The following is a 72,089-nucleotide window of genomic DNA, read 5'->3' as shown; positions in this document are numbered from 1 at the left end:
TTTTAAGCTCATAACCGGCAGTGAAGGTACATCACTGCCGGTTCCCACAAATCCGGCAGTGATGAGGTCGGCAGTGATGTGCAAATCTGGCGTAGTGGATGCAATAGGTATTATCTATCGCACCGATTTTGAACAAGAGATGCAATAGGTAGAAACTATTGCATCGTACAAATTTGGTTGCGTTACTGTCGAATTTTTAGACATCGTTTGACATGATGTAGTTCAAGTTGAAGCTACTTCCAAAATAACGTAGGAAATGACTAAAACCTTATAAAATCCTAGGTAACACCGCTTAGGTAGTCTACTTTGTATTAAAAAATGTGTTGGACGCATATGACTCATGTATACATAATAATAATTATGATTTAAATTTTAGACCAGAATTAGCTTAGCGATCTCCTACACTTCCTCTCTATGTAAGAACTCGCTTGCGCTCTAACACTGCTTGCTTGACATAGGGCTCCAAAGCTCAAACCACGATAAATTCTGAGTATTGAGAGTTAACCACAAGTGGAATCACTTTCAATATGTTACATAAATTCATTTAGAGTATAGAAAATATCATTTCAAAATTCTTGAAACTTTTTTGCATAACAAGTGGCGATGTAAGACTATTTTTTATCAAGAATATTATATTAAGTTATAATAATATGTAAATTTATTGTTTATTTTTACAAACTATATACCAAATATCTTCTAGAAGGTCCCAAGGTCCCAAATGTTGTTAGACCACGCACGCTCCATCCAGTTTTCACCTGCGCAAAAATTTCGAAGTGTCACGCCCGCGCTCTCCAAAAGACCAAAACAGCTCAAACCCGGAGGAAAAAAATTGGGTGCAGACCCCTGCATCATGTCTCCGTGTAGACCCACGTTGGATGGAAGCCACGTGTCCCTAAAAGCCTATCACACGGCCAAGGGTGGTTGGCTCAGGCTTAAACTTCGGTGGCCCTCCTGGCAACTGAAAACGCTACCATCTCTGGCCGTGTGATAGGTTTTTAGGGACACGTGGCTTCCATCAAGTGGATCTGCATGGAGGCACGGTGCAGGAGGTCTGCATCCAATTTTTTTGCAACCTGGAACGCCTCTCTTTTTTAACAAAGATTGAAACCCTAGCGGCTGATTTTCATCTAGTATCCAGTATCCACGCACCCACCCCCAAATCTCGTCCACTTGCCCACTCCGCGGCCCCGGGCGCTGCTCCTTCCAGATCCGTAGCCTGCCGCCGGCGTTGGGTGGGCAGTGGGAACGTGGATCTGCGAGGTACGTCATCCACCGCTGGGAGCCTGGGACAATCTCCGGCAACAAATCGGCGAGGCCCTCATCAATCCTACCGCCGGTGCGTAGAAGCGGGACAGATCCATGAGCCGCGTCATCCAACCTGCGAGACGCTACATGATGAGATGGACGTTCCTGATGCCGAGATGACCCTTGCACTCCTGAATCCTCTTGGCTGTGGACATTAGAGAGGACGGCTGCCATGGGGTTCCCATCAGCGGCGGCGGCTGAACCCTGTGCCCCTTCTTTCCGATGTCGGCGCCCAGGTGACGCTCCCTTTCCTTGCAATCTATTTTGTCTCGTTTGAGGCTTTGAGCCATGGGCGTTGGGATCCAGAAGGATTTGCACTTCATATAGTGCTTAAGCCACTGTTGTTTTATTGATCCTCTTAGTCCCTGATGCTAGGAATTTGGATATTTTGGATCCTTTGCAATGTGTATTTGGTTTTCAGGTTAGTGTTTATGAGGTGCATCTTTCATATCAATCTTCAATTCTTCATATGCTTGTTCCAGGTTGATAACTACTGTAATTGTATTAGTACAATGGAACTGTCTCATTCTGTAGTACTTTTGGGTGATCATAGACATGCTAATGATCGAGATTCATTAAGTTGAACAGTGAGTAGAAGAAGGATCCCTAATGGTGGTAAAATGAATATGACCAGAAATTCTATATGCACCACGAATTTTGTTGAAAAATGAAATCAAACCTGTAAAAATGGTAATGCTTCGTTGTAAATGACATGTAAGGATCTGTGATAGCATTTCAGATATCCGGTGGAGATGTGCAGGTCCTAGAGGTAGTTTCCCTAGTTTATAGTTCTCAAATCTGTTTTGCTCACTTGCAGTACCTTTCTTCAAATGGATGGAACCACGCTCACTTGAAATTGTTACACTACGCTAGATTTGCACATCATTGTCGGCATCATCACTGCCGGATTTGTGAGAACCGGCAGTACCTTCACTGCTGGTTATGAGCTTGAAAATGAAAAAATGATTGGGGCTGGGCTAAAACCGGCAGTGAAGGACCACATCACTGCCGGTTTGTGGCTTGAACCGGCAGTGTTTTGGCGGGCACTCATCACTGCCGGTTTAAGCCAAGAGCCGACAGTGATTGGGCTCTATCACTGTCGGTTCTAGCCAAGAACCGACGGTGATAAGCCTACAACACAAAAAGGCTGCAGCCGTCCTCTCCTTCCTCCTCTCTTCCATCCCGAGAACAGAGGCGCGCGTTTGTACCATTCCCTCCATTGTTGCGGCTGCTCTTCACCATGAAGCTAGTGCTTGGATTTTGAAGAATGGCTTGATCTTTTTGCTTTAAGGTTAGTAACAAACATCCACTCCTTTGATTTTATTGCTTAATTAGCTTTGTTTTGATGGCTAACATTGCTTGATTCTCATTCTAGTTCTTCCTCCATTCTAGAGAGCACTTTTCCAATTGGACATTTGTGCAAGGCTCAAATTGTGGTGAATCCATCATCCAAAAGGTTGGTGTCTACGAACACATTTAAATTCCTAGCTAATTATTCCATGGTGGTCAATATCATCATTGTTAGTATGTTCTTCAATATTGTGCAATAATTGTTTTTTACTACGATTTTCAATTTACAGGCCGGGGCTACCAATTTAAATTTTTCAATAATTAGTGTACAATAATGTTTTCCAAAAATGGTACTTTCGAGCTATAATTGTTGTTCATGAAGCTTGATGTCTTATCAATTCTTGGTAATTACTGTCTTAGTATTTTTTTGTGCAGAGATGGATCGAGAGTGGATGCTTCTGTCCCGAACGGACAAGCGGTACATGCATGGCGTCAGCTAGTTTATCACCGATGCCAAAGCCCATGCTGGGAATAGGAATCCTGTCTTCTGCCCATGCAAAGATTGCAAGAAACATAGGAACTTTTGTCAAATTGAGTCTATACGATCGCACTTGATTACCAGGGGGTTCATGCCAAACTATACGATATGGACTATGCATGGCGAGGTTGATGTGAATGTTCTGCGGGAAAACGATGATGATGTGGACATGCCTGACGTAGCCATCCACGATGCTGACGAGGAACCCAGTGTCAACACGGAACCTATGGCCACAATTAATAATGTGTTTAGGAACACGCTAGCTGACGACACCGAGGATAATGATGGCATTTCTCAGCTGCTACGTAATGTAGAGACTGGATGTCTTAGTGAAAGACAGCTGAGAAAGCTAGAGAAAATGAGACAAGATGGCAAAACACCATTGTATAGGAATTGTCCAATGAGCAAACTGGAAGCCGACATCATGCTGTTAGAGTTCAAATCGACAAACGGATTGGGCGATAAAGGCTTCGATCAATTGTTAGGTATAATAAGGAAAATGCTCCCAGAAAAAAATAAGTTGCCAGAAAAGACATACTTGGCCAAGCAAATGATCTGCCCCATCGGCCTCGAGGTTGAAAAAATCCACACGTGTTCCAATGATTGCATATTGTACTGTGGAGAAAAATACAAAGACTTGGACAAGTGCCCCAAGTGTGAAGCTCCACGGTACAAGGAAGGGCTGTCAGATGAGGGTACCAAGACCAGAGGAGGTCCCGTAAAGGTCGTTTGGTATTTCCCTATAGCTCCCCGGGTGCATAGGTTGTTTGCATGTGCAAAGTCAGTCAAGCTGTTGCGCTGGCATGGCGAAGAGCGTAAGAAAGATACAATGATGAGGCACCCCGCCGATGGGCATGACTGGAGGACTGTCAATACTTTGTTCTATAAGGACATCGGTGGAGAGGTAAGGCACCTTTGGTTTGCTTTGAGCACAGATGGGATGAATCCTTTCGACCAGGTTAGAAGCAATCATAGCACCTAGCCAGTGACGCTCTATATATACAACCTTCCACCTTGGGTCTGTATGAAGCGGTCGTACATCCAGATGCCACTACTGATCCAAGGGCCAAGACAGCCTGGGAATGACATCGATGTGTTTCTAGAACCAGTGATCGATGAACTAGTGGAGATGTTTGAAAAGGGTGTGCCGGATGTTTGGGATGAGTACAAAAAGGAACATGTCATGATCAAGGGAGTACTTATCGCTACAATCACCGACCTGCTAGGTCGAGGTTCGTTGTCTGGAGAGAAGACAAAAGGCTATACTGGATGTGTCGAGTGCTTGAACGACACCGATGCTGTAAATCTACCAAATAACTCAAAGATAGTTTATATGGGACACCGTAGGTTCCTACCTAAGGATCACCCTTACCGTAGGAACAGAAAAGATTTCAACGCTACTATTGAGAAACGCTTAGCTCCAAAATATCGAGACGGTCCTGTGATACTTCGAGAACTCAACAAACTGGATGTTGTCCTTGGGAAGGGGGACAATGCAGTAGCAGCGCCTGATGGGAGCGTTTGGAAGAAAAAATCGATTTTTTGGAAACTACCTTACTGGCCATTTCTGAGTGTATGCCACTGTCTTGATCCCATGCACATCACTAAAAACATGTGCGCTAACACTCTTAACACCTTGATGGACACCGGGGGGACATCGAAGTATTCACTAGCCACACGCCTAGACATGCAACACATGGGAATCAGGAAGGAGCTGCATCCCGTGGAGCTAGAGAATGGCCAGTTTGAACTTCCGGTTGCGTCATGGACATTGAAGAAGGAAGAAAAGAGTGCGCTTATTTCTTTCTTCAATGAACTCAAAGTCCTGAGGGGCTACTGTGCGAACCCGAAGAGGCTAGTGAACATGAGAGAACTCAAGTTCAACTATGGACCTATGAAGGCCCATGACTGTCATGTCATTATGACTCAGCTGCTCCCTATTGCCCTGCGTGGTATCCTCCCCCCAAAGGTCCGCGCCCCAATCATAAAGCTTTGCTCGTTCTTCAACGCGATCTCAAAAAAGGTCATTGATGTGTCCACGCTAGAGCAGCTGCAGCGGGACATAGCTGAAACTCTCATTAGGCTTGAGATGCATTTCCCATCGACTTACTTTGATATCTCATTGCATCTGCTCATTCATCTTGTTGACCAAATTAGAGCCCTTGGCCCAATGTACCTGCATCAGATGTTTCCTTTCGAAAGATTGTTGAAAGTTTTTTGGAGGTATGTTAGGAATAGATTCAGGCCAGAAGGGGGCATGGTTGAAGGATGGTCAATGGAGGAGGCCATTGAGTTCTGCACATATTATCTGGACATCAAAAGGGTCGGAGTTCCAGAATCTCGTCATGAGGGAAGACTACGTGGCAAAGGAACGATCGGGGAGAAATGTGTTACAGTAGACGACCCTATTTCTTTCAGACAGACATAGTTCGTTGTTCTCCAGCAAGCCGAGGGTGTGATGCCATACATTGATGAGCACATGCAATCGCTGCAAACTCTGTATCCGAGCAGGTCAACGGCTTGGCTAGATAAAAAACATAAGGAGGAATTTGTTAGCTAGATGCGACGTCGCTTGCTTGGAATAAAGTTGGGTAATCAACTAGATGCCTTAGCCAAGGGACCTTCGAGTACATATCTTAAGTACTAAGGGTATGAGATCAATGGATTCACATTTTACACAAAAAAGCAAGATGTAAAGAGCACATACCAAAATTGTGGTGTTCATTTTGATGCTCACGACGAGAACGGCAATGTGCAGGCGACATACTATGGTTTCATAGAGGAGATATGGGAGCTAGCCTACGGTCCGTTGAAGGCAGCTCCTTTTTGCTGCCAGTGGGTTCGGCTCAAGGAAATCAACACTGACAGCGAAGGGTTCACTACTATTGATCTCACTAAGACCGCATACACAGACGACCCCTTTGTCCTTGCAAGAGATGTTATGCAAGTCTTCTATGCAAGGGACAACAAGACAAAAGCAAGGCTAAAAGTAGTCCTAGAAGGGAAAAGGAAGATTGTCGGTGTCGATGGAGTGACGGACGAAGAAGACTACAGGGGCTATCAGGAAATGCTTCCATTCGGGGCGAACGTACCCCTACCAATCCTTCAAGAGGGTGATGAACCTTCTTATGTACGAATTGATCACAATGAGGCCCTCATTGTTGATGCATCTAAAGATAGTTAGATTATTGTTAACTATGTAATCATTATGCAGACGTTGTATCAGTAATTATGCGAACTCCCTATCCCAACTCAGCGGTTAAGGCCATGCACTCTGTACTCTGAGAAAGATGTTTGATCCTGATGAAACTCTCATCTCCTCTCTCCTCCTCGTTAATACTCTGCCAACTCAACAAATATGCCGACGTATCATTTCTAAACTTTACTCTTTGCATTTAAACATCAGCTAAATATAAATATAAATATATATGTCTAGACTTCCGATAGAAGGACATTGGGGCGGTCATTCTCTTTTGAGCTACTACTAGTAGTGAGGGATTCCCTGCTCGCAATACTCGAAGGAGCCCTGAGTGAGGGATCCTTCGAGTATTGCGAGCACCAAGCAGTCAGGGCTCCTTTGAGTATTGCGAGCAGGGAATCCCTCACTACTAGTAGTAGCTCAGAAGAAAATGGCCGTTTCAATGTCCTTCTATCGGAAGTCTATACATACATATTTATATTTATTGAAACAAAAAATTTGGGCCGCCTGGAACTCGAACATGGGTCTCGGGGGCTAAGTTGCGGAGTGTTAACCATTGAGACAGTCGGAGGAATTCGAAAGGAAGGGAAAAAGTTATACTACTTAACCCCAAACCGATACACCCACATCACTACCGATTTGACTGTTGGCCCGGCAGTGATGGTTCCTCATCACTGTCGGTTTAGATTTACAACCGGTAGTGATGAGAAATTTCCCAAAGTCATTTAATAATTTATAAAATTAAAACAAAAAATTTGGGCCATCTGGGACTCGAACACGGGTCTCGGGGGCTAAGCTGCGGAGTCTTTACCGAGGTATGCGAAAGAAATGGAAAAGTTATCCTACTTAACCCGTTACTGCTACACCCACATCACTGCTGCTCGAATCTCAGGCGGGCCAAAAAAAATTTATATTTTTTACTAAAGGCTGCGATGGTAGGGTCCAAACCGACACTATTTTTTTTATATTTTTTTACTAAAAGATGGCGGCAGATCCCTTCACTGCCGGTTTTGGTTTTAAAACCAGCAGTGATAGCCTCTATCATAGTCGGTTGCTTAAACCGACAAAGAAGGCCAACATCACTGTCGGTTTTTTTAACTAAAACCGATAGTGATGTGTAGATGCTCCTCACATGCCAACAGTTCTCCCATGACCACAATAGTTGGAACACTGCTCCCACCTACCCAACAACTTTAGTTCAGAAATAAAAATATACCATGACTTTAGCCCCTATAAAATGGCCCTCGGCCAGGAGCTACCATCTCCATGCATGTTGGTTTCAGCCAGGCCTTATCAGCCATGATACAATATTATCCTCCCAGAACAAACCACATATATTGTTATGCATCGTAGTCCACCAAAATGGTGCACACAAAAGGTACTAGAAGAATGCTACTGAAGATAGAGCAACGCCGAAGATTGGAGATGCCACGAGGTTCACAGAGCCATCCGCTACGATGCGCATCTGGACTGCACCAAGAAAAAGGCCATGTATGGCAGAGCCTCAAAGGCATGCTGGATTCATGGATGCCACCGTGTCATCTCCAACCGGTATAGCTCGTAGACCACCTCGGTGCTGCTGTTTGATCCTAGTTGGTGCTAGAAGAATGCTACTGAGGTGGTTAAATTATAATGTGATAATACACATTGATGGTAACATTGCATGTATGTAAATAGGTCTTTGTTATCGTATATGTAATTTTAGTGTAAGGTCTTTGTTATCGTATATGTAACTTATTTCTAAGTTTTTGTAATTTTTTGATGTATTTCATTACTATCTAAATAAATATATCGTTGTTGTTAAAAGTTTCCCACTGTAGTATCTAAATAAATATCATATATGCACCTTCACTGTCGGTTCTAGTTAAAAACCGACAGTGATAGTAACTGTCACTGTCGGTTCTATTTAAAAACCGGCAGTGATGTCCATGCCCCCTATATAAAATAGACTGTCGGCCACATACATTGATCCCACCCACCCATGAACTCTCTCAGTCTCATTTCTCAAATTTCACTCTTACTTCTCAAGACATCCACTCTCTCTCTACGTGATTTGGTCAGGGCTCCTGCATTTTTCAATAGTATTGATATGTTGTCTTCTCTAATATTCTATCTATATTCATTTGATCTATATTTATATTCATGTTTCTTTGCATTCTACATTTATATATATTCTTATTCCTTGCATTCGATCTATATTTAATTATGTTGCCACATTTTACTTGGAAGAATTTTTTGTGCATATATTTTATGTTCATTTTTTTTGCATTTTATCGATCAGGTGGTATGAACAATGGACCTCCCCCACCACAAGAACCAGGTTTCCACCCTGGCGATGAGTCATTCGCTCCTAATGTGGCCATTCCACGGTTCCCTGTTTCAGCTATTGTATGAAATATTTTCTAACATCTTTTGTTTTTTGATGCTAACAAATAACTGTAATTAGTTTAATATCATTGTTGTTGCATGCATATATGTCGCAGACTATATCCCCAATAGATTGGCTGCGAACAACACTTAGCTGGTTCTTTATCTTGGACATCGTCGAGAACACGACATCTAATGCAAGTGGTCGGCTATGGACATGTGAACTCAGTTTTTTCATCCCTGTGAGGGGTTCAAATCATCGGAACCATATCCACGGGGCGGGAATACAGAGCCCGGACATGATAAGCGCCCAATTAAGTGTCATGCGCATCTGTTTAGAGGCACTTCGCCGTATTTGCTATGATGTGCCTGATTTCTCGCACTTCAAGGCATTTGCTTTGAATGCTGGTGATATCCCCGTCCTGCAAGCAAGCGAATGGTTTGCTACAACCATGCGGATGTGGTAAAATGATCACTTATACCTAATTCATGGTTATTTGTTGTTTATTATTGTAATAACATTCTCTAACTTTTTTCTTTTTCTCCACATGCAGATTGCGCTACAGGACCTTACCTATGCTGCATGTGGCTTGTGGGTCGTTCTAGACCAAGCTACGGAGCAATTCGGGTACGATTGGGACTTCTGCAATGGAAACCTCGGCCAGCTCACTATAGAAGGACGCCAGTACTGCATAAGGATTACTAACAGGGGCAGTGGTCGTTCAGTAGGTTATATCTATGGCCGACCATTCTTTCGGTATTGTGAGGCACGAGAGAGTGCACTCATACGGGCATTGGACTTCATCGATACAAGCGGATACATAATCCATGACATCAATTACCATATATGGCTACAGAGGCATGTTAGTGTGCGTGGCCCGATCGATCCCGGCAGTGATTCCGATAGTAATTAATGTTTATTTAGCTAGGTTTTCAAGGTCGTAGTTTAATTGGGTTCTAATTTTAATATGTACGGCTTTATGTGTTTAATTATTGTCATGCATGTAATTCGTGTAACATTCCGGTGTCGTATTTGTCTCAAAATTATTCTCAGGCTTGCACGTGCCACGTGTGAAGGAAACACCAAGTTTGGGATTTTCCAGAGATGGTTTGCTACTTTTTGAGGTTTAATTGAATTTCTGCACGACGACACCGTTTAATTATAGGTTGAACTGAGTCTACCCACGAAAAGATCCAGAATGGTGCCAAACTTTTACATAGGCTCTAATGTGCCCTAGGGATAAGAATTTTGTGGAGGTGGATGAAAAAATCTATTGGGTCCAAGATGAAATTCACCCTCTTTTGTCTCATTTGGCACATAGAAAAATATAATAAATAAAAAATGAACAGAAAAACCTAAGATCCTGTGTGGGGTCTTAATTTGGGTGTACATGCTTGTCAAAAAAATTCAAGCCATTTCGACATAGGCGGAGTATACATGCTTCACAGAGGCACATGTGCCCTTTCATCGAATCATGACTATGCACATAGGTTATCAAGGTTTCTGTGGTTCATAGGCATTCCAGTGTCGTATTTGTCTCAAAATTATTCTCAGGCTTGCACGTGCCACGTGTGAAGGAAACACCAAGTTTGGGATTTTTCGGAGAAGGTTTGCTACGTTCTGAGGTTTAATTGAATTTCCGCGCGACGACACCATTTAATTATAGGTTGAACTGAGTCTACCCACGAAAATATTGAGAATGGTGCCAAACTTTTACACATGCTCTTATGTGCCCTAGGGATAAGAATTTTGTGGAGGTGGATGAAAAAATCTATTGGGTCCAAGATGAAATTCACCCTCTTTTGTCTCATTTGGCACAGAGAAAAATATAATAAATAAAAAAATGAACAGAAAAACCGAAGATCCTGTGTGAGGTCTTAATTTGGGTGTACACGCTTGTGAAAAAAATTCAAGCCATTTCGACATAGGTGGAGTATACATGCTTCACAGAGATACATATGCCCTTTCATCGAACCATGACTATGCACATAGGTTATCAAGGTTTCTGTGGTACATAGGCATTCCAGTGTCGTATTTGTCTCAAAATTATTCTCAGGCTTGCACGTGCCACGTGTGAAGGAAACACCAAGTTTGGGATTTTCCGGAGAAGGTTTGCTACTTTCTGAGGTTTAATTGAATTTCCGCGCGACGACACCGTTTAATTATAGGTTGAACTGAGTCTACCCACGAAAATATCCGGAATGGTGCCAAACTTTTACACATGCTCTAATGTGACCTAGGGATAAGAATTTTGTGGAGGTGGATGAAAAAATCTATTGGGTCCAAGATAAAATTCACCCTCTTTTGTCTCATTTGGCACAGAGAAAAATATAATAAATAAAAAAATGAACAGAAAAACCTAAGATCCTGTGTGGGGTCTTAATTTGGGTGTACACGCTTGTCAAAAAAAATTCAAGCTATTTCGACATAGGAATACATATGCTTCTATTTATTCAGTATATAAAAGAATTGTTTTAATATATATAAACATCACTGTCGGTTTCAAGAAACCGGCAGTGATGAGAAGAAACCGACAGTGATACTTGTTATCACTGTCGGTTTATTTTGAAAACCGGCAGTAATATATAAAAATTTAAAAAATTTGTGCCAGCCCTCGGGTTTGAGCTCGGGTCTCGGGCTACAAAGTTGAGACACTTAACCGCTGCGCTAGTATAGGATGTGTGCCATGGTTTATTTATTTTATCATTTTGACCTTTAGACTGCTTAATAAATTATAAATTAAACCACCCGACGGAGATGTGAAGATTAGGTGAATTGCTCCTTGGTCTTGGAAAGATGTCATGCTTTTATTTATGGCTATGGTCATCGCTTTTCTTATTTGGAAGTTGATGTAGGCTTAGTTTCGTAGAAGAGTAGGTGGACTTTGTTGTATGTGGTCAATCAAACAATAAATTTGTTCTAGGTGAACATATGCTATTATTTGACTTTGTTGTATGTGGACTTATTATTAGACTTTGCATTAAACATATTATATATATATGAACATATGCTATTAGTAGTTGTCCGCGGCCAAAACTAACCATGATCGTGTCACAGCCATGACTCATCGTTGCATGTTACCCCGTTGCCGAAGAACTGATCAGCAACAAGAAGCGGCTGATATCGCTATGACGGGAGAGCCACATGATCCGACAAACGGTGACGGTGTCAATCAGGTCAGTGAGAACAAGCAGCCATGGACCCCGTCCGGCCTGCTCGATCTGGGTCAAAATGACCAAGATGGCCAGGTAACTTTGGTATCATGTCACTATGTAGCCACACACGCTAATCAATTGAGAGGGTCATAGCTTACTTAGTGTCTCTAGCAGGAGCCTTCGCCGGCTGAGGAGCCAGAGGGTTCGGGTAGCAGGAAGGCCAGATCCAAGCGAGGCGTGTCAAAGATTCCTATTGGTAGGAATGCACACTGGCACATTACTGAGTTCGATGAATTTGGGGATCCACTCTCACCACCTATAGCTTTGGCCAAATACAAGACTATCCTCGGGTTACTTGTTAGGGACTTCATCCCGATTAAGTACAGGAAGTGGATTGGGAAAGATGATGACCGGTGGAGGGTTCCCGAAAGCGAGAAGGATCACATATGGGATGTCAAGATCCCAGAGTATTTCACTTTCCCAGCCGAGTATGACAGGGAGTTAGTCAAGAAAAAAGCAAAAGAAATCACTGGGACATGCTTCAAGAATTTCAAGGGGACATTGTACAAGAATTTTGTCCTCCAAAATAAAGAGCCAGATTTCGATGGTGGACAGTTTAGCAAGCAGAAGGACTTCTAGCAGGCTTTCAAGGAATACAAGTTATCCAAGGAGTACTTAGAACTGAGCAGGAAGAATAAAGAGAATTCGTAGAAAGCGACGAATCCTCATCATCTCGGTTCTCGTGGCTATGCCAAAAAGATGCCAGAATTTGAAGCAGAACTTCAAAAGATGGATCGCCTTGCTGAGGAAGGCGTTCAGATTGAGACCACCGATTGGGAGCCCAGATCGGTAATATACTGTATGGGGAGGAATGTACGACACGCCGAGGACGGAAGCTTTAGCTCCTCAAATCAACCCATGAACGAACTCATCCAGAGGATCTCCCAGGTAACTGAGGAGGTGAGGCAAGGGACTCGCACTTCTAATAGGGAGAAAGACGTGCTCACCCAAGCACTCGGAACCAAGGAGCACCCTGGTCGCACTAGAGGAACCGGTGTCGTTCCTTGGAAACTAGCATTCCCCCAAGAATCTAACACTTACCGGAGCCGCTCGAGGGGTAGAGAGGAACATGAGGTAGAGTATTTGAGGAGACTAAAAGAGATGGAAGACAGAATGGAAGCACGGATTGAGGCGACCATTGAAGCGCGAGTCGAGCACATTTTGCTGTCCAAGGGGTCAGCAGTACCACAAAACCCTACTCCTACTGCCTTTAGCCCACAGTTTAGGGGTCGTAGCAGCTGCGGATCGACCCCGCTCGATGAAGAAGAGGTGAATGTGTATCATCCGGTGGACGACATCATTGAACCTGTCAATGTCAGGTTGTACATCCATCAGGAATGGACAAAGGACAAGGTGGCGCTCGGCCAGGCCTGGCCTACGGGACAATTAATGGCCGCCCAATTCCACTGGGGTACGCTCGTGTCACCATTGACAGAATACTTGATAAGAAGTTTAACAAGATACTCATTGAGTACCCCATAGCGGAAGATAAGCCAAAACTTGGTCAAAACAAGGGCTCTCAAGTGGCCTGGCGCAAGCGCTTCATTAAGCTTGACCACCAATTGTCCTCTGATGATGAGGACGACTGCGAGTCTTCACCGACCCGCGATGAGCACTCACCATCTCCCAACAGAGATCACTCCCCTCCTCATCCGGAGCCATCACCCCCGAGAAGACAGAGGTCTCCTTCTATTCCTCCTTGTCCCACTCCATCTTCATCAGCCCCAAGAAAAGAGACTCCTCCTCCTCCTCCCCCTCCTCCTCCATCTTCATCAGCGCCGAGGAAACAGAATTCTCGTTGTCATCCTCCTCCTCCTCCACCTTAGCCCAAAACAAGATCAAGGACATCCTCGCAGTCGCAGAAAAGGTCCTTGGATTCAGTCGCTAATGCTCCCAAAGTGGACAAACAAAAAAGAAAAAGGCCGTTCAGTGGCAGCGTTACCACCTTGATGAAAGAAAAATTTACAGCACACATCTCGAAGGAAGATTGTGTTAGTTTCTTCAATCTCTGTGCCTCACTGCCTTCGTATTTATTGAAGTCTGAATTTGAAAGGCAAACACAGAATAAATATGCTACAACAAGAGACGAAGAAATACACAATAAAGATTTAAGGAACATACATAAGTACGTCAAAGACAACCCAGAATTAACCATGGAAGAGGCCGCGAACATCTATTATTATGTACAAGGGACGGGAACACCGGCAATGAAGTATGAAAGGGGCAATCTTTTGGTTCGCGATGACGAGTATACAAATGTGACACCATATATGCGCCAGTTGCATGAATATTACATGGCTCAAGCAACAGAGACAGACGTCTTTGGTTTTGAGGTTATTATCCGTTGGCCACATGTTTTCCATTATCCCGAAGAAGAGAAGTTCGATGTCGAGTGAGAGTGTTTGTTCTAGCTATACCAGAAATGCGATCTTGATGTTCAACTGTTGACGCTGTGGACTATGTAAGTACCCTACACGCGCGATATTACAATTAACTACTCTCTCGAGACAAATTGTTAACTTTTGAGCACTTCCCATGATTTTATGTAGGTGTATATCAAAATTTTGCATTGTAAAAAGTAAATGGGATCACATAGGCTTCTTGGACCCCTTGCGAGTCAATGAGAGGACATGTCTAGGCCTCTATGGATGTGACGTGGAAGACTTGAAACAGAGATTGATTGCTGTTTTCCACAAATTCACGATGAAGAAGAAAACCCTCATACTTCTAGCCTACAACTGCGAGTATGTGTTCTCGGCTTTTAATTTTATGCTTCTTTTTCGTTAAGATTATTCGATAATTAGGATTCTGTGATTGTAGCAACCATTTCGTCTTCATTTGTGTCAATCTTGCCAAAAATCTGATCGAGGTGTGGGACTCGAAGAAAAAACCATTTCATCATCTGGATGCAGTGGTGGCAGTGCTGAATTAGTAAGTGATCCTAATAACATATTATTTTCTAATCACACATACCGCTTTCTAATGTTTCTCCCTTTAATGTTGCTCAGTGTCCGAAGAAGCCATATCGGTGGGACGCCGGTCCCATTCAAGGTTGTCGAAATGGAGGGGAAGTACGTGTCACAGCCGGCGGGAAACAATGAATGAGGGTTTTATGTAATGTGGGCAATGCTTCGCTACATCGGCGGGAAATCGAAAGAAGCCGATAAGTTGGTGTGTATAATCCCCATTTCATTTATGTCTGTTAATAATTCAACAAAATGATTTACTGTTCCTCGTTGGATATCATCTATTTTGAACGACAGCGCAAGAAATTTAACCACCAAAGGCTGTTAGACATGGAGATCGTCGCACTGCAATCGAAGCTCGCAAAGTTCATCTTAGCCGAGGTATTGGAAAAAGATGGAGTATTTTCCATTGCAAAATCCGTGAGGTACAAGGACCAGTATGGCCCAGAGCGGCTTGCCAGATTATTGTAAAAGTCCGAGAAGCATTGCACAGTCTGTGAAGTCCGAGAACATTTCTTTTTTGTTTTGAGGGATCGAGATCTAGATATAACATTTGAACTGTAACTGTAACATTTGTAATGTTTAATATTTATGGACCTATCGTCTACGTAGCGTATATAAAGCGAAACCCGATTCCACGAAAAAAATATAAATTAAAATTAATTATAAAACAATAAAATGCGAATGGGCCATCACTGCCGGTTAGCAACGAACCAACAGTGTTGTCTTGCTCAACACTGCCGGTTTGAGCCATGAACCGACAGTGTTCTCTTGCTCAACACTGCCGGCTTCATCCAAGCACCGACAGTGTTGTCTTGCTCAGCACTGCCGGTTTGAGCCATGAACCAACAGTGTTGGGCTGCTCAACAGTGCCGGCTTGAGCCATGAACCGACAGTGTTCTCTTGCTGAACACTGCTGGTTTGAGCCATGAACCGACAGTGTTGTATTGCTCAACACTGCCGGCTTGAGCCATCAACCGACAGTGTTGGCTTGATCTACACTGCCGGCTTGGGCCAAGAACCGACACTCTTGAAGCAACCGTCACTGTCGGTGGGGACTACAAACCGGCAGTGTTGTTCAACTAGACACTGTCGGGTGGAGTCAGGAACCGACACTATTGTCTGTAGATCAGTGTTGGTTTTTAAGAACCGACAGTGATGTCAACCCCACATCACTGCCGGTATGCCACTGTCGGTTCAAAATCCGACAGTGAAGGGGGTTTTTGAACCGGCAGTGATGTCCAGATCTGGGGTAGTGTTAGGCAAACAAGTTTTAGGTGATGCTCAAGTACCAAGAGAAGTTGACTGCAAAACCAGGTTATTGAATTCAGTTCTATTATTCTACTGTGCTAAAATAATTTTCTTCATGTGTTTCTCTATACGGCTAAACCTAATTAGTATGCTTAGCTATATCACAGTTCCTCTGCTACCTGACACTATATACAACTAATTCCATATCGTGGCTATTAACCTTGTGACCTGGATCATTATAGTGTCAAAGTGACTTTAGTTCACAGTTAGTACATGCTGAATCCAGTGAGTCTTTAGTGTTAGTTTCTTTGTCAATAGCTTGGTACATTACTATCTAGGTTAATTTTGTATTGCTCGTTCTTCCGAGGAAGGCTTTTCTGTTTGTTTCTGGTCACATATGTTTGGAACTGAATACAGAGCCGACCATTGGTTCTCTCTATTTCACTACTACAAAAAGCATTTGTAGGGGCGGTTGGTGATGGTTTGTAGAGGCGGCTCGGCCAGCCGCCCCTACCATACCGTCTCTACAAATCATGCATTTGTAGGGGCGGTTCCCAGACCGCCCCTACAAATCGATTTGTAGGGACGGCTGGTGTTATCAGCCGCCCGTACAAATCGATTTGTAGGGGCGGCTGGTAACAACAGGCGCCCCTACGAATCGATTTGTAGGGGCGGTTCTAACCGCCCCTACAGTACATTTTTTCGCCAATTTTTTTTTTCAAATTTACAATTCAAATTCGATCAGAACATATATTTTTCATGCACAACTCCATCATGACTTATCTGTGTCTGAACAAATCTGAGGCAAGTTTTCAGATGCTTTGCGAAGACTAAAAATGAATGTAGTCAAGTACTCAACTAGATCTAATAGCTAAACATCAGGAAAAAATAATACTATGAGCTCTTATTCTTCTCCAGACACACCTGCTACCCGACCACAGACAGCTCTATTGACATTATAGATTTGAAACGCCTTGGAAACTTCCTTCTCATTCTCAATCGCATCAGCTATCTGCAAATTAGATAATATAAATAATGGTGCTCCAAGCAGATAAAACTTGGGTTCCTTGCAACTGCACTTCATTTTAGACAGGTTAAGGCTGTGCATGGACCATAAATACAGTTCTAGTTTCATGAACATGGAATGATGAGTTGCTTTGATTGATGATACTGGAAAATCAGGTTTAGTGGACAGCCATTAGTCAAGTTAGTCCATGTAACTAAGAGAACTTATCAAAAACACTACCTCAGGATCTGCAAGGATTGTCTCATCAAGAACAGGGCCATTAGTGTGCACGTCCTGACTCCTGATCTGGGAGCTGCTCCATTCGGGCAATCCAGCATTCTAATGTAAAAACCATTGATTTAAATAGAAAGCACATGGAAGATATGCTAATGCTTCAAATAATAATGGCTGCTAATACATACTGATAAGAGGTATCCAAGATCGATGTGCTGCATTTTCACCAATGAGACATGCTTTGGTTTAAGCAAATCTATTCGCCCAATGATGTCATCCAGCTTCTCATAACCCAACTGAGCTAATGCAGCTCAAACCTAAATGAATTAACCAATTTTCAAAAGTTACAATTATCCCTAAAAAAATAGGCAGGTCTTGCAACAATCAAGGAACAAGGCTAAGACAAACAGCATCAGTAATGAGAATCATGACATACCTCCTCGGCAACAAAGAGGAAGTAGTTAACAAGATCACCAGGAACACCAGGAAACCTTGCATGAAGCTCTTCTCTCTACAAGAGCAAAGAATGTAAGAGGTAGTCCAATAAGAGGAAGATAAAATAACTTGTGTTGTTACTACCTGACTAGCCACTCCAACTGGGCAATTATTTGTGTGGCAAATGCGTGCCATGACACACCCAGTAGCTATCATAGCTACAGAACCAAAGCCATATTCATCAGCCCCCATAGCAGCAGCCATAAGAATATCTTGACCACTCCTGAATCCACCATCCACCCTAAGTACTACCCTCTCTCTCAATCCATTTTGTATAAGTGTCTGGAGGAAGTTAACTAGCATTACAAAACAGAAAATAATTTCATGGAAAAACTGTTACAACAAAAAAAATGTAGGAAACCTGATTTGCTTCTGTAAGACCAAGTTCCCAAGGACCCCCAGCATGTTTGATGGAGCTGATTGGGCTAGCTCCAGTACCACCATCATGACCTGATATCTGTGTAATAGAATAGTTATTTAGAAGACAAAAATAAGTACACATAAAACTCTAATTCACCCAAAACAACAGGCCTTTGAGAGAACCATTTGCAAGCAATTGAATAAGAGCTCATAGTATGATGTCCTGAAATGCTGCAGCATTCCGTGATTTCAGACCATGTGTAACTTTTATATGTGCATTCCACATTAAAAGAGCCACACTCGTATATTTGGATGAGTTGGGTTACATATGCAGCATTTTTTTAAAGACATATGCAACATAATAAAAATTGTTTAGGCACTGATTGTTCATCACTCAACACTACCAGCAGTCACTACTGTCACCTCGTCTGAGGGTTACACACTTATACAGCACAATCAAATGTGAGGCTTGGTGAAACTGCTCTCCAACAGGTGTAGCCCCAGCTATACCATGCATAACGTTCCATATAACATCTTTCTGAAGCCTGAACTGAATAAATTCTCACGAAAACAAAAGAATAACTAACCAATCCTGGTGCATACAAATGATGAGCAAGTCACCTTTTTAGCTGTTCTGTCATTGCAAAAACATACTAACAAATCAAGCAAGCATATGCTGTTTCGTGGCACAAAAAAAAACAAAAAGGTTGCAGTCTTGGCTCAACTTAATGAATTCTGCTACGACTATATGACTGAAATCATCACATTATTAGAAAAAAAAATCAAATCTAACAAACTCAAAATGAATGCCATTGCTGCTGCTACTTGGCAGCAGATCTGATCCAATCAAACACAGATATTGATTAGCTACTTGGAACAAGGGGAAGGAGACAGACAAGCTGTAAATTCACTGCTTCCTTCCATTCCGATCTGGACTATCAAGATACATGCCTATCTGATGGCCCTGCAGCCAGCGTTCGTCCCCAACCTAACTAGCCAATAATTTACACCATTTCAATTTTCAGTTGAACCAACGCTTTATAGCATGTGAGAAACCTAACTAGGCAATAATTTGCATATCATCTAGAGTTAGCAAATCTGATTTGAGGTTGGGAGAGCAGATCCGAAAGGGACGTTGGGAGAGAGAGAGAGAGAGAGAGAGAGAGAGAGAGAGAGAGAGAGAGAGAGAGAGAGAGAGAGAGAGAGGGGGGGGGGGCACCTCGTCATACGGGCGGGTTGGTGTGGCTTGGCCCCATGCGATGGTGGCGGCATGGGTGCCGGTGCCGGAGAGGACACTAGGGCGTGCGAGCCTCTGGGGGGCAGCGGCGACACAGGTGTCCTGATGGCCTTGGGGACGGTGGCTCGGACGTCGAGGAGGTTATTGGTGGCGGCGGCGCGGGCTTCGGGAAGGGCTCCGGAGCGGCGGCGCGGGTGTCGTGGAGGTCTTCGGGGGCGGCAGCGCGGGCGTCCAGGAGGTCCCTAGGGCCGGCGGCTTTGGCTTCGAGGATGGCCCGAGGAAGGCAGTGCGGCCGTCGGGGAGGGCGCTGGGGGTGGCGGCGTGGGTGCGAACTCGGAGGAGCCCTCGGGGCCGCAGCATGTGTGCGAGCTCGGAGGAGCCCTCGGGGCGGCGACGGATGTGAGTGGACGAAGACCTAGGGGCGGCGGTGGCTCAAATGTGAGCGGCCCGCGCCTAGTCGGGCCGCAGGCGGCCAGCGGGACTGCTCGCAGCGCCGCGCTAGCAACGCGCCTCCGCGCCACCTCCGCATGGGGGCCCGTAGGCCAGGACGTTGGGGCCGCCGTGCCGCCACGCCGGACCACCACGCCGTCGTGCCGGGCCGGGCCACCGCCGCTAAGAGAAGAGGGAGGGAGGAGAGCGGAGACCAGAGAGAGATGGAGCCGCCGCCAAGAGAGGAGGGAGAGGGAGAGGGAGAGGTGGATGCGGATGCGCGAGAGGAAGTTAGGTTTGGAAATTTTTTTCTCGGGCCGGAGAGAGTGGCCGGGAAGAAAGTGGCTGCTATATATACAGCGGGTATTTGTAGGGGCGGTTCGTGATTCAGCCGCCCCTACAAATGGACACAGCAGGGGCGGCTGGTAATACCAGCCGCCTCTACAAATCGACTCATTTGTAGGGTTGTTGGGGCGGCTCCAATGCCAGCCGCCCCTAAAAAAAGTCCCGTTGCTACAAATTGTTTTTCACGTAGTATTTCTGGGCTGCTCATTTGGCTGGTCCAGTCTAGGGTCCGTTGGCATCTTGGTGCTGTGCTTGGCTGGGGGCCATCGGCCTCATTGCCGGAATTGGCACACAGGTAACCTCCTCTGTTTATTACTGATCTTGCCACATGCTGGAAGCCTGGAACTGTCTACAGACTGCAGTGATCTTCCTTTGCTCTGCTGTACAATTTGATTTGATCCTTACATGGTAAAATGAAAATTGCTAGCGGTCCTTTTCATTACTCTCTGTTTATGGCAGATCTCTCGCATGCTCGATTTTCCTGCAGCAATCTTCCTCTGCTCTTGTGTGCAATTTCCATTTAATCCTTCTGCGGAAGCAATATGGTTATAGGAAAGTTCATGCCTGCATTTAATTTAGCTGCTTCTTACTTGCTACAAGTTTTTTTTTTCTTTTTCAAACATATGCCTAGCAATAATAAGCAAGAGTTGTGGCTCTGTTGGTTGTAATTAATAAGAAACTTGAACAGCACTAGGAAAATGGATCACTTCTGACTGCCTTATGTTGTTTGTTCTCTTGATCTGCATGAGCTATTGCTTCTGCCATTAATATTTTTTTATTACTGATGCTTATGCCATTTGGACCATTTCCATTGAGCAGGAAGATAACCTTGAGAAGAGCGCAAGATGAACTGAATCAAAAAGTCTACAATGACAAAGATCCTATGCTGATTTGTGCTAAAGAGTCATCTGTATATTTGTTTAGTTCTATAAGTTGTCTAGTATGCGGTTCCAATCTTACACTTATACATTCTTGAACTACGAAGCTTTTTACTTTATTATTGTACACGCAATTGAATGTGGATGATTAAAGTTATTAATGCCATTGCATTTTTGTGCCATTGGATTTTGTAATCTTGTGAATTCCCGTGCCGCAAATCTTTACTATTCAGCAAATAAAAACGGATGCAATACAAAATGGCAGCGAATAGATTCTATGACAATAAACCTAATTTGATGAAATAGTTTGTATTGCATCGAACCTAATGCCAATGCAATATGGTCTATTGCACCGAACGTTAGCCGTTGCAATAGAAATTCTTATTGCATCAAATGTATTAGATGTATTACATCAACATGATTTTGATGTAATAACCTTTCTGCATCTCTCCATCTTGATGCAAGAGACAACGGACGGCCGATGCAATAACGAACTCTCGCATCGGTCACAGTAAACCGATCCGAAAGGCTATTGCATCTAGAGCTCTTGCATCGGCTCGCATCAAACGCGAAATTGATGCGATACCAAGCTATAGCATCAATTTTAGCCCCATTACATCAAAAATTTGCCGGTGCAACAGGGTAAAAAATCAGTAGTGTATATATATATAATTCAATTAACACCATGCATGCTTTCAATTCACCGGATCTTTTTTCTCGTAAAAGTGGGTTCTGAGGCAAGAATAGGGGAACAACTACTGTGGATACTATGTTTGCGAGTTCATCATGGCGTACGCAAAAAGAACTCCTGAAGAGATCCTCAAAGTACGTTATATAAATATATTCATATATTCACAATTTCTTTTGTTGCTCATATATATAAGTAATCACGTGACCAACACACACACACACACACACACACATATATATATATATATATATATATTAATACTTTTTTGTTAACTTTTATTGAAGACTCTATGGTTGAAGGAAAAAGTCATACGACGTGACCAACTGAAAGCAATTCAAGAGACCATATCAGGATTTCTTAATGACCATGTCATAAACCCCGCCGGCGAGTTCTACAGTGACGTCAACGAAACATGGAAACCAAACCAGATGGAGTGAATTTGTTATCCCAAGGATATGATAGAATATACAATGCAAGCTTTATTTGTAATATATATATATAAACATATTATATGTACATAAAATAACGTACAATATATGTATATGCATGTAATATATACGTTAGTTTCATACTTTAGTTTATACAAAATGTTCGAACATTATAAACGTGTAGAATACGTATATTATTAGCAGCGTAGAATGCGTATTCAAAAACCTATTCGAAAACCAAAACGAATCATCAATTGAAAATAGAAACAAAAAAAAAAGAAAAAAAAGAAAACATTTAGTCCCGGTTGGTAATACCGGGACTAAAGGGCCGGCCCACGTGGCCAGGCCGGGAGGCCTCTTTAGTCAACCATGACTAAAGGTGGACCTTTAGTCCCGGGCGAGAAACCGGGACTAAAGGAGGGGCCCTTTAGTCCCGGATTCATGCACCCGGTTGGGAAACCGGGACTGAAGGGGTTTCCCAACCGGGAGTAAAGCCCGTTTCTGTACTAGTGGTCAGAAATCAGATAAGTTCATACGGATACCTTCCTGACGGCCTAGCTGGCGATTGAGGCTTTGGCTTGCCCTCCCCTCCTCCTATTGGTTTAGTGAATTTTCGACTCGTCTTACACCATTGCATTTAATTGGCAGGCGGAGTGGACCCAAAGCTCGAGGGGCAGGCGAACCGAGGTGGTGAATAGTACTACAACTCGGCAGATTATACTCTGGTTGTTCGGCTGATAGTTTCTGCGGCTGATAAACTGACTGATGCTAATTTATTATGAGAGAAAAACAGTTGGGGCTGATAAACCAGCCTGTCTAGTACTGTCGGATATAATGGAACCGGTAATAAAGCATCAACGATGCTGGTTCTAGACATTCCCACCAAAAAATGAATTGATAAGACCACATGAACCGGTAGTGCTGGAGCTTTACACCGCCGATGAATTAAAAACTGATAGATTACTAAACGTGCTATGGACGTCGGTGTCTGCGCACTGGGATTCGCCATCGCGCGGTCTGCACTCGCGTCGTCCGGTCTCCATCGCGCGTGTGCTCGTCTTCGCCTGCGCACCCGTCCACTACGTCCGCGCAACTCATCGCTTCGCCACGCCATCTGCCCCTGCTCGCGCCGTCTCCAGTTGCCGCGCAGTTCGCCCGCACGGCCAGTCCGCGGCTCGCTTCTATTCCGTTGCCGGTCCTATCTGCCCATCCGCCGGGCCCGTCTCTGGCCTCTGCTTCACGCAGGACTGCTGCCCTACTGCAGGCGGGTGTGTGGTGTGTCTACCAAGAATCTGCTCGTCTGCTTCAGCCAATCACTGGACTTCACTACTACATCTGCTCTCCCCTTCGTGAGTAGCAGGTTCCTCTGCTTCTGCCCGTGTTCAGTCTGTCCGTGCCTTGGTACTCTATGATGCAGTGGTGCTCTGTTCTGCTGCTTGCTGCAATAGTCCTCTGTTCCGCGGGTGCTCTATTTTGCTAAGTGCTTTGGTCCACTACTCTGGTTATCATTCCTACTACTTGCTGCTCTGTTGAGGCCTAGTATTCTCTAAGTTCCATTGCATCTGTTGCATCAGTGTCCACATCCAAGTCCAATTTTACATATCACGGTTTGTCTCAGCCGTGCTTGTCCACATATTTTGTCAGATTAGCCATTTTTCTTTTCTTAGGTTAGCTGAGTCCCCCGTTGATTTAGCTAATCAACATATCATTGATGCGACTATGCCCTCTTGGTCTCTTTCGTTGCCATTTTGCTACACTTCATGATCAATGGCCGTTAACTTGTGGTCATCACCACTCAATCCTACCGTTCGCCATTTTGCAACAGTAATCTCTCCGTGCTTCCTTTGGCTTGATTTGACACATCTCTATTCTTGTCGAGTTCAAAGTCACCAAAGCAAGGTTCATATTTGAAGAAGAGTTGATGTACCGTGTTGTGAAGACTCGAGGTATTTGCTAAAGTCCGTGTTGTGAAGGCAGTATCCTCTTGTGTGGAGGAGATCATTTTCTACATGACATTGTTCAAGAGCTGCACGCTTCGACGACATCTTCTATTTTGGATTTTGGATGTAATTAGTCACTTTTATTTTTCAAGTCTAGTGCATAGTGCCAACTCTCCAAATGCAACGCCATTGCATTCATGTTGCATTTGAGAGGGGGGTGTTAAGGTGTAATAGTCAAGGGTACTACTGTAATTCCTAGTCTAGGGTTTTCCTCTTGTGCCTCCCATGTAATTGATAAATAGTTCCTATTGGGCCTGAATACAATTATCAATTTCAATCTCCCTTTATTCATAACAGTCGGTACCTTTGTGCAGCCCATGGGCCTTGCTACCCGGCTCCCCATTGTAGTGAAAGCTCGCCAACACTGACTGCGGTCACTGACACTTGTATTGTCTAGATTATCTAGTCCAAGTGGAGCATCATGTCACATATATCTTCCACAATAAACCCCCTTTGTGGAGTTTAGTGCAAGCTCGCCAACACTGACTGCAGTCACTGACACTTGTATTGTCTAGATTATCTAGTCCAAGTGGAGCAACATGTCACATATATCTTCCACTATAAACCCCCTTTGTGGAGTTTAGTTCATATACACAGACACAACTTGGAGATATCAAATTCTCCACTTGAACTAGATTTACAATTTACAGATCTCCCTTGTTAGGCACCCCTTCTTACAGGTCATGCTCCACCCAACAAAACAAAACATAATGGCGGAGGAAATAATAATGTTGATAGGTAGACATTTTTTATATTTGTGTACCTTAATGGATCGGTCTCTCCCTAAAGTTGTTGGGTGTTACCGAACGCAACATCCAAATAGGATTGACTGAAGTTGGGAGACTTGGAATGAAAATGAAGCATAGTAAGCGAGTTGAATTCCCTGTGACGGTCCCTTGAAAAAACTACTTAGACATATGTTTAGAGGTGACCGTACTATGGGACTGCTACTAAAATTGTCGTTTCTAGTGAGTAGTGACGGTAACTTATAAAAAACTTATGACTCACGTCTCTAGAAATAACCATGCCCAGAAAATCCATTTTTGTAGGTGTAGATAGCTTTGGGTCCTATGGGTGTGCTGCACATACCGTAGTATTGTATTACCATTTTATTCTTACTGCCTGTGGAGTAACAAAACCTTAACTTTAATACATAGTGGTGCCAGATGTTGCAGAGAATCGCAAGGTTGGCTTGACGCTACTAGAAAAATGGTTTTCGTTAAATGCATTTTCAATGCCGGTTTTATTAAAACCGTTGGTGATGATTTTTTCGCCAAGGGTTCGTATTATGAACAGACGGTGAAAAAGACTGATTTTCACCAATGGTTAGTGAACATTCTGAAGATATTAATTCTTGTGCTACATTTAAATTCAGCTTGAAAAAATAAACATCACTGCCAGCATGCTATACACAAACCGGTGGTGATAAGTCATTATCACTGCTAGTTTCTACAACGAGTCGATGGTGATATATTTTTATCAACATTGGTTTGTATAGCAAGCCGGCGGTGATAATCATTTTCACCATTATATTGGATTCAAAAATGCGGTGATGGACTTGATTATCACTGCCGACTTTCGCCAATGGAAGCCAAAACCAGTGGTGATAGAGAACCGGCAATGAAAATGTTTGTGTAGTTATGTGAACAAGGTGGAGCAAGAGTGATAATGTGATAGAGATGAATGAATGAGAGAACAAAAATGGAGGGCCCAGTTAAAGACAGGGACATCATCGGCCATATTGAGATTCCAACACTCCGTAGGGCACAAGGAAGTTAGGAACTGATGGAAGTTATGGTGTTAAGTAACATTGAGGATGACCAAATGCTCCGTCTCTGCACTGGATATTACCGACAGATGATGGGAGAAAATCAACGGCGACATACCACCTAGAGACCACTTGGGGACCTGCCACGGAATCGTGACGCGTGTCCATGGGCAAACATGCAACGTATGAGACTACTGCAAAAATTTAGGAAGATTAGTTGTAAAGAAAATTATCTTATACTATTACTAATTATAGGGCCCAATGAAGGTTCCACGTTAATTCTCACCAGACGCTCTAAGAAAATAGATAAATGCTAGAAATTCTCATGTTAACCAGACGCGCTAAGAAAATAGATAAATACTAGAAATTCTCGCGTTGATCAGAAACATCCAGCCATTAATAACCATTAGATCTATTTTGTTTTCTAAAAAATTACCCACGTATGATATTATTACAAATAAAAAGATAACCCAAAATCTTATTGTTTGTTATTAATCTGTTAACAGAAGCTAGATGTATTAACACGTTAAAAAGTACACCTATCACATGGGGGCCCACCAACTACCCTCACGTGGTTAGTTATTTTTTTGGCGAATGGCACTAGGTTAATTAATTAACGGTCGTACCCATCACGTTCATTGATCTATTAACCCAAAAAATCAGATTGAAGGTTAATATCATAGACACGCCAAGAAACAACTTACATGTGTGTCAGGTTGCAGTTATTATATATAAAAACTAAAGAGGAGACAATTTTTTTCAACATTATGAAGAAATAGGAATCCATCTGTTCAAAATTCGTCCTTCCTTTTTCATTGTACATCCATGTTTATTTTCACCCGACACGTTAGAAAAAATAAGTTGTAGAAATTCTTACAATAATCAAAAATATTTGGTCATTATTTTTGTAGACTCTTATATCGTCATCACCACAAACAAGCATTGAATTTGTTCTGTTCTATAAACAAATTAGCCACCAATTGGAGGCACCGACGGAGTCTCCACGTCACTTCTCACTAGATGCGCAAGAGAAAGAGATAAATCTTAGAAAGTCTCACAATAATAAAAAGATCTAGCCCTTAGTTTGGTAGAATGTCATCATAATCAATAATAGTCATTGGATCTATTATGCTTTATAGAAAATTAGCCACTTCTGTCATTGGATCTATCTATTTTATATATGTTATGTTTCAGTAATCATGAAAAATATTTTCTTAACCACTCATATACCAATGATACTAACTAATTGTTTAAAATTATATTAATAATCATGACATATTTATCTAAGTTGTTATGTAGACATATTTATACATTTCTTGATATATCTATATTAACGGTAGAACCATTATTGTACATTATTATTTCTTGATATGAAAATGCAAACATCATGATAAGTGAAAGATGTTTGTGCAGACCAAAGGTGGCTTTATATTTTTGGACTTCAAGATTCCTTTAGAGTAAACAGTGGTTATGAACCAAAAATATTAAACAATAACTAATGCTTATGTCTCCTAAGATTCTATCCTTTGCGGGAGCACGGGTTGATGGACAAGTTGTATAAAACTAGAGGGACTATAGATTTCTTCAAACAATGCTTGTGAATGGACACATTGTGAATGTGGCACCCAGTTTTAAGAACAAAACCAGATACACACCATATGTGAGCCCAGTAAGTCAAATCACACATATGGCTACAAATAGAGGTAATATCAAAAGACAATGCTTAATTATATAGCGTATTAATACAAAGAATATAACCTTAGATAGTAGATAGCGGAAAGACACTCCGTTCTTCAGGCGAAAGCTCCAAATCCATAGGGACAACTGACTGGTTGATCATAAGCCTAACTCCATCAGACTCTAGCAATCTGGTACCCATCCGGGATTTTTCCAAAGAATTAAAAAGTAAAGCAAGTGTAAGTACATGTCATACTCAGCAATATAATATGGGGTTCATGAGGCTAAAAATGTTGACACTAGTTACTGCGATTAGCTTTTAGTAAGTCATGATTTTAGCAATTGAGTAGCAACAAGTTTATCACAAGCCCACATAAACACATGATCAGGTAAACATGAATAATGAATAGCATAAACAATTTATCATTAATGATCATCTATTCTGTAAGAGTTCCAAGGCCGCTCGTGACCATGAGCACGGCTGATATACCAGTTTTACACTTTGCAGAGGTTGTAGACTTTCACCATGAGTCATGATTTACCCTTTTGCCCAAGGTGGCCAACCTCTTGACCCACTACCAAGGAAGGGCGGCAGGGTTCACTATGAAGCCTTTCACTATGAGGTGGCCAGCCGCTAGGTTTCCAATTGGCAAGCAGATGTAGGAACCCCATTCGAATGACACAATTCATTCACGGCTATAAACATAGGAACAGAGGCTATCCTATACCTATCTCGGTAAGCCCCTCTTGAGCCATAAAGGTAACCACTAACAAGTTAGAAAAGGTCCTCATACTTGACTAAAGCCAGAGCCATATGGCACTCATGGTTGTACTGTAAGCCCCGATTGACCACTTATAGATAAGTCCTTAGGAAGAGGAATCTAGAGCATCGCATGAACTATGCTCTAGCTCCCTTGTTCCTTGTAACAAGGTACTAGGAAAACCTTATGGTAGTCAAGGTAGACACATGCAGTATGAATTAAATGAAATTAATGGTGAATAGGATAAAAAGATGATCCCATGCTACACTTGCCTTAAACTTAGATCCTTCTTCTAGTCCAAAGCTTCAAAGAAACTCCTTCTTGATGACCATGTAAAGCTCACCGACTGGACAATATCATAAAGCACCACACTAGCATCCGAACAGACATGCATAACAGACAAGTTTGACTAAATTAGAACAGTACACCCATCAATAAAAAGGTTTGAAAACTAATCTATGCATTGCTACGAGCATAAAAAGCCCGCTAATCGGAGCTACGGTGCAAAAGAAACGGCTATCCTAAAATTTATTTTTAGGAGATAAAGAAAACTACTAGCTACATTCATTTTAACTATATATAAAAACATATCTAAGATATTTCAGAGAAATATCCAAATTGAGTTAAGTTTATATTTGAATTTGAAAAACAATATATTCTAATCATATTTTATTTATAAAAGATTGAAGTGGAAAAACTAAGTTGCTTTTAATTAGAAAACCAATTGCATATAGATTGATCAATTTATCATTTTATTTGAAAGCACAAAATAGGATAAATAATGTTACTAATATGTAGATTATGTCATTATAAATCTAACACAACTTGAATGGGCCAAAATGGAGTTAAAATGTAGAAGTTATGGCCTAAAGAAGGTAGTGGCAAAATTGTAAATAGTTGGAACTTAATTTGAATTAAAATATATAAAATCTAATTTTTAAATCTGGATCAAGGATGGTTGGCAGAAAACTAAAGAAAGACAGGGGCTCTTATGCAAAAATGCCATGACGAAGTGGTATTGTGCGATCTCGGCCGCTCGATCTAAGACGTACAGCCAGGATTAGGAGGGGCAGGAGAGGGCGTTGCCGGCAGCGAGCTGGGCAGCGGCACCTTGGCCGGAATAGGCCTGACCTCACCGGAGTTCATCGATACGGTGACTCCGCGCATCATTGGTCCAAATAAAAGCTTGGGGAGGGAGAGAGGAGTACGGCGAACTCGAAGCGGGGATCAGAAAAGGCCGCAAACAAGCGGAGGCGGTGCCGAGCTCGATTTGGCTACTCGGGTCATCTGTGTTGCTCCGACGGGCGTGTTTACACAAGTGGAAGGGAGGGAGAGAGCAAGGGAGGTGCCGGTGTACTCCTTACCAACTTGCGAAGCTCAGAGATAATCTTAAAGCGACGACGAGGCTGCGGAACAGCAAAGCGAGCTCGGTGGCAGCGCGTTAGGGTTTGGGGATGGAACGATGCGGCACATGGGCTCGACTTATATAGGGGCCTCGGCGTGTGGCGTACGCCATCCGGCGAAGACGGCTCAGAGGCGGACTCCCAGCAGTAGAGTCCGGCTCGGGCACGGCTCAAGGTAGGGGATTACCTTGACCTGTGGGTCCCAGGTGGCAGCGAAACAGAGAGGGGAGAGGGGAGCGTCAGCTTGGGCTTCGGCCTAGTTGGGCCAGCCTGATGGGCCGCGCGAGGCGAGGGTGCTCTGGGCCTGCGGAATGGGAGAGAGGAGAGGAGTGAGGACTAGGCCGGCTGGGCCTTCAGGCCAGAAGGGCAGGAGTGAGGTTTTTCTTCTTTTTTATTTTCTATTCTTTTATTTGAAAGCACTTTCAAATCATTTCAAAAGCAATTTGAATTCATTTTGGATTTAGATCAAAACCACGCATCACAATAAAACACATGAACCAGCATGAATGCATCACTAAGGTTGCTAACCCTATGATCAATTTTAATTGAATAAAAAATTATTATTTCCCTATGTTTCATGAGCACAAAAATAAATAATTTAATCATTTTTAACCTTATTTTAAAAGGAGCAAATTTTAGAGTGTTACAGTGAATCCACGGTAGGGGTGCCTTCGTAAAGTACATTCCCACAGTTTTAGCTAGAGGACTCGATTTGGGGTTCATGATTTACCTGGATGGTCCTGAACTGGACACTGGCTACGGTAGAATAGCTCATGTATTAACCCCTTTTGCAAATTCAAAACTGACCACAGCTGCAAAAGTCATATATTTTTTGTGTTGATGCTATGGATCAAGTAAATGCCATTTTTTCTTATATTAGGCATCAAAGCTTTTGTGGTTTCGAGATGAAAATCTCCCCTAATGCGGCAAAGCTACTTGGCTCCAAAATGAATTAAAAAAATCCTAGAGAACTCATTTAAAGTAATGGTTTGGAAGTATTATCTTGTCAACTATAGTCCCACGATATGTGCTAGGTCAAATCCAAAGTTCTTCACAATGATATGCTAAAATATATGGTTTGAAATTTCAATTAACGTAAGCAAAGATTCAAATAACAGGGCCTTTCCTTTCCATCACTATTGTCTCAAAGTGAGGAACTCAACCATATGTTCTAAGCACTTGAGAACCAGATGCAGAGCACTAGTGTTGGCGCTATTTACAGCGATAGTTTTGTATCACTCTTGGTGATTATTTCATCTTTATGAGAAGGTTTATGCCACTTGGTGCTGATACGAACCCAACAATGCAACATCGTGTTTTCTGGTTCATATTGCTAGATTGTAGAGAAGTAGACTTAGTTGAGCACTTTTATAAGAAGCACAGAAGCAAAGTCGATCTAACCAACATTAGGCCTCGAAGGACATGAGGGCATGTGACATCTGTAGGAGCATGCATTGGACATGCACTTTGTAAACTAATATGATGAGGAAAAATATATAAGGTAATTGATATACATATGATACCCAAAAAAGTATTACAGAGTATGACATCTGAATAATATCAGAAAATGCACAGAGAGAGACTATGTGCACAAAGTGTTGGTGTCTAATGATTGGCAACACGTTACGGGGTTACCCGGAACGATGTTAGGTGGGCTTCGACGTATGCTCAACTAGATTGTGAACGCAAAGACATCGATTTATACTGGTTCAGGCCGCCGAATAGCGTAATACCCTACGTCCAGTTAGGCGTGTTGCCTTGCATTTTGATTGTTTTGTATGATGATGTTACAAGGGGATGTCCCTGCCTCTCTTTATATAGTCCAGAGAGAAGGTGCATTGATCTAGTCCTAATCGGTTACAACAGAAGAGTCCTAATTCTATTATAGAGACTAGCTTTCCTATAATCCGACTAGGTCAGTCCTTGTAGCCTTGGAGAACGGCAAACCTTGGGCCAGCCCATCTCCTAGCCGGGTAGTTGGCCCTATGGAAAACCCTTAGGATCTTGGTCTGTCACAAAGGTAAGCAAATTTGATTTGTTGTAGGTACAAAACATGAACTTCTAATTCTTATACTTTTAATAAAACTTCTAGCATACGTAGGAGCATGCATTGATGGACAAGCACCACGTAAATCAATATTTCCATTCTCTCAACACTGTGATTCTAAAAACATTTCTTTTATTGCAATGATTTCAGTGTAAACATCCTGTATTGCCGGCCGACCTTTCGGTGAGTCCACAGAACACATTAGGCCCAGTTGTGCCATCCTTTTGATACAGTTTTGAATACCATTGAGTGTTTGATTCTCAATTTCATTGTCATGACTTGCTGCATCATGAAACGGAACGAGACTGCTGTCCAAAATCTCACAAATATTGTGTGGAAATGCATGCTCCACAAAATTGTGAAGGTTAAGGCCATCTTTAAACATGTCATTTGTTGGATGCTTTCCTGTAATCATTTCTAATAGAATAAGTCCATAGCTATAAATGTCACCTGCTGTTGAAATTTCACAGCCCATTCCATATTCTGCATAAATAATGTAATACAAAAAAATCAAATTATTGTAGCATACGAAATTATCTTAAGGAATGGTATTGCATGAAAACCCTATTATTTTCAAAATATATGAGAACGCGTGATAAATTAATTACTTCCACTAAGGCTGACCAAGGGACATATATCAAAATCATATGAATAAATGCTTACCTGGTGCAATGTATCCAACTGAACCTCTTGGTCCAATAATATTTCTTGAACTATTAAGGTTCACTGAAGAATTGTCATGCAAAAACTTTGCTAATCCAAAGTCGCTAACGTGAGCAACCATATCATCATCCAAAAGAACATTGCTTGGCTTCAAATCACAATGAACTAGAGGAGGCGTGCACCAATTGTGGAGATAGTCCACGGCTGCAGCTATATCTATGGCTATCATTATCCTCGAACCTAGATCTAATAGCATTCTCTTTGTTTCTGACAGCCCATTTGAATGCAGCCATATTTCGAGGTTACCATTTCTCATATACTCAAGAATGAGGGCTTTGAACTCATTTCCCATTTGGTCCGAGCCTGAGCACAAACTAATCACCCGTATAAGATTTCTGTGTCGAGTGCTTCGTAACACCTCACATTCAGTAAAGAAGTTTTTTGGTGCCCCAAGTTGGTCAAGTTTGAACACCTTACACTACCGGAAACACCTAAGTTGACGAGTGTCCCCACCTTTGCCGTGGGCAAGATTTCGGGCACTCGGCAAACATGGTGTTTGCCGAGTGTCCCAAAGACGACACTCGGCAAAAACAAAACTCACGGCATAACAGTTTACGCCGAGTGCCTACACTCGGCAAACAATAGACACACGGCAACCTCATGTCCAGGTAACACCGTCGACCTCCGTTATCATTTTGCCGAGTGTCACACGTTAACACACGGCAAACCCACCTATATGCCGAGTGTTAAAATACGACACTCGGCAAACCCACATCTATACCGAGTGTCACCTTGCGACACTCGGCAAATGCTGTTATATGCCGAGTGTCAGCATCTGACACTCGGCAAACAATTTTTTTTTTATTTTGCCCCCCAAACTTTTTGTACTGTTGTCTTACAATAAATGTTGCTCTGTGTTGAAGTTTTGTACATTTCTGAGTTATTTTACTATATTTCGTCAATTTATTTTAGTCAAATGAATTTTTGGTAATTTTTTGGATTTGAACTGCAAGTGCTTCGAATATCCAAAAAAAGTGAATAAAAAAATTATATTCTTGTCACTGAGTCTGTTTTGAGACCGTATCCAGGGCCAGACCAGAAATTTCGAACATTGTGTTCGCGAAACATGAGCAGAAACGCGAGGCGGAAACGTCTGAAAATTCTATAAAAAGCAAACGAAGTCTGAAAATCATGAAATTCGTCGAGTTGTCATGATATCATACGTGGAGGCTATGGTAAAAAATTGAGAGTGTTTTGGCAAAGTTGACACGTACGCTGCTTACAAATCGGATCATCTCCGGAGAAGTTTCTGAGATTTGAGAAAGATCCGGTAAGATGAGGGGACAATTTGAATGTCGATTTGGAGTTTCACTTCAAAATTTTTTGTATATACAATAGAGAACAAAGATCGCTTCTTGTGAATTTTTGGCAATTTTTCGGAGCCATTTCATAATTTTAATTCTTTCGTCGCAATTATTGAATTTTAGATGCGTGATATACAAACACATGAAATAATAGTCCAATTTTTGTACAAGCTTGAAATATACATTTGTGAGTGCACCTAACAAAGTGTAATGCAAGTTCATTTCATGAAATTAGTGAAACATGAAATAGAGGAAAGTAATTAAGTAGAGGAAAGAAAAGGGCAGCACGAAATATAGAAATAAGTTTGCCGAGTGCTGCATAGGTGGCACTCGGCAACAATGTAATAAACTTTTTTTAAAATTTCTTGTTAAGGGAGAACAGGGATTTTTTAAAATAGGGAAAACAGGAGGGCACTTTTTAAAAAAAATGTTTGCCGAGTACCCAATCGTCACGGCACTCGGCAATTAGGCGTTTAGGTTTTTTAAGTAGTTTACTGAGTGCGCCATCGGCCGACACTCGGCAAACTGATGGGATTTTTTTAAAAAAACGTTGCCGAGTGTCGTATCGGGCCGACTCTCGGCAAACAGGCCGCAAAATAGCTAGGCCGCTGGCCGGCTCTGGCCATTTCTCCATTCTATCCCCGCGCACGCGCGCGCCCTCCTCCGTGCGCATGCGCCGCCGTCGTCAAACAGGCCGACGTGCTCCCCCGCCACCGAAACCCTAGTCGCCCCTGCCATGGCCCTCGCGCTGCGCCTTCGGCGGGTTCTCGCCGCGGCCTCAACCTCGGTGCCCCTGCTCCGCCCGTCCGCCTCAGTCACCCGTCCCTCCTCCCCCCCTCGCGCCCCCCGCCTCCTCCCTTGTCGCGTCGCTCCCGCAGGCGCCGTGGTGGTTCCTTCCCGGCAGCGCCGCCGCCGGGTTCCGGTCCACGGCGGCGGCGGCTGCGCGGGGCAGGGACCACTTCGGGGCTGACGACAGCCAGATCTCCCCCGACGAGATCCTCTTCGAGGGCTGCGACTACAGCCACTGGCTCATCACCATGGAGTTCCCGGACCCCAAGCCGTCGCGCGAGGAGATGATTGAGACCTTCCTCCAGACCCTCGCCAAGGTCGTAGGGAGGTATGACGCCAAGCGGGTTCTTCGTTTCAATCCTGTTTCGGTACGAAATGCAAGACGTTGTTACGGATTGGGCTTGCTGTCGCGGTGAATTGGTTGTTGTAGGCGCTGAAATGCTATTCTGAATTGTACCGATTGCTTCATCTTGTTGTGCCATGGCTTGCCTTGTGGGTTATATGGTACCAGTTGGGTGTTTTTATCTAAATTGGATGCTACTTCTTGTGTGTCAATTAAATGCTGTTGTGCTTGAGATCAAGTTTGTTAGGTCCAATGATGTAGAAATATGTCCCTCCTTCAGACGATAGGACTAGTATGAAAAGTAAGCAGTGCCATTTACTTCTGGAGTTAAACCAAGGAGGTTGTATATTGAGCATTGGTGATTTGAGGGACATTACTCTAGCAAGTTTTTCCTAGAATTGCAATGAACATACGTACCAGAAGTGGTTGTGTAACACATTATTTTGTGTTAATTTGATGTGGGATTCAGAAGTTGGCGTACCAGTCCTCTTTTACATTCTTCTATATCAGGTAGTTTAGTAGAAATTTAGACTCCCTATGTATAGGCCTAGGCGAGAACTAAAAAAACTCACATCACAACAGGAGGCTGAAAAGTCCCCATCATGATTTTTGGAGTAGGCCTTGAAACGTAGAGATGCTTATAGGTCCTGTTTTTGGGAACCTAGCTAGCTAACTTATATTCGATGAAAAATGAAAATTCACTAATTAATGCCTGGCTAGCTTATTCTATACAATACAAATAAAAATATCTATAACTCCGTGCATATATATATGTTAGACTAGATAAGTTTCGTTTATCGGTATATTATACTACTCTGCAGTCTACATCATCATACTGTTCCTTGTTCCTCGTTTTTAGACTTATGTACTTCATCACATTGTTTTCTTTACTTTTGAAGGGTTAAAGGGATTGTTATTTGTTTTTTTACATGCAAATTTGCTTACTGATCAAGTGTAATTAATGGCTTTCTTAGTAACTTCGTCAATATGCATGTAGGTTTATACACGCCTTTTAATCTCTGATGTGTGTATTGCTGCCCATAGCCTTTTGCAATAGATACTGGCTTGGTACTGGCTTGGTGACAGCATCGTCGACACGGCCACTACTCCCACTCTCTCCCAGATCCGAGCAAGCGACATGGGCCAGAGGCCGCCCATACGCCCACGGCCGACCAGTACACAGTACGCCATGCAGACTTTGCAGGTTATTACTCTTTTATTCGTTGTTCATTGTTTCTTACATACCTTTGATTTCCATTGTAACATTGGGGTGAAATTTTGTAGGCCGAGCTAGAAGAAGAGAGGAGGCAGAGAATAGCGTTGGAGGCGAAGATTGACGCTAATCGGCAGAGGTAGGAGCAGATGTTTCAACGGATGCAAAATCTCGGCGCGAAGATGGGTGAACCTCTGCCACAAGCGCTATTCCTTCCTCCTCGTCCTCCTGAAGACACTCCTGTAAGTACATCTATCCCCATGTCCACTCACTCACACACACTCACACACACACACCAGCACACACACACACTCACACACACACACCAGCACACACACTCACTTACACACACACACACACCAGCACACACTCACACACACACCAGCACACACACTCACTCACACACACACACCAGCACACAAATACACTCACACACACACCAGCACACCAGCACACACACACTCACACACACTCACACACACAGTTGTATTTGTTGTATTGCCTTTTGAATTGCAATGCTACTAGCTATATATGTCTCAACAATTCCTTTTGCAGCTATCAAGTAATCTTATCTATTCTTTGTGCAGGGTCAATCGGCGGCATCAAACGATGTACCTCATGACCCACCGCAGCAGTTGCCGTGGTCTAATTGGTGATTTGCTTCTTTTCATGTGTTGAACTTATTCCTTGTGTTGCACTTATGCTTGTAATGCACTTGTGGTGGATACTTTAAACTCGAACCTTATGTTGGTATTGTGGTATGACATTTGTGTACCATTGTGGATTATTGTGATGTATGTGATATGTGGTGTGTGGAGATGATATATATGTGATATCTGTGCTGTGTAATATATCTGTGCTGTGAAACATATCTGTGCTGTGATATATATATATGTGCTGTGAAATGTAATGCAAAAACAAAAAAAATAGATTTCTGAGGCTTTGCCGAGTGTTATGACCAAGACACTCGGCAAATATGAAATATTTGCCGAGTGTAGGTATTATCACACTCGGCGAAAAGCTGTTTTTTTAAAAAACCAAATACTGTTTCAAAAATATTTGCCGAGTGTCTGCTTGCGCGGCACTCGGCATATTATTATCATTTACCGAGAGCAGCACTCGGCGACAAGGAATTCTAAAAACAAAAAAAAAATTTAAAAAGAAATTAGTTGCCGAGTGCCTTGCCGTTTGACACTCGGCGAAGTCGCCGTTAACGGCGGGTCTGGCGTTATGACCGTTTCTTTTCGCCGAGAGCCAAACAGCACACGGCAAAAACTTTGCCGAGTGCCCGATAAATGGCACTCGGCAAAGTTGGCTTTGCCGGCACTGTTTATGGCGAGTGCTATTCGCCGAGTGTTACACTCGGCGAACCATTTGCCGAGTGTTTTCTGTCTTTTGCCGAGTGTTTCGGGCACTCGGTAAACTCAAGGAGTCCGGTAGTGTTAACTGCAACAGGGTGCGCCAAAAACTTGAATATACCTATATAGACAAATCCAAATCTCCCAGCTCCAACTAGGGATGAAAATGGTACGAAAATATTCCGAACCGACCGCTTTCGTTTTCTATATTATGATACCGTTTTCTATATTATGATATCGTTTTCGAATTTTGCCAAACATAAAAATTTCTCATTTTCAATTGGTTTCGCAACCATTTTCAACCATTTTTGTACTCTTTAATTGCTAAAATGTAGAAATATCCCGAACCGACCGCTTTCGTTTTCTATATTGTAATACCGTTTCCGACCGTTTTCATCCCTAGCTCCAACAAGGTTGTCTGAAGAGAATTCGTTTGTTGCCTTAGCTATGTCAGAATATGAAAACTTCTTCAAACCCTCGAGTGACTTTTGAACAAGCTTCTTCTTACGAAATCTCTTCTTCAAAAGAATGATTGCAGCGAAAGCAGCTAAGATGGTCACAGCACTGACAAGTGGAACTGCTATCAATATAATGTAGGAAGTCCTCTTTCTATTCGATATTGTTGGCATGCAATGTGGTAACTGAAGGATTGGGTCTCTTGTGCATAACATCTTGTTCCCTTCTAAGAAAACCCTGCTTGAGTTGCTAAATGGACCACCTGTAGGTACTACTCCATCGAGGTTGTTGAATGATAAATTAAGAAGCTGCAAACTGCTAAACGTCTCAATAAAGTTTGGGATTTCACCAGATAAGTTGTTTTGAGATAGATCCATCTTGGTGATGCCTCTTAAGCTTGAAAAGGATAGGGGGATGCTTCCATAAAAAAAATTCACCTCTAAGTGAATGGATTCCAATCGAATGCAGTCACCAAGTGTGTGAGGAATCACTCCAGATAAATGGTTGTTGGAAATATCAAGGAAGCCAAGATTAATCAGTCTACCAATGTTAGATGATATGGATCCAGTGAGTTTATTATATGACAAGTCCAGGCCTTTAGAAAGAGAAGAAATGGATAGGATTTCAGGTGGGATGCTTCCTTGGAGAACATTATGTGACAAGTTCAGCATCACTAAATTCTTGCAACCTTTAATGCCTGGAGGTATTGAACCACTCAAGTTGTTCTCCTGGAGATAAAGCTCACTTAAGCTTTCAAGATTTCCAATTGATTCCGGGATTCTACCAGAAAGTATATTGTTTGCCAAGCTGAAGACAAACAACCTACCTAGATTTCCAAGCGTCTCAGGAATTCTTCCAGAGAATCTGTTTCCTTCCAGTTGAAGAACAGTGAGATTTCCAAGGTTTCCTATCTCAGAAGGTATGCTTCCACTAAAATTATTTTCTGTTAGAAACAATTGTTGTAAGTTAGATGAAAGATTCCCAATGGAATTCGGTACTGATCCTTGAAGATTGTTATTGTCTAAATATATCATCTGCAGCATGTTCGAGCTTGTTGTTGAAGACAAGGAACTCCAATCTACTGTCTCAAGATTGTTTGCACCAAGGTCTAACTGAGTCAAGCTGGGCAATGACCAATACGAAGGAACGACTCCAGTGAATGCATTATCACGGAGTTCCAAAGCTTGGAGGTTGGAAGCATGAACCAGAGACACTGGGAGTGGGCCACCAAAATGGTTTCCTTCCATGACCAATGTTTGGATGTTTGGAAGAGTGTAGCCAATGTCACTTGGAATTGTTCCGATAAGTTCATTTTCACCAAGACCAAGATAAGTGAGTGACGTGCTATTAAAAAAAATTCGTGGAACCCGGCCTGACAAGTTGTTATAAGCCAAGTCTAGTACCTCCAATCTTGGAATTCTAGCTAAATGTTCAGGGATGCTTCCTTGCAAATTATTTTCAGCCAGAAGGAGGGTGATAAGGGAGGACAAGTTTCCAAGCGTGGCGGGTATAACTCCTGAGAAGTTGTTTCTTGTTAAGCTAATATACTCCACAGGTGAATACATCAAGGATGATGATGGGATGGGCCCAGAAAAACCATTATCTGACAGGTCTATGTGAAGAAGAGATGTGCTGTTGAAGAGAGTAGAAGGGATGTTTCCAGTGAGCTTGTCACTCATGAGGTCAAGGTAGTAGAGTGTTGAGCAATTTGCCAACATAGGTGGAATGCCACCAGTTAGGCTATTGTTCCGCACAACCACCATGGAGAGTGCTGAACTACTTCCCAAGAACTCAGGAATACTACCATACGGATTGTTACTGGGGAGAAACAGAAATTGGAGTCTAGGAAGCAAACCAATGCCAGAAGGAATGCTTCCACCAAGTTTGTTATTGCTAAGAATAATTTCTTGAAGAAACTGCAAGTTAGCAAGAGTTGGGGGAATCTCACCTTCGATTGAGTTGTTCCTTAGCCTGATAACCTGGAGGCGGGTACAGAAAGATATGGAAGCTGGAATCACCCGGTGATGGAGTTCATGCTTAGGTCGAGGATACTCAGACGTGTTAGATTGCCAATCTCTGGAGGTATGTAGCCATTGATTTGGTTGTAAGATATGTCGATCCTATGTACGAAACGAAGGTGAGCAATGGATGGAGATAAGCTTCTGGTGATGTTCAGGGCTGAAAGGTTTAGAGATACGACGCGAGGTGCATTCCGGGTGCTGCAGAACAGCCCTGGCCAATCGCAGAATGAGAGTGAGTCATCTCTCCACGAGTCCAAGGCTCCAGCTGGATCAGAAAGCTGTGACCTTAGGCCCAAAAGGGCTTGTCGGTCAGTTTCTGATGCGTTACGGATTGTGGATGTGGCTACGGAACATGCACTTGCAAACAAGATGACCATTGCTACAAGCAGAAGCAAGGGCTTGTTTGTGGCTCCTACAATAACCATTTTGCTACTGGAAGCTTCAAGGCTATGGGTGCGATGATTCTTGATTGTGCTGCGCCATATACTTGCACTTTATATAGAGCCCTGAGTGGTACGAGCAGGTGAGAAAGAGAACCAACTTTTGACGGTGAGTGGCAGGGAAAACAAAGCAAGATATTAACAGTGCTTTTGAAAGTCCTTTTACCAGAGCAATAGAGAAAATGAGTAGTGGTGCTGAAACTGATGCGCAGATTCTACGGATTTAGATGCATATATTTCCTTCCTCAATATTTATTTTGAGATTACAAAGTATAGCGCAGACACACACAATGCAAGCACACCCATCACTATGAACGCACGTACGCACGCAAACCGTACCCCTATGAGCACCTTCGAAGGCTAAGCCGGCAAATCCTCGAAATTGACAAAGTCATTATAGGAGCCTCGCTGTCAATGGAAATGTCGTCGATCACACTCAAAGCACAAAAGCTGTTAAATTCTAAAATATTAGCTTCCATGGGGAGTCGAGCCCTTTTTGTTATAAAAAATCAAGTAGTTAAAATAAAGCGTCAGCGTGACTTTGTTAAGTGGCATTTTCTTGACCCACCTTTTCTCTTTCGTGCCTGGCTATAAATATAATCTTGACTATTATACTTAATGAGCATGAGAGAGCTGGCAACCAATAAAAGTTACGCACCAACAAAAAGTGCTTGACTACTGTATTTGGTCTCATAACTTATAAAGTATTCCGTTGTGGAAAGTATAATTCCTACTAGTGGAAGGTAAAAAGTTTATGAACATGGACCGTAGAAAACATGTATTTGTAGTAACAGGTCTCCGTTTGGTCATTGAGCATACAAGGTGGGCCGTATCTCCTTGGTCACCGTTGAATCACTGTGAAGGACTGAAAACGGCGGTCAGGCGACCAGAGGGGGTGAATGAGAGCCTCATATTTCTTTGAAAATATTCGACCGCTGTCCGAAAATCAAACCCTAAAAGCAAACGCACTCAGGAACGATATGTTCACGAGCCAACTGGTGGCTGGGTACCTCCGGTGATGACCAAGAAGCACAGAAGGAACAATCGCCTCGGACTGTCTACCGGCAAAATTCCAAAGAACCGACCGAGAGGAAAAGCTTGGCTGCTGGGCGGAGCGCACGCGCTTCCTGGAGATCGACTTGCCTACCGAGGAAAACATAGAACAACGCAAACCGGAGGAAGAGAGCGGCAAGGGGCGAGCGCTGGAGCCCTGGGTGCTTGGGTGAGCGGAGGTCGGCACCACCGGTGCTAGAGCGCTTAGCGCTGGAGAGCTCGGCTCCTGGAGCCCAACTTGACTCCCAGCAGAAATCGACACAGAGATGAAAACGGACAGGGAGAGAAGAAGCTGCGCACGGCAGGGAGGGCCAGCGACCAACCCAGCTCGGTGCTGTGCTCAAGCTCGGCGAGCAGCCCACCAAGGGCAAGCACGCTGATGTGCTGACTTGCTCGGGCCTGAATACAAAAGACCGACGAGGAGCCTGAGAACAGAGAACAGAAAGCTGATGAACTAGAGCAGAGAAGGAGCGGCGACCAAAAATCAACGGAAACTGATACAAATCACCATGATTCGAAGCCAAACCTTGCACAGATGAAATTCACCTTGGCATGAACCTATTCCCCAAAAATCATAGCCTGGGATTGACCCAAACTCAGGTAAACTTTGATCGAAGCCATGAACTCGAGTTTTTCCCCAAAACGAAATCAGCTTGATTCGTGGTGCACAAGTGAAGGATTTGTCAGGGGATCACCCTAGCCTTGATCACACATGTCCTAGCATCGAAACCCGTCAAGAAATTTAACCCAATCGCAGCCAAAATCGACGACCAAAAATCAACAAAAATAGCTCCGAAAATCGCACCAAAATAAAAACTTCAGATTTGGAGAGGGAAACAAGAGGTGCACGAATTTGATCCTTGGATAAGCTCAAGAGGTCAGATTACATGCCACTTCTAGCCTAAACAAAGCTAAGATGACGAAAAGCTCAAGAACAAGAGCCACTTATCTCTCTAACCCTAGCCTCCTCTCAACACCACGCAAATAAGAGTAACTCTGGATAGCTGCCCATCCAGCCCCTTCACATATATATAGGCGTCCGTCAAAAGACAAAAACACTCTCACATGAAAATACTCATCCCAAATACCCGTTCACTACGTGAAAAACGGTTTGTAGCAACGAGACACATTTTTTGTAGGGGTGGTTGGTGATGGAGCCGCCCCTACAGTGACTTGCTCAGGAGCTCAGACACCAACCACCCCTACAAATGGAAGAGTAGGGGCTGCTGGTGATACGAGCCGCCCCTACAAATGTGTCTGATTTGTAGGGGCGGCTCACTCACCAACCGCCCCTGAAATTGCTATTTGTAGGGGCGGCTGGTGATTGAGCCGCCCCTACAAATGCCCGCCGCATATATACCTGTTGAAGAGAAAAATATCTCCCTTGTCCTCTCGACCTCAGCCCGAGACGCCGCCTCCGGCTTTTCCCTCGCGTCGCTCTCTCCCGTGGCGTCCGCCGCGCCACCCTCTGCCGTCGCCTCCGCCGCGCGCCGACGTCGACACCGCCGAGCGCCGCCTCCGCCTCTCCTCCCCGCGGAGCGACACCTCGGCCTGGGCGGCCGGCCTCCGGCGCGCCGCCACGCTGACCTAGGGTTTCGGCGTGGAACCGGCCTTGGCCCGGGCTCAGCGGCGCACCGGCGCGGGTGGCCTGCTCGAGGAGGTGGAGTGCCACGAACACGCCGAGGAGGTGAGTTCATCTATAGATCAATCTCGTCTCCTCGGCTCCCCTCTCCCTTCCGGCCTTTCCCTTCTCCTCCGCATCTTTTTTGTTAGGGTTCGGCGCCGCGGGCGTGGCCGCGCTCGCCCCATCGTGCCCGGGCCTCGCCGACCTCGACCTCTCCAATGGGGTCGACCTCGGGGACGCCGCCGCGGCCGAGGTCGCGCGGGTGAAGGGCCTACAGAGGCTCTCACTGGCAAGGTGGAAGCTGCTCTCCGACATGGGCGTCGGGTACGTCGACGTCGGGTGCGCGGAGCTGAGGGAGCTCTCGCTCAAGTGGTGCCTTGGGGTCTCGGATCTGGGGATCCAGCTCCTGGCCCTCAAGTGCCGGAAGCTCACCAGACTGGATCTCTCCTACACCATGGTGAGCGCTGAGAGTTTCTCTGTTTGTTTATTGACAAAAGGCGACGGATGATTCTGTCTTTTGTTTTCGTCTTGTACGTTTCTTGATTTGATTTCTTTAATTCACCAGAGAGAAATGGGTTTCAGTTATTTCCTTTGCTAGAAATCTACCTTCATCAGTTACTAGTACATCATTTGCTCAATCTAATTTATTCAGTTAGTGCTTAGGGCATTGGGCCACTTCAGTGTATAGGTAGTATAGTATTCTCGATCTGCAGGCGTTCTTATCTATAAACATGGCAAATCATCTTTGCAACAATGGATCAGCAGAGCGGTACTAGTAGCCGACTAGTTTCTCTTGCAGCTTTGTGCCTAGTGCCTACCGGCCCACTTATCATATTGTGCTGGACTAATAATAAAATGGAAACGTATCTTGTGTTGCAGATCACAAAGGATAGTTTTCCTGCCATCATGAAGCTACCCAATCTTCAACAGTTGACACTGGTGGGGGGTATTGGAATTGATGATGATGCTCTTGGTAGTCTTGACAAAGAATGCAGTAAATCACTACACGTGAGGTGCTCATGGTAATTTGCCATTTTTATTGACTTGCTTGTTACTAGCAATCACACATCAGCTTCGTTTCAAACACTATAATGGTATTATTTCTCTTGATCTTACGCTGTTAGGTTCTGAACTCTGCAGATGCCTTGTCTGAACTAGTCACTGGTACTAAAATATGTATTTTTGATAATTAAAAAAAACAGTGTTCATAGAGCTCTGCTTATTACTGAACTCACATGCTTGCACCATTGCAGGTGCTTGATATGTCTCAGTGTCAGAATATCACTGATGTGGGAGTTTCATCCATGCTGAAGTCGGTACCCAATCTATTGGAACTGGATCTTTCATACTGCTGTCCTGTAAGTAGCTAATCATCTACTCATATTATTGTATCACCTGGGCGTAACTTGAGCCCTCACAGCTTAATTTACATTCTTCATGTATCAGGTTACTCCTTCTATGGTGAGAAGCTTACAAAAGATTCCTAAACTGCGGACCCTGAAGCTGGAAGGCTGCAAATTCATGACTGATGGACTAAAAGCTATTGGAACCTCTTGTGTTTCTTTAAGGCAGTTAAGCTTGAGCAAGTGCTCTGGAGTGACGGATACAGAACTCAATGTTTTGAATCTGCTATTTTTCTTTTTATTGCATATAGGGAGCAACAGATGATAAGAGTGCAACATTGAGTTATCTTTTACTTTTTGTTTGTTTGGTATCATATGCATTTTCATTATGTTGTTTGTTATCTTTTACCCTAACAAGAAAAAAAAGATGCGGCGCCTTTCCCTACACAAACATGTTAGAAAAATTACTGTGCTGCAGTTGTTCTTAAGTTCATCCAAACCTGTTCTCAGATTCGCAGCTGTTCGCACACTTAACAAGGTTGGTCTGCTGCTCTGCTTATTTCTTTACACTAACTGTTTTTGTCGCAGAACTATAATAATTAATAACACAGCAATATTAGTTGCATCCTGTTCTCAATACTTATTTTGGTTTGTGATGGAGTTTGTATTTTCCATGAATGGCACCTGTTCAGTCATGTTACATATGCTTTGTGCTTGAACAACTATTTCATTGAATTCTTGGCTCTATGTTTGTTTATACATTATGATCCATAACAGCTGATCCTTGGGTAGGACAAAGACATGCCATCTGGTTACTGGACTGAATTCCATTTGTTTGATGCAAGATCAGACATTTCAGATATGACATCTTTTATCTAACATGTTTTGAATGAAAACAGTGGAAGACATGATAGAAGCAAGAAATCCTTTGTCTCATCCTATATCTCTGTAATATTCTGTTTGTCAGTAAATAAGATAGAGCCATTACATTTATAAAAAGAAATTTACATGTGATGGATGACTTTTCTGTTCTTAGTCTAACAAAAGTAAATCACATGATAGTATTGCCCTTATTGCAGTTTGATTTATTTTGGGTATGCTGGTTTGATTTATTGAGGCCTTTTATCTCAGGCTTCTTACATTTTTTTACTCATGTCATACTAGGGCCTTGGGGTACTCTCCAATGGCTCAGGTGTCTACTGATCAGAGGGGAAGATTGATGATGACAACTGAAAGACTGAATCAGTCCACTGACAAAATTAAAGAGAGCCGAAGAACTATGTTGGAGACAGAAGAACTTGGTGTCTCAATTCTTCAGGACCTTCACCAACAGCGACAGTCACTACTACATGCTCATACTACTGTATGTACCTGTCTCAGCAGCACTTCCTATTATATAGATTTACTTTCTGGTCGTTTTCTGATTTTACTGGTAGAAATGCTACAATGATTGTTGCTAACAAAACCTATATAACAGCACTACTAATTTAGTTCATTGACTGCGCTCTATCTTGGCTTTATTCATAGCAAGCTCAGCTTGGATTTTGTTTTGTGCATAACTTTTTTATGAAAATTAAATGTTAGTTATCTTTTTTCCGTGGTTCACTATTGAAATCTTAGTGATTTGTGTAGTATTGGTGTTGAGCGTGTGCTTTTTTTTCCTTTATGTTTTTTGTTCCTTATTTTTTTTGCTGGTTTTATGTGTTGTCGGTGGACCCTTTTCTCCTTAATATAATGATGTGCATCTTTCCTGCGTGTTTTAGAAAGTTGTACAAATATTCTGTTAGGTGTGCTGGGCACCACCAAGAGGAAGATCTGGGTTGACAAGAGGAGATCTGGGCTTCCTGAACCTGACGAGGATGACGGTGGAATGAAAGAGCTTGTCGGGACCTTTCTTCTTCCTTCTCTGTTCAGTCTGCCTGGGTGTGTCTTGCTCTCTCTTGTGTTACTTGCATCGAGCGAAGATTGGTTTTCACATTACTTTTCATATACCTATGTGCAATCTCATAGTTTAAATGAACATCAAGCACAATAATTTGCACCGTGTATTGTCATGAAATATTTGTTATAATCTGGTATAAATAAATGTGTATTTTCATTGAGTTTCAGTACAATCGCAGAAGAAGATAAGTCATGATGGAGTTGTGCATGAAAAATATATGTTCTGGTCAAATTTGAATTGTAAATTTTTTTTTGCGAAAAAATGATTTGTAGGGGCGGTTGGTACTGTAGCCACCCCTACAAATCGATTTGTAGGGGCGGCTGGTGTTCCCAGACCGCCCCTACAAATCGATTTGTAGGGGCGGTCTGGGAACCGCCCCTACAAATACATGATTTTGTAGAGACCCTTGCATAGAGGCGGCTGGGCAAACCGCCCCTACAAACGGTCATCACCCGCCCCTACAAAACATTTTTTACGTAGTGGTTAGGGGTAAATCTGTCCAAGTTTTTCTTTGTCGATCCAATGGACCTGGCGCCTTCTCGACTTCGCTTTGCTTCAACGCAAGCTTTGAGAAACCACCACGTGTCCGCTGATCCGTCACTCCCCAGTTTTGATGTCCAAACCGGTCAAACCCGCCACCGATGGTTTTGAGGCTCAAACCACCAAATCGTCCACATCTGGTTTTGAGGCCGTAACCAGAAAACCGTCCTCCGATGGTTTTGAGTACGAAACCACCAAACCGCTCTGATGGTTTTGAGGACAAAACTACCAAACCCCTCCAATGTCGACGCGTGTCCGACCTCTGCCAAGCTTGACGCCTTCGCCTTCCTTCTTGCCTTGACCGACGCCATCTACATCTCCCATGGATATGCATGTCCGGCTTCCACCAAGTGCCATGACACCATTGTCCTCCTGCTTGACTTGGTCGATGCTGTCTTCATCACCCATACTCTTGCAATTGTCGATGTCCCCAAGTGTCAGCCACCACGGCTAGTCACCTGGTCTCCTGGTCCCTCGGTCCAAGCCTCACGTTCGACCTTCACTGCTCTTAGTCCATCGGCATGGCACGTCTCTACTTGACCTTAACCTCATCGTCGACCACCGCCTCTGAGCTCCACACCTGCGCACCACAAGCCAAGAGACATGTTGCACAACCCCAACTCAAGCCATGGTTAGTTCACTGACTCAACCCAAGACGCAAGTCACGTTGACAATCACTCATCACAACCGAACCACGAGGGCGTATATCAACCTTGTGTTCACACATTGGCTCGTGAGTGATCCAACTATATGGATTTATATATATTCATAATATGAAGAAATATGCCGGTGTATTGTAAGGAAAAAAGATCATTGTCTCTCTAGTCGTTGAGATGTTCTTTGGCATGGTACTCACGTTATTGAAATACTGAGTTACTGACAGAAAATTACAACACCGACCAAATAAAAGTGACAGATAGAACTTCAAATACAAATCTCCAGATTTCTCACAGTAATTATTTTGACCTTCAGAACGTTTAAAATTATTTTAAAAATATAGTTTAAACGGAGTTCAAAAAAATTACAAAATAAGTTTGAAAACTAGTTACAAATATTTTTCAAAACCTTTGTCTTCTCTTTTTCAAAACCTGCCATTCTCTTCTTCTTGGGCTGAGCCCAACTCTCCGCGCCCCATCCCAACTTCCACCTGGGCCGCAGGCCCGTTAGCGCAGCAGCGGCCAGCCCAGCTCTCCCGCTCTCGCACCTGGGCCTCAGGCCCGCACTCCCCTCCTTCTCTCACTGTCTCGCCGGGCCCGTTCCCCTTCTCACAGCCATACGGGCCCTACGTGTCATCCCTCTCCTCCAGCCGGCCCCAATCTTCTCTCTCTCCCACCTTTGACCTTCCATCCTTGGCCGACGGATGAACCAGGCCATGTGGAGCCAGCCAAGTGCGCCCCTCCCCTGCAGTCAGTCAAGTTGCAATCACAACGCATTTATACCCCTTCCGTTTCCCCTTTCCTCTAATCCCATGGCATCAATGGCAATTACCGCCATTGACGGCCATTGCCGAGCTCCACACCGGCCCTTTCCCCTCGCCTCCTCCCTATTTAAGCAGGACCAAAGTACCACGCGTGATCACCGCTTCCACCTCGCCCCTCCCCGAGCCTCCTCCCTCGCTCCCGCACCGCCACCATGGCCAACCTTGGCCTGAGCTCCCCGATCTCCCTGCGCCCACCACCTCTGGCCTCAATTTCTCCTCCTATGGCATCTCATAGACACCACGAACCCTCCCCGCTGCTCCTCGTCGCCAATCCACACCAGCAACACCTGCCCCATGCTCGCCGGATCTCACTGCCCGCGTCACTACTACAGGAATGGGTTCTAGGGGCAACTGGTGAGGCTTTGTAGAGGCGGCTCGGCCAGCCGCCCCTACCATACTGTCTCTACAAATCATGCATTTGTAGGGGCGGTTCCCAGACCGCTCTTACAAATCGATTTGTTGAGGCGGCTGGTGTTATCAGCCGCCCCTACAAAATTGATTTGTAGGGGCGACTAGTAACACCAGCCGCCTCTACAAAATCGATTTGTAGGGGCAGTCGTAGTACTAGCTGCCCCTATAATACCTGTTTGTAGGGGCGGTCAGTACATTTTTCCACAAAAAAAATTCAAATTTACAATTCAAATTCGACCCGAACACACACACACACACACACACACACATATATATATATATATATTTCAAATCTGACCAGAACATATATACTACAAATCTGACCACAAGCACAAGAGCATTATATAAACTACCATTACAAGTCCAATTCATAAGAATATATACAATCCATCATTAAATAGACATAATTCACAAGTAATTCATTCCACAAGTCCAAACCATCCCACAAGGTAAGACCAATGTCAAATTCCATACACATTGTTATCAACAGCCTAGAGAAGAGAGGAGAATTTGGGCGGCTGATAATGATGCCAAGTTCCTCACAAGTTCTTGATCATCAGCTCATATTCCATATAATGTATGGACTTGGACAATTTCATCATCGGCAAAACAAAGGAGAGGTGAGGAGAGGGGAGATTTGGCAAAAAAAAAATAGCTGCTTAGCAAACATAGAGCAGCAGTTGATGGCAAAAATAGCCAAAAAATAAGGAGAGGGGAGCTTTTGACGAGCATCGTCCTCACCTGATGAAAAGACATGTAGAACAGTTTTAGATACACAGAGAAACACAACTTCATAAGCTTATTACCAAGAAGCTTGCAACATTCAAATGCAATCGAAGAATTGAGATAGCAGGCTCCGTTTGACAAGAATAAGATACCAAAGTGCAAGCCTGCTGCATTGCTCAAAGGAAACACCAGTCGGTAGATACATAAAACGCAGATGCACAGATGGAATAGAACTAGAAAGAGAATTATCTATTAAGAAATAAGTATAAAAAGTATGGATGCAGCGAACCATGAGACCTATACCATCTAAAGCGTATGAGAGTTTCATCTTTAGAGGCATTCCAACATTTAAGCTTTTAGAAACATTTAAGCCAGAACAAAAAGACCCACAGAGGCCAGACCATATACTGTGGATGAGCAATAGACGGAAACAAATGAACATCAGTGCATGTGCATGATAATAGCACAAGAAACAGAGATGCTAATTCAAAGACTTGTGCTTCATCGAAACAAAGAAACAATCCATATTCCACAGGCAGGAGGCTACTGGAGCACAATGTGCCAAATATATAAAGATCCAGTTCAACAATTCAAACTGTCATCTTTAGCATATAGTACCAGTAACAGTAATACATGACTCCTTAGTTATTCATAAAAAAGATTATGTGTCTTCCTGAAAACCAGTTACAATCTCTACAATTTTAGCAAAGCGTACAATGAGCATTTTTGGTAGAAACCTACAGAGTAGCCCCTTCAGCAAACTAAACACTATAACCTGCAGCAGTGTTGCTTTGTTTACTGGCAAACATGATGTAGATATTTAGTCATGTAACAAAAAGGGCAACCACGGGGAATTGGAGAGTGCATAATTCTGGGAAAGCCTTTGTGGGGAAAGACCATCAACTTGCTTAAGATTAGAAAAGCAAGCACGTCCTTGGATATAATTAGTTTGGGGCCTTCATGCAATGGTCAGATTTTATGATGACAAAAATACTGGTTGTGTTTCTTTTTAGAGATTGGCAGTGATGTAGCCTTGCTGACAAATCTGAAAGCAGATCTGAGCGTTTTAGTTTGCTGGCCGACCTAGCAAAAATATTCAGTCAGATTTTATTCAGTTGTATCATCTTGTTTACTTTCTCTAGGGAGCACAAAGATTAAGCAATAGTAGTCCCGAGGATTCTATGAGCAAGGTCTAAACTGTTTCTATTAGTAAAAACATAAGGAGCCCCGAAGGGAGAATAAGAAAGATTAACCAATCCTGTGTTTTTAGAAGAAGCAATTGGATAAGAGGCGAATGAGCAGACAAAGCGACCAAGGACTAACACAAGAATCCATTAATAGTTGGCCTAATGTTTTCTGATCAACTCTACTGAGCCAAATATACTAGGCCCATTTATCTCATCAGACTCCTTAAGTAAAGCAATAAATTATTAAAGCATTCAACAATCCCGGTCTCTTATCTCTGAAATCAACTCCTAGATTAAAGCTTTTCTTTATTTCTCTTTTTTTCCTTTTTTTAGTCATGTAGCATAAACCTTTTGGTCTGAATTCAATCCAGATTCATGTTTAATTCCTACTCTTGAAAGGTACCTTTATGTTTCTTTCAGCTCTTGACCATCAATAACTCCAATAATATCACATTTAAAAATCTGTAAATTGAATCCTTATTGGACAAATAGATAATCAACCTCCCAAGTCAACGTTAAAACACTTGTACAGGCTGTATTACCAAAACATGACAATGCAATCCACACCATTAATAATTGGTTAATTTAGCACTGAAACTCGTGTCAAACAATCATTCTTTACGTATTAGCCATGAACTCAGGTAAACTTGGATCGAAGCCATGAACTCGAGTTTTTCCCCAAAACGAAATCAGCTTGATTCGTGGTGCACAAGTGAAGGATTTGTCAGGGGATCACCCTAGCCTTGATCACACATGTCCTAGCATCGAAACCCGTCAAGAAATTTAACCCAATCACAGCCAAAATCGACGACCAAAAATCAACAAAAATAGCTCCGAAAATCACACCAAAATAAAAACTTCAGATTTGGAGAGGGAAACAAGAGGTGCACGAATTTGATCCTTGGATAAGCTCAAGAGGTCAGATTACATGCCACTTCTAGCCTAAACAAAGCTAAGATGACGAAAAGCTCAAGAACAAGAGCCACTTATCTCTCTAACCCTAGCCTCCTCTCAACACCACGCAAATGAGAGTAACTCTGGATAGCTGTCCATCCAGCCCCTTCACATATATATAGGCGTCCGTCAAAAGACAAAAACACTCTCACATGAAAATACTCATCCCAAATACCCGTTCACTACGTGAAAAACGGTTTGTAGCAACGAGACACATTTTTTGTAGGGGTGGTTGGTGATGGAGCCGCCCCTACAGTGACTTGCTCAGGAGCTCAGACACCAACCACCCCTACAAATGGAAGAGCAGGGGCTGCTGGTGATACGAGCCGCCCCTACAAATGTGTCTGATTTGTAGGGGCGGCTCACTCACCAACCGCCCCTGAAATTGCTCTTTGTAGGGGCGGCTGGTGATTGAGCCGCCCCTACAAATGCCCGCTGCATATATACCTGTTGAAGAGAAAAATATCTCCCTTGTCCTCTCGACCTCAGCCCGAGACGCCGCCTCTGGCTTTTCCCTCGCGTCGCTCTCTCCCGTGGCGTCCGCCGCGCCACCCTCTGCCGTCGCCTCCGCCGCGCGCCGACGTCGACACCGCCGAGCACCGCCTCCGCCTCTCCTCCCCGCGGAGCGACACCTCGGCCTGGGCGGCCGGCCTCCGGCGCGCCGCCACGCCGACCTAGGGTTTCGGCGTGGAACCGGCCTTGGCCTGGGCTCAGCGGCGCACCGGCGCGGGTGGCCTGCTCGAGGAGGTGGAGTGCCACGAACACGCCGAGGAGGTGAGTTCATCTATAGATCAATCTCGTCTCCTCGGCTCCCCTCTCCCTTCCGGCCTTTCCCTTCTCCACATCTTTTTTGTTAGGGTTCGGCGCCGCGGGCGTGGCCGCGCTCGCCCCATCGTGCCCGGGCCTCGCCGACCTCGACCTCTCCAATGGGGTCGACCTCGGGGACGCCGCCGCGGCCGAGGTCGCGCGGGTGAAGGGCCTACAGAGGCTCTCACTGGCAAGGTGGAAGCCGCTCTCCGACATGGGCGTCAGGTACGTCGACGTCGGGTGCGCGGAGCTGAGGGAGCTCTCGCTCAAGTGGTGCCTTGGGGTCTCGGATCTGGGGATCCAGCTCCTGGCCCTCAAGTGCCGGAAGCTCACCAGACTGGATCTCTCCTACACCATGGTGAGCGCTGAGAGTTTCTCTGTTTGTTTATTGACAAAAGGCGACGGATGATTCTGTCTTTTGTTTCCGTCTTGTACGTTTCTTGATTTGATTTCTTTAATTCACCAGAGAGAAATGGGTTTCAGTTATTTCCTTTGCTAGAAATCTACCTTCATCAGTTACTAGTACATCATTTGCTCAATCTAATTTATTCAGTTAGTGCTTAGGGCATTGGGCCACTTCAGTGTATAGGTAGTATAGTATTCTCGATCTGCAGGCGTTCTTATCTATAAACATGGCAAATCATCTTTGCAACAATGGATCAGCAGAGCGGTACTAGTAGCCGACTAGTTTCTCTTGCAGCTTTGTGCCTAGTGCCTACCGGCCCACTTATCATATTGTGCTGGAGTAATAATAAAATGGAAACGTATCTTGTGTTGCAGATCACAAAGGATAGTTTTCCTGCCATCATGAAGCTACCCAATCTTCAACAGTTGACACTGGTGGGGGGTATTGGAATTGATGATGATGCTCTTGGTAGTCTTGACAAAGAATGCAGTAAATCACTACAGGTGAGGTGCTCATGGTAATTTGCCATTTTTATTGACTTGCTTGTTACTAGCAATCACACATCAGCTTCGTTTCAAACACTATAATGGTATTATTTCTCTTGATCTTACGCTGTTAGGTTCTGAACTCTGCAGATGCCTTGTCTGAACTAGTCACTGGTACTAAAATATGTATTTTTGATAATTAAAAAAAACAGTGTTCATAGAGCTCTGCTTATTACTGAACTCACATGCTTGCACCATTGCAGGTGCTTGATATGTCTCAGTGTCAGAATATCACTGATGTGGGAGTTTCATCCATGCTGAAGTCGGTACCCAATCTATTGGAACTGGATCTTTCATACTGCTGTCCTGTAAGTAGCTAATCATCTACTCATATTATTGTATCACCTGGGCGTAACTTGAGCCCTCACAGCTTAATTTACATTCTTCATGTATCAGGTTACTCCTTCTATGGTGAGAAGCTTACAAAAGATTCCTAAACTGCGGACCCTGAAGCTGGAAGGCTGCAAATTCATGACTGATGGACTAAAAGCTATTGGAACCTCTTGTGTTTCTTTAAGGCAGTTAAGCTTGAGCAAGTGCTCTGGAGTGACGGATACAGAACTCAATGTTTTGAATCTGCTATTTTTCTTTTTATTACATATAGGGAGCAACAGATGATAAGAGTGCAACATTGAGTTATCTTTTACTTTTTGTTTGTTTGGTATCATATGCATTTTCATTATGTTGTTTGTTATCTTTTACCCTAACAAGAAAAAAAAGATGCGGCGCCTTTCCCTACACAAACATGTTAGAAAAATTACTGTGCTGCAGTTGTTCTTAAGTTCATCCAAACCTGTTCTCAGATTCGCAGCTGTTCGCACACTTAACAAGGTTGGTCTGCTGCTCTGCTTATTTCTTTACACTAACTGTTTTTGTCGCAGAACTATAATAATTAATAACACAGCAATATTAGTTGCATCCTGTTCTCAATACTTATTTTGGTTTGTGATGGAGTTTGTATTTTCCATGAATGGCACCTGTTCAGTCATGTTACATATGCTTTGTGCTTGAACAACTATTTCATTGAATTCTTGGCTCTATGTTTGTTTATACATTATGATCCATAACAGCTGATCCTTGGGTAGGACAAAGACATGCCATCTGGTTACTGGACTGAATTCCATTTGTTTGATGCAAGATCAGACATTTCAGATATGACATCTTTTATCTAACATGTTTTGAATGAAAACAGTGGAAGACATGATAGAAGCAAGAAATCCTTTGTCTCATCCTATATCTCTGTAATATTCTGTTTGTCAGTAAATAAGATAGAGCCATTACATTTATAAAAAGAAATTTACATGTGATGGATGACTTTTCTGTTCTTAGTCTAACAAAAGTAAATCACATGATAGTATTGCCCTTATTGCAGTTTGATTTATTTTGGGTATGCTGGTTTGATTTATTGAGGCCTTTTATCTCAGGCTTCTTACATTTTTTTACTCATGTCATACTAGGGCCTTGGGGTACTCTCCAATGGCTCAGGTGTCTACTGATCAGAGGGGAAGATTGATGATGACAACTGAAAGACTGAATCAGTCCACTGACAAAATTAAAGAGAGCCGAAGAACTATGTTGGAGACAGAAGAACTTGGTGTCTCAATTCTTCAGGACCTTCACCAACAGCGACAGTCACTACTACATGCTCATACTACTGTATGTACCTGTCTCAGCAGCACTTCCTATTATATAGATTTACTTTCTGGTCGTTTTCTGATTTTACTGGTAGAAATGCTACAATGATTGTTGCTAACAAAACCTATATAACAGCACTACTAATTTAGTTCATTGACTGCGCTCTATCTTGGCTTTATTCATAGCAAGCTCAGCTTGGATTTTGTTTTGTGCATAACTTTTTTATGAAAATTAAATGTTAGTTATCTTTTTTCCGTGGTTCACTATTGAAATCTTAGTGATTTGTGTAGTATTGGTGTTGAGCGTGTGCTTTTTTTTCCTTTATGTTTTTTGTTCCTTATTTTTTTTGCTGGTTTTATGTGTTGTCGGTGGACCCTTTTCTCCTTAATATAATGATGTGCATCTTTCCTGCGTGTTTTAGAAAGTTGTACAAATATTCTGTTAGGTGTGCTGGGCACCACCAAGAGGAAGATCTGGGTTGACAAGAGGAGATCTGGGCTTCCTGAACCTGACGAGGATGACGGTGGAATGAAAGAGCTTGTCGGGACCTTTCTTCTTCCTTCTCTGTTCAGTCTGCCTGGGTGTGTCTTGTTCTCTCTTGTGTTACTTGCATCGAGCGAAGATTGGTTTTCACATTACTTTTCATATACCTATGTGCAATCTCATAGTTTAAATGAACATCAAGCACAATAATTTGCACCGTGTATTGTCATGAAATATTTGTTATAATCTGGTACAAATAAATGTGTATTTTCATTGAGTTTCAGTACAATCGCAGAAGAAGATAAGTCATGATGGAGTTGTGCATGAAAAATATATGTTCTGGTCGAATTTGAATTGTAAATTTTTTTTGCGAAAAAATGATTTATAGGGGCGGTTGGTACTGTAGCCGCCCCTACAAATCGATTTGTAGGGGCGGCTGGTGTTCCCAGACCGCCCCTACAAATCGATTTGTAGGGGCGGTCTGGGAACCGCCCCTACAAATACATGATTTTGTAGAGACCCTTGCATAGGGGCGGCTGGGCAAACCGCCCCTACAAACGGTCATCACCCGCCCCTACAAAACATTTTTTACGTAGTGGTTAGGGGTAAATCTGTCCAAGTTTTTCTTCGTCGATCCAATGGACCTGGCGCCTTCTCGACTTCGCTTTGCTTCAACGCAAGCTTTGAGAAACCACCACGTGTCCGCCGATCCGTCACTCCCCAGTTTTGATGTCCAAACCGGTCAAACCCGCCACCGATGGTTTTGAGGCGCAAACCACCAAATCGTCCACGTCTGGTTTTGAGGTCGTAACCAGAAAACCGTCCTCCGATGGTTTTGAGTACGAAACCACCAAACCGCTCTGATGGTTTTGAGGACAAAACTACCAAACCCCTCCAATGTCGACGCGTGTCCGACCTCTGCCAAGCTTGACGCCTTCGCCTTCCTTCTTGCCTTGACCGACGCCATCTACATCTCCCATGGATATGCATGTCCGGCTTCCGCCAAGTGCCATGACACCGTTGTCCTCCTGCTTGACTTGGTCGATGCTGTCTTCATCACCCATACTCTTGCAATTGTCGATGTCCCCAAGTGTCAGCCACCACGGCTAGTCACCTGGTCTCCTGGTCCCTCGGTCCAAGCCTCACGTTCGACCTTCACTGCTCCTAGTCCATCGGCACGGCACGTCTCTACTTGACCTTAACCTCATCGTCGACCACCGCCTCTGAGCTCCACACCTGCGCACCACAAGCCAAGAGACATGTTGCACAACCCCAACTCAAGCCATGGTTAGTTCACCGACTCAACCCAAGACGCAAGTCACGTTGACAATCACTCATCACAACCGAACCACGAGGGCGTATATCAACCTTGTGTTCACACATTGGCTCGTGAGTGATCCAACTATATGGATTTATATATATTCATAATATGAAGAAATATGCCGGTGTATTGTAAGGAAAAAAGATCATTGTCTCTCTAGTCGTTGAGATGTTCTTTGGCATGGTACTCACGTTATTGAAATACTGAGTTACTGACAGAAAATTACAACACCGACCAAATAAGAGTGACAGATAGAACTTCAAATACAAATCTCCAGATTTCTCACAGTAATTATTTTGACCTTCAGAACGTTTAAAATTATTTTAAAAATATAGTTTAAACGGAGTTCAAAAAAATTACAAAATAAGTTTGAAAACTAGTTACAAATATTTTTCAAAACCTTTGTCTTCTCTTTTTCAAAACCTGCCATTCTCTTCTTCTTGGGCTGAGCCCAACTCTCCGCGCCCCATCCCAACTTCCACCTGGGCCGCAGGCCCGTTAGCGCAGCAGCGGCCAGCCCAGCTCTCCCGCTCTCGCACCTGGGCCTCAGGCCCACACTCCCCTCCTTCTCTCACTGTCTCGCCGGGCCCGTTCCCCTTCTCATAGCCATACGGGCCCTACGTGTCATCCCTCTCCTCCAGCCGGCCCCAATCTTCTCTCTCTCCCACCTTTGACCTTCCATCCTTGGCCGACGGATGAACCAGGCCATGTGGAGCCAGCCAAGTGCGCCCCCTCCCCTGCAGTCAGTCAAGTTGCAATCACAACGCATTTATACCCCTTCCGTTTCCCCTTTCCTCTAATCCCGTGGCATCAATGGCAATTACCGCCATTGACGGCCATTGCCGAGCTCCACACCGGCCCTTTCCCCTCGCCTCCTCCCTATTTAAGCAGGACCAAAGTACCACGCGTGATCACCGCTTCCACCTCGGCCCTCCCCGAGCCTCCTCCCTCGCTCCCGCACCGCCACCATGGCCAACCTTGGCCTGAGCTCCCCGATCTCCCTGCGCCCACCACCTCTGGCCTCAATTTCTCCTCCTACGGCATCGCATAGACACCACGAACCCTCCCCGCTGCTCCTCGTCGCCAATCCACACCAGCAACACCTGCCCCATGCTCGCCGGATCTCACTGCCCGCGTCACTACTACAGGAATGGGTTCTAGGGGCGACTGGTGAGGCTTTGTAGAGGCGGCTCAGCCAGCCGCCCCTACCATACTGTCTCTACAAATCATGCATTTGTAGGGGCGGTTCCCAGACCGCTCTTACAAATCGATTTGTTGAGGCGGCTGGTGTTATCAGCCGCCCCTACAAATCGATTTGTAGGGGCGACTAGTAACACCAGCCGCCTCTACAAAATCGATTTGTAGGGGCAGTCGTAGTACTAGCTGCCCCTATAATACCTGTTTGTAGGGGCGGTTCAGTCTAGAACCGCCCCTATAGTACATTTTTCCACAAAAAAAAATTCAAATTTACAATTCAAATTCGACCCGAACACACACACACACACACACACATATATATATATATATATATTTCAAATCTGACCCGAACATATATACTACAAATCTGACCACAAGCACAAGAGCATTATATAAACTACCATTACAAGTCCAATTCATAAGAATATATACAATCCATCATTAAATAGACATAATTCCCAAGTAATTCATTCCACAAGTCCAAACCATCCCACAAGGTAAGACCAATGTCAAATTCCAGACACATTGTTATCAACAGCCTAGAGAAGAGAGGAGAATTTGGGCGGCTGATAATGATGCCAAGTTCCTCACAAGTTCTTGATCATCAGCTCATATTCCATATAATGTATGGACTTGGACAATTTCATCATCGGCAAAACAAAGGAGAGGTGAGGAGAGGGGAGATTTGGCAAAAAAAACAGCTGCTTAGCAAACATAGAGCAGCAGTTGATGGCAAAATAGCCAAAAAACCGAGGAGAGGGGAGCTTTTGACGAGCATCGTCCTCACCTGATGAAAAGACATGTAGAACAGTTTTAGATACACAGAGAAACACAACTTCATAAGCTTATTACCAAGAAGCTTGCAACATTCAAATGCAATCGAAGAATTGAGATAGCAGGCTCCGTTTGACAAGAATAAGATACCAAAGTGCAAGCCTGCTGCATTGCTCAAAGGAAACACCAGTCGGTAGATACATAAAACGCAGATGCACAGATGGAATAGAACTAGAAAGAGAATTATCTATTAAGAAATAAGTATAAAAAGTATGGATGCAGCGAACCATGAGACCTATACCATCTAAAGCGTATGAGAGTTTCTTCTTTAGAGGCATTCCAACATTTAAGCTTTCAGAAACATTTAAGCCAGAACAAAAAGACCCACAGAGGCCAGACCATATACTGTGGATGAGCAATAGACGGAAACAAATGAACATCAGTGCATGTGCATGATAATAGCACAAGAAACAGAGATGCTAATTCAAAGACTTGTGCTTCATCGAAACAAAGAAACAATCCATATTCCACAGGCAGGAGGCTACTGGAGCACAATGTGCCAAATATATAAAGATCCAGTTCAACAATTCAAACTGTCATCTTTAGCATATAGTACCAGTAACAGTAATACATGACTCCTTAGTTATTCATAAAAAAGATTATGTGTCTTCCTGAAAACCAGTTACAATCTCTACAATTTTAGCAAAGCGTACAATGAGCATTTTTGGTAGAAACCTACAGAGTAGCCCCTTCAGCAAACTAAACACTATAACCTACAGCAGTGTTGCTTTGTTTACTGGCAAACATGATGTAGATATTTAGTCATGTAACAAAAAGGGCAACCACGGGGAATTGGAGAGTGCATAATTCTGGGAAAGCCTTTGTGGGGAAAGACCATCAACTTGCTTAAGATTAGAAAAGCAAGCACGTCCTTGGATATAATTAGTTTGGGGCCTTCATGCAATGGTCAGATTTTATGATGACAAAAATACTGGTTGTGTTTCTTTTTAGAGATTGGCAGTGATGTAGCCTTGCTGACAAATCTGAAAGCAGATCTGAGCGTTTTAGTTTGCTGGCCGACCTAGCAAAAATATTCAGTCAGATTTTATTCAGTTGTATCATCTTGTTTACTTTCTCTAGGGAGCACAAAGATTAAGCAATAGTAGTCCCGAGGATTCTATGAGCAAGGTCTAAACTGTTTCTATTAGTAAAAACATAAGGAGCCCCGAAGGGAGAATAAGAAAGATTAACCAATCCTGTGTTTTTAGAAGAAGCAATTGGATAAGAGGCGAATGAGCAGACAAAGCGACCAAGGACTAACACAAGAATCCATTAATAGTTGGCCTAATGTTTTCTGATCAACTCTACTGAGCCAAATATACTAGGCCCATTTATCTCATCAGACTCCTTAAGTAAAGCAATAAATTATTAAAGCATTCAACAATCCCGGTCTCTTATCTCTGAAATCAACTCCTAGATTAAAGCTTTTCTTTATTTCTCTTTTTTTCCTTTTTTTAGTCATGTAGCATAAACCTTTTGGTCTGAATTCAATCCAGATTCATGTTTAATTCCTACTCTTGAAAGGTACCTTTATGTTTCTTTCAGCTCTTGACCATCAATAACTCCAATAATATCACATTTAAAAATCTGTAAATTGAATCCTTATTGGACAAATAGATAATCAACCTCCCAAGTCAACGTTAAAACACTTGTACAGGCTGTATTACCAAAACATGACAATGCAATCCACACCATTAATAATTGGTTAATTTAGCACTGAAACTCGTGTCAAACAATCATTCTTTACGTATTACTCCCTCCGTTCCAAATTATAAGTCGCTTTGACTTTTTTGATACATCCATTTTGCAATGCATCTAGATAAATAATATGTCTAGATACATAGCAAAATGGATGAACCAAAAAAAGTCAAAGCGACTTATAATTTGGAACGGGGGAGAGTAACGCTTTCATCAGTCCAACCTGTCACCGATTAATCTTGTTCACAACCTATTCATCCGATTAATGCCCGTAAATAAGACACAAGCTAATCAATATATCAATACATACTCATAAAAGGCGGCTTTGCTCTCTGATTTGATACACTACCAAACACCTCAGAAAAATCTGATTTAGGGGTCAATACTACAAACCCTAATTATCAAACAATGTGGTAGAGACCTTGTGGGGTTCTTAGATCACAACCAACAGAGATACCCACTGAGGCCTCGATAGCATGATGAATTATATGGAGTCACCGCACATGTTGCTTGAGTTAAATAAAATAACCATAAAGAATAGGGTAAGATTACAATATATCGTACTAGTAATTACTGGTCAAAGTAGTATATCAGTGGCCATGTCGATGTCCACACCAATACACCATTATAATTGGAGGGAGTACTCCTACAAATATGTGCTACCTTGTTCGTATCCATTATATTAAGTGGAAGTAGATTCCACAATAATTCGGGAGCTCAAACAACTCTAGGACTGAAGTAAGGATCAATCTAGAACTTCTCAAAAGAATATACTCAGATAAATGAAAATACATTACATATCACCAAAGTTGTCTTGTAAGCCAACAGTGTATCAGCACAATATAGAAGCTATTTTTGTTGTACTGAGACGTATCAACAAAAATGGTATGCAACTTATGCAAGTCCTGTCTGGGCTTTTCAGGCTTACCTATAAACAATTGAACACATTAGGTGCTACTTTGTATTAAGTGGAAAGATGCATAAAACACAACCATTGGCTTATAATAATGGAGCATTCCATTAACATGTCTTATCAGATGCGGCAAGTTAAACCATTCTAAGCATGGTATTATGTTGACATATACAACCTATTATCAACTGCTTTTCAACAGAAGGAAATTGCACGAAGGTAGCATTCTTCTAAGTTCTAGCTGAATCGTCACATTTATAATATAGTAAATTACCTTCACAAGATGCAGCGTGCATAAAGTTGCTGTAATAGAAAGATTATCAGTTAGCAGACTTGGGGATGGAGGAGAAGGTGAGGTTGGGGGCGCATACCTACAGAAGACCTCGCCAAGCAAGGGATGGCGGCGGCAGTGAGCACGGGGCAGGGATGTTGAGGTCGGAGAAGACCCCCACGTCAGAAGTAGAGGTCGGAGATGGGGAGCGTGCACGGACGCCGGCGCACATGGCCACCAAGGGATGGCGATGGTGGCGGCCCAGTGGACCGAGGCCCTCAAACCCTAGCATAGGGGGTCGGGAGAGCTCGAGGTCGTAGATCAACGGGCCGACGGCCGAAGCAGGGGAGGTCGGGGTCGGCGATGGGGCGGTGGCGGGCTGGCCAGCCGGGAGGCTCTCAAACCCTAGCCGCGTGGCGGCACGGGGATTGCCGAGGATGGGGCCCAGGGGCACGGAGATGGGGCGGCAACGTCAGTGCGGCGGCTTCATGGACTGCGTCAGCGGTGGAGAGGTCAGGGAGGAGGAGGCGTCGGCGGCATCGAAGGAAACTTTGGCAGCCAGCCGGCGGCGTAGAGGAAGAATAGAGCCCAAACTTAGAAAAATTTTGGCCTCCCGCGGGCTCTAGTTTATATACCGGAGGTCATTTGTAGGGGCGGCTCCTGAGTTTGCCGCCCCTACAAATCGATTTGTAGGGGCGGTTCCTAAGTTAGCCGCCCGTACAAATATTTTTCAATTTATTTTAATTGCTAATTCTATAATTCATTCATATATAAAGAACACAATGTAAATTTATATAATAGTTTTTTAATTATTATATATATATAAATATATGTATATATAAACAATTTTATTATATATATAGATATAATTCTATATTTTCTTCTTTACAAAAACAATATTTTAAAAATTGAAAATTTGAATTTCAAAACAACTAATAGAATTTTAGGACACTAAATGACCTCAAATAAAAATTTTGTAAACATCAAAGTTGTAGAACTCATCAAGATGTACAACTTATATTTTGGTCATCTTTTCATTAGACAAAATTTGAAAAGTTCAAATTTTGAATTTCAATAAATGGCAACATCAAACAAGATTTTGAAACCTTAAATGATTTCAAATAAGAAAGTCATGAACATAAAAGTTGTTGAACACATCACTATCTACAACTTTTTTTTGGTCATCTTTTCATTTGACTAAATTTAAATAGTTCAAATTTTGAATTTTAATAAATGGCAACTTCAAACAAGATTTTGAAACCTTAAATGATTTCAACTAGAAAAGTCATGAACATAAAAGTTGTTGAACTAATCACTATCTACAACTTTTATTTTTATTATTTCTTCATTTAACAAAGTGTTAGTAAATATTGTTCACAAATTCACATATCACTCATAGTTTCATAAACTATACGAGAGACATGTTGATTTGTGAACAATGTTTACTATCACTTTGTCAGATGAAGAAATGACCAAAATAAAAGTTATAGATCTTGATGAGTTATACAACTTTGATATTTATCACTTTTTCAACTGAAATCATTTGGTGTTTCAAAATCTTGTTAGAACTTGCCATTTTTTTAAATTTGAAAATTTGAATTGCTCAAACTTTGTCAAACCAAAAGAATGACCAAATCAGTACAGTAACTTGATAGGGCTTGATTTTAGAAAATTTTAGGAAAAAAATCATCACATTTAGAGTTAGTATGAGGGAGAAAGACTAGTTATAAATTTTACCCAGAGATTAAAAAGAAAAATCATAACTGCTTATGATGATCAATGATGAACAAGTGGGATTTCTCTTTTTAATCTGTGGCTGAAACTTGTAACTAGTTTTTCTCTCTCATACTAACTCCAAATATGTTGGTTTTTTTCCTATAATTTTCTAAAATCATGCTCTATCATTTTAGTCTGGTCATCTATCTTTGTCTCTAATTTTGGACAATTCAAATTTTGAATTTCAGAAAATGATAACTTCAAACCTGATTTTCAACCACTAAATGATTTCAGTTGTAAAAGGTGATGAATATAAAAGTTGTATAACTCGTCAAGATCTCTAACTTTTATTTTGGTCATTTCTTCATTTAACAAACAGTTAGTAAACATTGTTCACAAATCCACATATCACTCATAGTTTCATAAACTATACAAGAGACATGTGTGAACAATGTTTACTATCACTTTGTCAGACGAAGAAATGACCAAAATAAAAGTTGTAGATCTTGATGAGTTATACAACTTTGGTATTCATCACTTTTTCAGCTGAAATCATTTGGTGTTTCAAAATCTTGTTAGAACTTGTCATTTTTTAAATTTAAAAATTTGAATTGCTCAAACTTTGTCAAACGAAAAGAATGACCAAATCAACAAAGTAACTTAATAGGGCATGATTTATGAAAATTTTAGGAAAAAATCATCACATTAGGAGTTAGTATGAGAGAGAAAGACTAGTTACAAATTTTACCAAGAGATTAAAAAGAAAAATCACAACTGTTCATGATGATCAATGATGAACAAGTGTGATTTGTCTTTGGGGGGGAGGTTACTTTGTGGGTCAGGCATATAGAAAACTCACTACTACACAAACTTTAATGGAGGCGGGCGTTTTTGATTTTCCGCAGCGGGCAAAGCTGTCCGCCGCGGCCTAGAGGCCACGGTAAATCGTGGCTTAACCACGGCGGGTGGCTTTGCCCGCCGCGGTTAACCTATTTACCACGGCGGGCGGTGTAACGTGCCCGCCGCGGTAAATATACTTTTACCACGGCGGTCACGTTGAACCGCCCGCCGCGGTAAATTATTTTACCGCGGCGGACACGGTACACCGCCCGCCGCGGTTATGTTAGTTAGCCGTGGCGGGCATTATTATTTGCCCGCCTCGGTAAATTATTTCCTGAATAAAAAAATACAGCAGCATATAATTAAATTCAAATTCAAATTCAAATTCAAATCACATCCAATCACATCCAGATTTCACAGATTAAACTTAAAAAGTATGCAGGCATTACACATGAGATAATATACATATATATACATTCACTTAGTCGTTCTTGTCATCGTTAATTCATTACATTTACATATTAAAGTCGTTATACATGCCCTAAGGAGTAATCTTGCGGACGCATCATCGTGGGCCATTTCCTCAGCCTCTCGTACTCCGGTAAAATCGCTAGCTGGCTGTTCTCATTGAAGAACGTGCTCCCTTCAAGCATGCATTTGTCTAAGACAAACTTACATATGTCCGCCTTTGTCTGCTTAAAGGAGTGTTGGGTGCTCTGCACGTCTCTCCACCAGTTCAATCCATTCTTGAGCACCCTCCAACTGCTGCTGTACTGCTTGCACTCCCTCAGGTACTCACAGACGTAGAAGCCACAGGTTTGTGATCCTACCGGTTGTTTGGCACACTGCATGATCGATACACAAGCATTAGAATACAGGCATTAGAACGCTTATGAACAGAAAGCACAATTAAACCTTTCAAATACTTATCGGAAAGTTGCGTCTGATTTTGATGCGGTTCTTATGCTTAGCCTTAAAATTCTTTGTTCTTCGATCATAGCATTCAGGATCCTTCACGTACTCCTTATAAGCGCTATACGAAATGTACTAGTATTAGGCAGGGCATTAGAACGCATATGAGAAGACAGTTCAGTCACTTACACTCTGAGGCAATCTTCAAAGGCCTTGTACCCTTTTAAGTTTGGCATTCTCAATGAATCAAATACGCAGGCCCTGCCATCCTGAGGATAGATGATAAATGCAACCTAGTGACCCTCGAGGCCTTGGCTGCACCATTGAAACAAAATACAGGTTACAATGAGAAATAATAATACTAGCTAGCTACCCACTTATCTCTACAGGCATGTCTTCGACTTACCCAAAGTGGTAGGCAGCTACGATACACCCATTTCTCCTGATCTTCTTCATTGCTCCTAGTATGTACCTTGAAATGTTCAACTTCTCATTGTCCATCAGTTTCTTCCTGTGAGCCTCTCTCTGTCGCTTGGTCAAGTCTTTCATGGTTGGATGATTGTCATCTAGGTGGTAACCAATGATGACTCTTTGAGCAATATGCATTGGAGATAGATAGATAACATCAAGTTTTAGTTCCTTGGATATATAGGCCATCAACCTGCAAGGACAAGCCATCGTGGCATATATAAGTAGTCTTGACCGATTCAAAGGTAGGTGATATGTGAAACTCGCAATTCATCACTTACATAGAGAACAAGGTGACTTGGGCGATGTCAAGGTCTTGTTCCCGTAGTAGTCTGTACATGTCGTGGAAGTCCACGGGGAGTTCTACATCGTTGCCGGGCAAGTGGAAGTACTCCGCCACAACCTTGACTAGAAAACCATGTAGGCCAGCTTTTGCCGCTTCCATGTACCAGAGATGAAACCTCCTTGTCTCCCACCTTTCCTCGTCGATGAGCTGGGCCTTGGTTATCATGAACTTCCCATGCTCGTAATGGCCGGGGCAGTCATCCGATTCAGGAAATAGATGGAAAGGTGATCTCGGCCTGGGATAGAAATGTTAGTACCATATTATGGCAAAGAAAAGTTATTAGCAAATTATGCTCGCCGCTACCATACCTTTCGAACTCAAGTGAGTATGTGAGATGCCCTTGGTCGCCTTTAGTCTTCACCGGCGGTGGAGGACAGTGGCTTGTGCTCGCAATGGCAGCAGGTGGTGTCTTTGCCCTCGGTTCCTCCGTGCCTCCCGGTCCTTTGCTTGTGCCCTTAGACGGACTATCGGGAGGTGGAGGTGGACTTGTTGTTGGAGGAGGAGAACGAGGGTGAGGGCTTGTGCCTCGGGGTGACTTCCTTCCCTTGTCATCCCCGCCATTGCCTTCGTCATCGCCGTCGCCATGATCCGGATCATCGGGGGGACAAGATCCGGCAACGGATGGTTGTGATGCTGGTGTCGCCATCGGCGTAGAAGTCGGCGTCGAGAGAATGATCTCTATGTCGTCCTTGTTCCATAGGACTTCGGAACCAATGGCAGCTCCAAGGATCGTTACCCCTTGTGTAGTTGGATATTCCATTTCAAATTCTTTGTATTGGGTCGCATACCATATAAGTATCACGGCAGCATAGTTGGCAGGGATCTGGTCTTGGTTGAAATCTTTGATATCTTCTTTGGGGTGCATGTAACCCTCACCCACGGTCAACTTTTTCGCCCTGCCGAATGGGATGTTGAGGTGGACGCGCATGGGTTGCTGGATGTCGTCGACGGGGTGCCTTGGGCGATCCTCGATCATCGGTAGTGGCTGCCCTTGTGTCTGCCCTTGTGGAACTTGTGGCACGGCCACGCCAGCCTGGCGAAGCATCTGTGACCTCATCGACACCATATCTGGGTCATTGCTCGTGAAGGCTTCTTTTATGGACCGACTGATCATTTCGGCCACGCCTTGATCATAGCCCTTCTGAAAGATGCCCTCCTTGTACCTCTGCCTTGACCGGTATGTGGCAGCGTCGGATTGCCATGACTCCACTGAGTTCCAGCTCATCTTCGACGATATGCCACGGACGCGACCACAGTGCTCGGGGGTTCCCAGCGCCAGGGTCAGCAAGTCCTGGCCCCTACAAACCTCGAAGCTGTCCTTGGATTTAGCGGCCTAGATGAGAGCCCTCTCCACCTCCTCGAACTTCGGCTCATTGAACTTGCTCACGCCCTCCTTGAGCTTCTTCGGCTTGCGGGCATAAATGAAGTCCTTAGCCCTCAAGTCTACACCGTCGTACGGATCGGGAAGCCCAGCGGCAGCTCTAGCCCTTTCTTCCTCCCGCCACTGGGGCCTCTTACCAGCAAACCCAGTCATGCCCAAGTGGTGGGGGTGCAGGTTCTTCTTCGCGAGTGCGCTGAACTTGGCGCTCTTTGCCTTTGCTTCTTCTGTTGTTCTTTGTTTGCAGAACTCTTCCCAGTGATGTTCCTTCACCATAGTGTATTGGACACAGGGTGATTTGCCTAGCTTCAGGTAGTACCTGGTCAGCATGGACTTGAAGTTTCTAAAGGCTCTTCCTGCCACGTGCATGACCCACTCCCTGCACTTGTCCAGATCGGCGTCCTCGGGATAATGGAAGCTCCTCGTCACCTCACCCCAGATATGTGTCTTGTAGTCGACCGGGACATTGTTCCACTCCGCCCAAGTGATCTCCACCTTGTCCTTGACTATACATGCCACCTAGTTGCTGAACTTGGCAAGGACCGTGGGTGGCGACAACGGGTTTCCCTCTGGTCCCACCTCATGGATCACATGGACTTCGCCGTGGATTTCCCTCCGGTGCCTCCCGTGTTCCCCCCTTCTCAGCTTTGTCCTCTGACCACTAGACTTGCCTGAAGTGGTTGGAGATGGAGCGGGGGGTTCTTTGTCACTGACTTCTTCCTCCTCGAAATTCAATTCTCGAGGCACCACCGGCATCTGTTCAGGGTTTGGAGACCGCACACTTTCAACTTCGTCGTCCCTCGGTTGGTAGGTCGGATCATCATCGTCCTCTGTATGACGTTTCTTTGTTGGCCTTGGGGTCACGGACACTTGGCTCTCGAGGCTAGTTGATGATGATGCACTAGGGGTAGGGTCGCGCCATTCGCTTATCGGTTCCTCCGCCATTGGAAAGCTACAATGAATACATATTTCAGTTGTATAGACACAATTATAGAGTAGTAAAGTAGAGTAGTACTAGAGTAGTAAAGTAGTAGTAGTTGGCTCAGATTTGCCCCATTGTCATCACATCGCTTTTAAACTGGTTGCTTGTATCTGGTATACAAGCCATCCTAGTTTAGCGGGGGCACTCGATCATCATCGCCGCTGCCTCAGCATAAAAGGGTTCACACCATTGCATATGCCACTGCCTCAGCAATAAGTTTAAAAGTTCATCATTGCATATGCCAAAAAAGGAAGCAGCCCCATTAAATAAAAACCTTTCACAAATCAAAAACAGGAGCAGCAGTAGTAGAATAGTAGTATAGGAGGGAGTAGAGGAGTAGAGGAGGAGGGAGTAGTAGTAGGCAGTAGTAGTAGTAGTATACTAGTAGTAGTATACTACTAGAAAGTAGTAGGCAGTAGTAGTAGTATACTAGTAGTAGTACAGGAGGGAGTAGAGGTAGGCAGTAGTAGTAGTATACTAGTAGTAAAGGAGGGAGTGACCAATTCATCTCAAAATTCTCACAAATTATATCAAATTTGGCAAAATTGCAGCAGAGTGACCAATTCATCTCAAAATTCTCACAAATTTAGCTCAGAATTAGTTTAAAGGCAAGGTGCATCATAGGCAGTGGCATATGCTCAGAATTTTGTCATAAATTTCTTTGGCATCATAGGCAGCAAAAAGAATTGAATTCAAATGCTACGGTTCACCAAAAGCATCATAGATCAGTAGTATAGCAGTTCAAAATTCACCAAGTGTACGGTTCACCAAAAGCATCATAGATCAGTAGTATAGCAGTTCAAAATTCACCAAGTGTAGTACTGCTTTGTTCAGTTGAATTCAGAGTAGCAGCAGCAGTAGTAAGACAACAGTGGTAGAGAGAAATAGGTAATACAAGTACCATTTTGCATCAAGTAGTAGAGTACCAGTAAGGGGATAAGTAGTAGCTAGCCATCTCAAAAAACTTTCACAAATCAAAAAATTTGCATCAAGCTATAGAGTGTAGGCAGTAGACAGTAGAGTGTAGGTAGTAGAGTGCAGGCAGTGGATTAATGGGCATAATGGCAATTGGCAATGCCAAACTGCCAATGACAAGCAAGAGAGGCAAATGCCAAAAAAGTTCATCATTGCATATGCCAAAAAAGGAACCAGCCCCATTAAACAAAAACTTTCTCAGGTAGAGGAGGAGGGAGTAGAGGAGTAGAGGAGGAGGGAGTAGTAGTAGGCAGTATACTAGTAGTGTTCACAGGCAAAAGCTATAGCGTCAACTTCATATAAGCCTTCATGTATCTCCTAAGCATGCAGATTGACAACAATGAAAACTTTCTCAGGTAACAGCTACAACATACATCTTCGACTATCAAAGCACATATCCAAGGAACTATCAAAGCACATATCAAAGCATGCAGTTCAGGTGATTATTCGACTGATCTAGAGGGGGCAAAGCAAAGAGACCAAAAGCAACAAAACTGACCCTAGACATACAGATCCAAATTCAATAAGCCCAGTTTAGGTGATTATTCAACTAAAAAGATTCTAGAGGGGCAAAGCAACAAAACTGATTTTTACTTGATACGATTCATATCTAGTACAACTACAAACAGTTGGAATTGGAAATTAAGGAGTAAGACAGGAGAGAAATGTACCAAATTGTAGGTTGCAGCTGTACCAGAGCAGACGAATAGGAGTGCAACCTTGAAGGCCCGACCGCAGGAACGGAGCTCCGGCCACCAGCCTGCGCCCTACAAGTCGTGGGTGGTGGCGCAAGACAGTCGGGGCCCGGGGGCGGTGCAGCACGGCGCCGCTGCTCTGCCTACACCTTTCCAGCGGTGACGCCGGCCGGGCTACATGAGCATGGCCGTGGGCGAGAAGGGAGCACTCGAGATGGTGGCGGCGGTAGGATCCAGTCACTGCGAGCGGAGTCGTGGTGGCGGCGTCGGCAGCAGCCGAGTCAAGAGACTCGAGAGCAGGTGCTAGGGTTCCGGTGACGAGGCGCCGGAGGAGCACGGGGGTGGGGCGCGGGCAAGGGAGAGGAGGACGGGGGCGCGGACCGGGCACGGGGAGGAGAACGGGGGCGGGGGTCGGTGCGCGGAGGAGCTCAATCGGCGGTGGAGATGGCGGCGGCGGCGTGAGATTTTGGCAGCCCTTCGGGGTAAAACTGAACCGCGCGAAAGACTTAGAATGTTGAGGGTGGGGACGGCTTATATAGGTTGCGATTAACCACGGCGGGCAACGTAACAGCCCGCCGCGGGAAATGTTTACCGCGGCGGGCGGTTACGTTGCCCGCCGCGGTTAATCTATTAACCGCGGCGGGCTATGTTATATGCCCGCCGCGGTAAAGATCATCCGTTCAGAATTCATTAGCTATTTTAAGTCTCATGAAGATGAAACTAGTCTATACTAACATAATTCATTAGCTAATTCATTAGCTATATTCATTAGTCTATACTAACATAATGCATTAGAATTCAAAATCGAATACAAATATAAAAATAAATATAATATCAATGATATCCCACCATATCCGATATATTTGCATCCCTAACAAGTAATAGGGACATTCGCACCAACACTCAACAACCACCTATCTAGAAGCGCTGAGTGACAAAAAGAACCATTGGCTTTTTATTACTTGACTTTTGTAGCACACTTAAGAATCTTATCCTCTTTTATAGAGTATCTGGGATTGTTACATATAGAGTCTCTAGGATACATTATTATATATATGTCTCTGGGATACGTATAGAGTCCACTACATTATTACATATATATATATATGTCTCTGGGATACATAAATCATTTTGGTGCAGGTGCTTTCACCGTCCTCTTCTCACCATCGGGGCGGGCCCACGGCATCATCCTAGACTTGTTGAATCGGTCCTCGACGGCCTTGATCTTCTTTGGGTGATCGGTAAAAAGCTCGAGCTCTGCGTAGTTGTTGTATTGTTCGGGACTCTGCACCCCATCAGCTCCCACAATCCGCTGCTTTCTGGACACAACCACATGCCTTTTTGGGTCCTCTGCATATATATAGTAGGCCACTTGTGCGACATTGGTTGCTAGTACCCACGGGTCATCTTTGTAGCCGATACTTTTGAGGTCCACGGTGGTTAGCCCATAACTGTCCACTACAACCGCATTCGGTTTGACCCACTGGCAATGGAAGACGGTTATGCGTAGGTTCTGGCCGTAGTCAAGTTCCCATATTTCTTCAACTTGCCCATAGTATTGCCTCCTCTGGCCCGTGTACTCTTCTTCGCCCTCGTATCGAACACCGCAGTTCTGTGTCGAGCTCTTCTTGTCCTTGTCTTTCGTGTGGAACCTGTAGCCCTGGACGTCATACCCTTGCCACGTGGTGATTTGGCTGGATGGGCCTAACACAATCCTCTTAACGGTCTCCGTATCTTCATCAGGGCATCCTTCAAGGGGTATGTGTTGCTCTTTGAGCCACTCTACGAAATTGCTCTTGTGATGGTTCTGGACCCATGCCTCCGTGCGTTGTCCATCATTAGCGGCGCGGATCTCTTCCAGGTTCTTTTCAA

At 43.5% G+C, this 72,089-nt stretch overlaps 3 protein-coding genes and 1 pseudogene across 3 annotated transcripts; 2 read left to right on the top strand and 2 right to left on the bottom strand.

Annotated features, from left to right (window-relative positions):
• Nucleotides 1-17,560: 17,560 nt before the first annotated feature.
• Nucleotides 17,561-18,369, bottom strand: LOC136481040 (ferredoxin-dependent glutamate synthase, chloroplastic-like). Its single transcript, XM_066478426.1, has 4 exons — nucleotides 18,229-18,369; nucleotides 17,952-18,149; nucleotides 17,809-17,883; nucleotides 17,561-17,689 (listed from the first exon to the last, which is right to left on the bottom strand). Exons 1-4 carry the CDS (start codon nucleotides 18,367-18,369, stop codon nucleotides 17,684-17,686), a joined length of 420 nt encoding a protein of 139 aa, XP_066334523.1. The 3' UTR covers nucleotides 17,561-17,683.
• Nucleotides 18,370-31,860: 13,491 nt separating this feature from the next.
• On the bottom strand, nucleotides 31,861-40,475 carry LOC136481039 (probable LRR receptor-like serine/threonine-protein kinase At3g47570; annotated as a pseudogene).
• A 2,457-nt stretch (nucleotides 40,476-42,932) lies between these two features.
• LOC136481038 (F-box/LRR-repeat protein 3-like) lies at nucleotides 42,933-44,883 on the top strand. The gene is made up of 5 exons (XM_066478424.1): nucleotides 42,933-43,278; nucleotides 43,365-43,672; nucleotides 44,095-44,223; nucleotides 44,469-44,573; nucleotides 44,662-44,883. The coding sequence occupies exons 1-5, from the start codon at nucleotides 42,933-42,935 to the stop codon at nucleotides 44,881-44,883; spliced, it is 1,110 nt and encodes a 369-aa protein (XP_066334521.1).
• Nucleotides 44,884-52,226: 7,343 nt separating this feature from the next.
• LOC136481037 (F-box/LRR-repeat protein 3-like) lies at nucleotides 52,227-55,723 on the top strand. Its single transcript, XM_066478423.1, has 6 exons — nucleotides 52,227-52,572; nucleotides 52,656-52,963; nucleotides 53,386-53,514; nucleotides 53,760-53,864; nucleotides 53,953-54,123; nucleotides 55,637-55,723. Exons 1-6 carry the CDS (start codon nucleotides 52,227-52,229, stop codon nucleotides 55,721-55,723), a joined length of 1,146 nt encoding a protein of 381 aa, XP_066334520.1.
• The last annotated feature ends 16,366 nt before the right edge of the window (nucleotides 55,724-72,089 follow it).

The sequence above is a fragment of the Miscanthus floridulus genome, chromosome 9, assembly GCF_019320115.1.
Source record: "Miscanthus floridulus cultivar M001 chromosome 9, ASM1932011v1, whole genome shotgun sequence".
NCBI classification, from domain to species: domain Eukaryota; kingdom Viridiplantae; phylum Streptophyta; class Magnoliopsida; order Poales; family Poaceae; genus Miscanthus; species Miscanthus floridulus.
Note: the sequence above shows the minus strand (reverse complement) of the source record. Positions and strands in the feature narration are given on the sequence as shown.

Excerpts from the sequence above, each read along its gene's own strand:
- LOC136481037 (XM_066478423.1), top strand. The coding sequence starts at position 52,227 with ATGCCCGCTGCATATATACCTGTTGAAGAGAAAAATATCTCCCTTGTC. Across the intron at positions 52,573-52,655 it reads GCCACGAACACGCCGAGGAG|GGTTCGGCGCCGCGGGCGTG; the intron begins GTGAGTTCATCT and ends CTTTTTTGTTAG. Across the intron at positions 53,865-53,952 it reads ATCTTTCATACTGCTGTCCT|GTTACTCCTTCTATGGTGAG; the intron begins GTAAGTAGCTAA and ends TTCATGTATCAG.
- LOC136481040 (XM_066478426.1), bottom strand. The coding sequence starts at position 18,369 with ATGTGTACTTATTTTTGTCTTCTAAATAACTATTCTATTACACAGATA. Across the intron at positions 18,150-18,228 it reads GTCTTACAGAAGCAAATCAG|ACACTTATACAAAATGGATT; the intron begins GTTTCCTACATT and ends AACTTCCTCCAG. Across the intron at positions 17,884-17,951 it reads CAGTTGGAGTGGCTAGTCAG|AGAGAAGAGCTTCATGCAAG; the intron begins GTAGTAACAACA and ends TTGCTCTTGTAG.
- LOC136481038 (XM_066478424.1), top strand. The coding sequence starts at position 42,933 with ATGCCCGCCGCATATATACCTGTTGAAGAGAAAAATATCTCCCTTGTC. Across the intron at positions 43,673-44,094 it reads TGGATCTCTCCTACACCATG|ATCACAAAGGATAGTTTTCC; the intron begins GTGAGCGCTGAG and ends CTTGTGTTGCAG. Across the intron at positions 44,224-44,468 it reads AATGCAGTAAATCACTACAC|GTGCTTGATATGTCTCAGTG; the intron begins GTGAGGTGCTCA and ends GCACCATTGCAG.